The sequence below is a fragment of the Amblyraja radiata genome, chromosome 14 (genome assembly GCF_010909765.2).
Source record: "Amblyraja radiata isolate CabotCenter1 chromosome 14, sAmbRad1.1.pri, whole genome shotgun sequence".
Taxonomy (NCBI): domain Eukaryota; kingdom Metazoa; phylum Chordata; class Chondrichthyes; order Rajiformes; family Rajidae; genus Amblyraja; species Amblyraja radiata.
Window position 1 is genome coordinate 41,342,790 of NC_045969.1, and position 72,089 is coordinate 41,414,878.

General features: G+C 43.2%; 1 long non-coding RNA gene across 1 annotated transcript in view; it reads right to left on the reverse strand.

The window, feature by feature from the left end:
* The window catches only part of LOC116980918, a 9,661-nt gene extending 8,118 nt beyond the window's left edge, over positions 1–1,543 (reverse strand). The window contains exon 1 of the long non-coding RNA XR_004414101.1: positions 1,398–1,543. This is a non-coding gene — a long non-coding RNA (uncharacterized LOC116980918). The remainder of the gene's footprint in view (positions 1–1,397) is intronic.
* Between the last annotated feature and the right edge of the window lie 70,546 nt (positions 1,544–72,089).

The following is a 72,089-nucleotide window of genomic DNA, read 5'->3' on the forward strand; positions in this document are numbered from 1 at the left end:
GGGCTTGTACTTGCTCGAGTTTAGTAGGTTGATGGGGGACCTCATTGAAACTTACAGAATAATGAAACGCGTAGATGGAGTGAATGTGGAAAGTATCTTTCCATTGGTGGGAGAGTCTAGGACCAGAGGTCATAGTCTCAGAATTAAAGGGCGCTCTTTTAGAAAGGAGGTGAGGAGGAACTTCTTTGGTCAGAGGGTAGTTAATCTGTGGAACTCATTGCCACAGAGTGCTGTGGAGGCCAAGTCAGTGGATATTTTTAAGGCAGAGATAGAGTGTTTAGGGTTATGGGGGAAAGGCAGGAAAATGGGACTAAGAGGCATAGATTAGCTATGATTGAATGGCGGAGTGGAACTTTTGAACTATATAATTGGTCAGCCATTTTGCATCCTTTCACCTGCCAACCTTCTCGAAGCTTGGAAAACAGTTGAAAATCAGATTCTTGTTAAAAGGAAAGGACAAACTATCCATAAAAGTACAATATACCTCCAATCCTGCCTCTGTTAAGTCTTGAAAAGGGTGTGATCGAAGGGCATAGGTTTTCTGCATTAGATTTCCGAACTTTATTTGATCTTTCATTTTCAGCATTTCATTTATGCATTTGTCTAATTAATTCCTGGTATTATTGCAATGAATTGTTGCTACACTATAAATTGCTCTGAAATCCTTTCATTAAAGCAAAATATTGAATGGCTAACAATATTCCAATTATGACCTAGGTAATATCGTGCAGAAATTCAACACTTTTGCTCCTGTACCTTCCCGACATAGGTTATGCCTTCAGTGCAAAATGTGTGCAATAATTACCTTAATGAGCTGGAAATGATTTTTGTTCAAATCCTTTTTAAGTTTTGATTATGCTTATAACTTACAAATGATGTGCATTTGATGTTCATTTATCTAACGGATGTATCTAAGAATTCATTAAATATAGCCATTGAAAATTCTGGAAATAAAAGTACAGATTTTTCAATTAGCATTAGTTTAACAGGAGCAATAAACATTTTGGATTACTGCTGGGTTTGAAATAATGGATGGCTTTAATATAATCGTATATATAATTATGAGAGGCATTGATGGGTTATACACTCAGAACCGTTTTCCCAGGGTGGAAATGTCGAAAAAATAGAGAATAGGTTTAATGGAGATGTATGGGGTACGATTTTCACACAGAAAGTGGTGGGGGCCTGGAGCACATTGCCAGCAGTGGTGGTGGAGGTAGATATGATAGCGGCGTTTAAGATGCGTTTAGATAGACACATGGAAGTGTAGGGAATAGAGGGGATATGGCTCATGTACAGGCTGATATGATCAGTTTAACTTGACGTCACACTCAGTGTATACAAGGGCCCGTTCCTGTGCTTTACTGTTCTATGTTCTACGTTGCTATATTACTTACCAAAGTGAAAGGCTTGGTAGAATGGATTTGGAGAGGATATTTCCACTAGTGGGAGAGTCTAGGACCAGAGGTCATAGCCTCAGAATTAAAGAATGTTCCTTTAGGAAGGAGATGAGGGGGAATTTCTTTAGTCAGAGAGTGGTGAATCGGTGAAATTCGTTGCCACAGAAGGCTGTGGAGGCCAAGTCAATGGATATTTTTAGGACAGACTCTTGATTGGTGTCAGGGGTTGTGGGGAGATGGCAGGAGAATGGGGTTAGGAGGGAGAGATAGATCAACCATGATTGAATGGCGGAGTAGACTTGATGGGCCGAATGGCCTAATTCTGCTCCTATCACTTATGACATGATCTTATGTTCTATGATTGGCAAAGTCAAGTTAGAATGTCTTGCTTATTTGCTGGGGAGGATACTAACAAGGATACTCAATTTGATTATTTACAGATATCTGGGTGAGAATCTGTGCAAAATAATGATTTAAAGCATCAGATATAATTTGAGCAGGGGAACACACATGCGGCTGACAATGTTTGTGCTCAAATAGAGACTGGCTCAACCTTGAAGTGTACGGAAAATTAAGGGTGAAGGACTTGCATATGCTGCTCTTATTATGGAAAAGGAAGACTAAATGATAGTTGCTTGGGTCTCTTCCCTTCCCAGTGTCTGTGTCTATCTGCCCATCACCGCATAGTTTGGGAACAGCTCCATCCAAGACTACAAGAAATTGCAGAGAAATATGAACGCAGCCCAGACCATCACACAAACCACCATCCCTTCCATTGTCTCCATTTACACCTCATGCTGCCTCGGCAAGGCTACCAGCAGAATCAATGAAGTCACACCCGGGCCCCTCCCCACACTTCCCTCTCCGATGAGGCAAGTGGTGTAGAAGTGTGGAAACACACACCTCCAGATTCAGTGACGGTTTCTTCCCAGCTGTTATCAGGCAACTGAACCATCCTACCAACAACTAGAGAGCAGTCCTGAGCTACTATCTACCTCATTGGAGACCCTCAGACTATCTATCTTTCATCGTACCATTCTGGACTTGAACTAAACATTATTCACATTTATCCCTTTATCATTTATCTGTACACTGGATTGGCTTAATTGTAATCATGTGTTGAATTTCTGCTCACTGGTTAGCACGCAACAAAAGCTTTTCACTGTACCTTGGTACACGTGATAATACAGTAAACCAAACTAAACTAAACTAAACAACAGAGGACAACAGAGGAGGAGGACTGAACTTTGGTGCCTTCCCTCACAGTGGGAAACTTTGATACCGTTGTGTGGGGATGTTTATGTTAAAGACTAGCGTGTTCTGTGTTCTTTATTTTATTCGTATGGCTGTATGGTGATCACAAATTTCACTGTACCAATTGGTGCATGTGATAAATAAATGTCTCTTGTCTCTTGTCTAGTCTCTTGTCTAGTCTCTTGTAAATAAATCTAAATTAATCTCACCTGGTTCTACCTATCACTTATCAACCTCTATGCCACTCCTCCGTTAACTCACTTGTATTAGCTCTTCCCTCTACCTTCTCAGTCCTGATCTCAAGCTGGAACATTGACCATCCCTTGCCTTCATAGACGCTGCCTGACCCGTTAAGATCCTCCAGCAGTTTGCTTATTTCTTCAGATTCCTGCATTTGCTGTCTTTTGATCCTCTTGCTTAGATCAATATTTTGATGCAGAGGAGGTTTGCATGATCTTTAAAGATATCCTGCCTGCAGTTTCATTTCAATCATAGGAATCTTTCCAGAAAACTTTAGTGTCACTTTGGGACGATGACGTAATATCAGATTTATGGCTAGAATTTATGCTGAATAGATAATGATGTTACCGGCAAAGGGTTGTCATTAATTAAATAGCTTTTGATCACGGCATTAGTGAAGTTCTCTATGGTTCTGTAGGGACCATTGATGTCTATTACCTACATCAATAGTTGAATGAGGCCATTACTAGAACCAGTCATACATTTAAAAATAACATTAAAAAGTTCCCAAATGTTAGAAATTTAAACTATATTGCCTGCAGGCTATGTTTAAACTTTGAAGGAAACCATATTCCCACAATATGGAAAAGTAAAAGCTAACTTGTTGGTTTTGAGATATATGTGAATGGTGTTCTTTAAGACTTCCAGAGCAGGAGATGGATCAGAAAAATTAAACTTTAGAATTTAGAGATACAGCGCGGAAACAGGCCCTTAGGCCCACCGACCATCGATCACCACGCACACTGGCACTATCCTACACACACTAGGGACAATTGACATTTTTTTTAACTGAAGCCAATTAACCTACAAACCTGTAAGTCTTTGGAGTGTGGGAGGAAACCGGAGCACCCGGAGAAAACCCACGCGGTCACAGGGTGAACGTGCAAACTCCATACAGACAGCACCCATAGTTAGGATCGAACCTGGGTCTCTGGCACTGTAAGGCAGCAACTCTACTGCTGTGCCACTGTGCCACCCATAAAAAACCCATAATGGCACAGACTGTGTCATAAACCCATAACAGGAGTAAATATATATATTTCTGCCTGCACATATAAATATAATATCACATTAAAAATGCTCCACATAAACTGCATCAAGCTTCATTACACTTGCAGATGGGATAAAATTTCCAGATTGTGACTCTATTTCCAGTGCAGATACTCTGGATTATTTTGGGATGGATGGGAGGTAATAATAGTCAAAATACTCACATATACAGTGGCTTGCAAAAGTATTCATACCCCTTGAACTTTTCCACATTTTGTCACGTTAAAACCACAAACGTAAATGTATTTTATTGGGATTTTATATGATAGACCAACACAAAGTGGCGCATAATTGTTAAGTGGAAGGAAAATGATACATGGTTTTCAAATTTTTTTACAAATAAAAAACTGAAAAGTGTGGCGTGCAAAAATATTCAGTCCCCCTGAGTCAATACTTTGTAGAACCACCTTTCGCTGCAATTACAGCTGCAAGTCTTTTGGGGTATGTCTCTACCAGCTTTGCACATCTAGAGACTGAAAGTTTTGCCCATTCTTCTTTGCAAAATAGCTCAAGCTCAGTCAGATTGGATGGAGAGCGTCTGTGAACAGCAATTTTACTTCGGAGTCACGTGAGTGACTACGTGAAGAACCCCGCCAGGACGCATGCGTGCCATATCGCTTTCACGCTTGCGAAACGACAGGCGGGGTGGAGCGTTCCCCCACAGCGGTAAGTTTGAAACCGCGACCTGCAGGTAAGTGACTTACTCTGTGGTAGTTTTTTGTCCCCGCGCTGTTTTACACAGAGGGGGGAAGCTGGACAAAATAGTGTCCACAAGTGCTGCGAGTGAAGCTGGCTGGGGAGGACCGCGAAGTTGCGGGAGCCAGCAGCAGTTGAAGGCACAAGCCCCGTAAGTGGGATCAGCTGTGCCGACTTTTGGTCCCGCGCCGGCCAGAACACCACGGCCGGGCGGGAGACCATTCAGAATGGGGCCGTCGACTTTGACAAGTCGAAACGGCAGGAGGCGGGGTGGAACGACATTCCCCCGTAGCGACAGTTTAAACCTGGACCTGCAGGTAAGTGAAACTGCGGTCTTTATTCTTCCCATACTGTTTCACAGGTGGGGAAACATGGAGAGCTGTGCAAACAATTGCAGGCGGCACAGGAATCACCCGCAAGGGAACAGCTGTGCCCGACATCGCTCCCGCACCGGCCAGATTAAACACCATGGCTGGGCGGGAGACTATACAGAATGGAGCCGTTGGCTTTGACAAGTCAAAACGGCAGGAGGAGGGGTGGAAGGACGTTCCTCCATAACGGCAAGTTTTAAGCCTGGACCTGCAGGTAAGTGATACTGCGGTCTTTATTGTTCCTATACTGTTCTACAGGTGGGGAAACATGCACAAGGCAAAGAAGTCGACCAGAGCTGCTACAAAGCTGGCGGGGGAAGACCGCGGAGTTGCGGACGCCAGCAGCGGCCGGCGGTACAGGAATCACCCGTAAGGGAACAGCTGTGCCCGACTTTGCCCCCGCACCGGCCAGATTAAACACTGCGTCTGGGCGGGAAGGCAAGAAGAAAACCAAAAGAGTCGTTGACTGATGAGTCCGACTTTGAGCAGCCGCGAGCGGCCAGCGACTGTGAGCGCTGGAGCCGGTTGGAGCGGCTTATGGAGCAGAGCTCTAACATGACAGACTCCGGGAGATGGAGTCTAGTCACCGTGGGGATATAAAAAACACCCACAGCAGCACCTTACGTAGGGCTGCACAATGCATCTCCCTCGTCAGAGGGGAGTACTGGGGGGTCAATTCTGGGCTGACCCTGAAGAGGGGTTTTGACAAACAAAACTACAAGTGTGCAGGGGGTGCAGGAAGGCAAAATCTACTGGTCATGGTGTCCAAATACATACAGCCAGACCACGATGGACACCACTGCAAAAATACTTGGGACCAGGAAACTGCGTATCCCTGAATGTTCCAGTCGTGGAAATAGCATCTGGAAACATGTCAGAGCAGGACTTAGGAAAGCCCTGGGGCTCATAAAGGCGACAACATTAAGGATCTCCTACAGCCAAAGACAGCACCCTTATGCACCCACCAGCAGAACAAGAGAAACTGGTGAAAGCTCAAAGGCCGGGCATACAGGACAGCGGTCTTTTAGACCATAGCCCAGACCGGCCTTCCTGGAAGATGCGCAAACCCCCAACCCAAAAACAAACCCAGACACCGGCGCCTCAAACCTCCACGAAGACTACACAGAAGAAGCAAACTTCCACTGGTAACAATAGAGGTAGGTGGGTCTGGTCCGTTACGAATTATAGGAAGAGTGGATAATACACATATTGGTGGGAGATTACACTCTTTTGGATTCATGGTGTATATCAACTACAGACACTTATATCCTAAGCAGTATCCAGGGATATACCATTGAATTGTGCAAAAGGGGTAATGGGTAAACCCAACACGATTGGCTGGAATTTGTGTCTTATATCTTTACCAAAAACAAAATAGATGGTGACAGTCGCATCATCATCGAATTGACCAAATTGAATACATTGTACTATATATTCAGTACAAAATGGGAACTGGTAACTGCTAAAGAGCTGATTTCCAAAGGCTACTCCATGGCTAGCATCGACCTAAAAGATGCTTACTATTCAGTGCCTACACGGACTGATCACAAACGTTATTTTAAAAATTCAACTGGATGGGGCAGCTCTGGCAGTATAGAGCTCTACCAAATACATAATCATATGATCATACTAATTGTGGGCATAACTTTGGAGTTGGCCAAACTAGCTGTAACAGCCACCATACAATTGGGTGAAAACTGGGGTTATCATCCATCCGGTTAAATCTAAACTAACGCCTACCAACATAATGGATTATTTGGGGTTCACTATTGACAGCTCATATGTTGGTGACTTTACCAAAGGACAAGGCTACAGTCTTAACTGAGGCCTGCAACAACCCCACTGACATCAGTGAACCGTCTATCAGATTGGTAGCAAGGGTAATTGGCATATAGTGTCTGCCTTTCCAGCCACACAATTTGGACCTTTGTATTACCAAAAATCTACAAAGGGCAAAAATACAACCACTCAAAGTTAATACTGGTCATTTCGACAGACCAATAAGCCACCAATCAAAGCTTATGGAATTAAATGGTGGAGGGATAACATTCGGCATTGTTCCAACCCTATCGTTATCAGCAAACCCTTAGTGGTGCTACAATCTGATGCCAGTGCGCTTGGTTGGGATACTACCAATTCCATCTCCATCTGTGGAGGTAGATGAAAGGCACAGGAGGCATCATTATCACAGACACTGGGCATAAACTACCTGGATATGTGGGGTGCGTTCTATGGCCTAAAGTCATACTGCTCTGGGATAAATCACCAGCATGTTAGACTACAGAGTGACAATCTGACTAATACAATTTGGTAATGGTGTATCCAGAGAAATATTTGAATATCAGCTACTTACCTACCAGGTAACCCAAAATTCAGTGACAGACATCAGGTCACGCAAATTCAATAAAATAAGACTTAATCACCAGTTACCAAACTGTGTTTCTTGGGAACCAGACCCTGGGACAGCAGGGACAGATGCTTTTCACTGCATTGAGGGGGCAATTGTTTATCTATGCATTCCCTCCTTTTCTGCATCATCAGTCGGGTATTACGAAAAATACAACAAGACTCGGCGTCTGTTAATTGGTAGTGCCGATTGGCCTACTTAAACATGGTTCCCTGTGATACTCGACATGGGTTTTAACCATGTATCACCATCCTGAAACAACCAGATCATTGGTTCATCCCGTAACAGGGGAACCCATCCATGTCAAATACAACAAACCTATCAATTTGTAGAGTCTAAAGAAACCTCTACTGCAACTGGGATTGGCGGACCGAACATTGAACATTATCTCAGCGGGCCACAGACAGTCCACCAAAAAACTATATCTGGTATACATCAGGAAATGGGAGATATATTGTCACAGAACCTACAGTTCGATGAACATACGTCTGTTCTGGTATTCCTGGCAGGCCTCCATTATGATGAGGGGCTCAGTTACAGTGCCATTAACTGCGCCAGAAGTGCCCTTTCAACATATCTATAGCGAGGATCTGAGCGTCATTCTGTTGGGACTCACCCCTGGTAACCAAACTTATGAGGGGAATTTTTAATATCAATCCCCCAAGAACCAGGTACTCTCTAAAAAGGGATATGAGTATTGCCCTAACGTTGCTAAGGAATTGGTCTCCAGCAACAGCTCTGTCCCTGCAAAGACTGACGCACAAAACAGTCATGCTGATGGCTTTGGTCACGGCACTAAGGGTACAGTCGTACATAAGTTAAGGCTGGACCATATGACTTCTTCAACAGGAATATAACGTTTCATATTACGAATTAGTAAAACAGAACAGACCGGGATCATCAGGCCTCAAAATAGAATTTAGGGATTACCCTACAGATATCGTCTCTGTATAATAAGACAATTATTGTTATATATGGAGAACACCAAAAACATCTGAGGCTATGAGATGGCACTACTAATCAGCCACAAACAACCCACAAAAAAGTGTCGGTTCAAACTATTTCCAGATGGCTGAAACAGGTTTTAACAACAGCTGGGGTGGATACTAACATATTCAAATCTTATTCCACCAGGGCTGCAGCTACACTGGCAGCTATGGAGTTGGATGTACCAATGAACCAAATCCTCGAGACAGCAGGATGGATAAGGGGAAAATGTTCCAACTATTCTACCACAAACCAGTAGTTAAACTGGAACTTTGCAGAGTCAATTTTAAGTTCTGTAATATAATTTCACCCCATAAATAGGGGCTATAATTTGTTGTTAACAATTTATCATGGATTTCAATGTTGGATTCATGTCTAAACATGTTAACACAATTCCTCCCACAGTCAATTAAGGCAGATGTGATGCATGGACTCGTTTCCATGGCATGAAATCACAGAGCTTTGAAATCTTCACGTAGTCACTCACATGACTCCGAAGTAAAATAGTAAGATCAAACGAGAACTTACCAGTTCGAAGTTTGATCGTTATTTAATGAGGAATACGTTGAGGGAATACGTGCCCTCCGCTCCCACCCTTGATCATATACTCAACTGGTATTTTCTTCTCTAATCTTACTATGTTCAGTCATTACAGTTATCTGTGATTTCACACTGCTGCTTTGAAGAATGACACGCATGTGTCCTGGCGGGGTTCTTCACGTATTCCCTCAACGTACTCCTCATAAAATAACGATCAAACTTCGAACTGGTAAGTTCTCGTTTAATCTTACTATTTTCAAGTCTTGCCAGAGATTCTCAATTGGATTTAGGTCTGGACTTTGACTGGGCCATTCTAACACATGAATATGCTTTGATCTAAACCATTCCATTGTAGCTCTGGCTGTATGTTTAGGGTCGTTGTCCTGCTGGAAGGTGAACCTCCGCCCCAGTCTCAAGTCTTTTGCAGACTCTAACAGGTTTTCTTCCAAGATTGCCCTGTATTTGGCTCCATCCATCTTCCCATCAACTCTGACCAGCTTCCCTGTCCCTGCTGAAGAAAAGCATCCCCACAGCATGATGCTGCCACCACCATGTTTCACAGTGGGGATGGTGTGTTCAGGGTGATGTGCAGTGTTAGTTTTCCGCCACACATAGCGTTTTGCATTTAGGCCAAAAACTTCAATTTTGGTCTCATCTGACCAGAGCACCTTCCTCCACATGTTTGCTGTGTCCCCCACATGGCTTGTGGCAAACTGCAAACGGGACTTCTTATGGATTTTCTTCAACAATGGCTTTCTTCTTGCCACTCTTCCATAAAGGCCTGATTTGTGGAGTGCACGACTAATAGTTGTCCTGTGGACAGATTCTCCCACCTAAGCTGTGGATCTCTGCAGCTCTTCCAGAGTTACCATGGGCCTCTTGGCTGCTTCTCTGATCAATGCTCTCCTTGCCCGGCCTGTCAGTTTAGGTGGACGGCCATGTCTTGGTAGGTTTGCAGTTGTGCCATACTCTTTCCATTTTCGAATGATGGATTGAACAGTGCTCCATGAGATGTTCAAAGCTTGGGATATTTTTTTATAATCTAACCCTGCTTTAAACTTCTCCACAACGTTATTCCTGACCTGTCTGGTGTGTTCCTTGGGCTTCATGATGCTGTTTGTTCACTAATGTTCTCTAACAAACCTCTGAGGCCTTCACAGAACAGCTGTATTTATACTGAGATTAGATTACACACAAGTGGACTCTATTTACTAATTAGGTGACTTCTGAAGGCAATTGGTTGCACTGGATTTTATTTAGGGGTATCAGAGTAAAGGGGGCTGAATACTTTTGCACGCCACACTTTTCAGTTTTTTATTTGTAAAAAAATTTGAAAACCATGTATCATTTTCATTCCACTTCAAAATTATGCGCCACTTTGTGTTGGTCTATCACATAAAATCCCAATAAAATACATTTACGTTTGTGGTTGTAACGTGGCAAAATGTGGAAAAATTCAAGGGGTATGAATACTTTTGCAAGCCACTGTACTTTTCAGATGGAGTTCAGGAGTATGTATCCTCCTTCTTTAAATGAGTGATATTGAGAAATTTGCCCACCTGACTAATGAATCTACAAACAGTGATAGTGACTCAGTGATTATTTGATAAGTTAACGCCTTCTCATTTGTGGGAATGAGTAATGGCAGCTTTGGACTGGAAAGCGACTCTATTTCATTCCTACTCCAGTGGAGAAGTTGTATCAGAGCAATAGTGTGAGGTGCTTGTACCACTGATTCACTAATTTTGTTTTTAATTTTAGTTTTAGAGATACAGCGCGGAAACTGGTCCTTCCAGGAGCAATTTTTTTTAGCAGAGGCCAATTGATCTAGAAACCTGCACGACTTTGGAATGTGGAAGGAAGTTTGGAGCACCCGGAGAAAACCCACGTGGTCACAAGGAGAATATGTATACTCCGTACAGACAGCACCCATAGTCATGATCGAAGCCGGGTCTCTGGTGCTGGAAGGTAGCAACTCTACCGCTGCGCCACTGTACCTAATATAAATGAAGGATGCTTATTCTGGAGTCAAGATAATTTGCAGGATGGAGATTAATGCAGATGGCATTCAATGATAATACAGTTTGGATATAGGTGTGACAGTTGTGATTACTACAAGTGTAAGCACAGTCAATGTAGCAATTACATTCAAAACTTGATAAGTAGAAGATTATAGACATTGCTAAAATGAGGGCAATGCCAAATGGAACTTGTCATAATTGAACTGCCTATTGAGCTATGAGACATGTTCAGATATTAAGAACAAGCAGCATAATTTTTGTAAACTGTGAATAACTAACTTTGCCAATCAGTTATTTTAATCTTGAAAGTTGAATGTCTTGAAGTTCTTTGTTAAATTAAAGGTAGATATAACAATCCATGTAATTCTGAATGATATTTTCCTCTGTTAAAATGGACATGTTTATCTTAGTATCGTATCTTAGTCAAGTTATTGTTTTCATGGTGATTTGGAAATCCTTCACAGCACAAAAATATTTAGCAGCATGTTTATTGGTTATTGAGTCAATAGAGATTAATTTTATTCAATCTTTGCTATTCAAAGTTAGGCAAAGAGCTACATGAGTTTTTATAACTGATATGGGTTATTCAGGATAAAAATGAAAGGCTTGACATAAAGCAGTGAATCTGTTCATTATTTTTAAAGAGAGATACGGTCATAGTGCACCCAAACCTATGTGTAACATAGGTCAACTTTTGCTCATGAGTTCACTTGGCATATTTCTTTCTTGACTCTGTACAAGCTGGAAAGGGTGCAGAGAAGATTTACGAGGATGTTGCCAGGACTCGAGGGACTGTGAAACATAGAAAATAGGCACAGTAGTAGGCCATTCGGCCCTGCGAGCCAGCACCGCCATTCAATATGATCACGTACCCCGCCCCCGTACCCCAAGAATTTTAAATAAAATAACCCTTTCTGCTGATATATAAGAAAACAATCAAATAACTAAATAAATAAATAGATGGACAAATAAATAGATAAATGAATAAATAGATGAATAAATGAATAAATATATATTTTTCAAAAATCTCAAGGGATGATCAGCCATGATCACATTGAATGGCAGGTGCTGGCCTGAAGGGCCGAATGGCCTAGTCCTGCACCTATTGTCTATTGTCTACCTTGAATAGGCTCTCCTCTCTCCGATAAGACTTCGGCAACACCCTCTCTCACTGCTGCCCTTCTCTGAGAGAGAAAAATAAAAATAATATATTTTGTGTCCATCTGGACATGAGATCATTTGGAAAGGGAAATTAGAAATTAATCACACAGCCAGCCGTGACGATGTGGATTGGACTGGGTTACTGCAGCGGTTTCCAATGGGTGGATATTGGTCCAGGGAGATCTTTAGTTTAGTTTAGTTTAGAGATACAGAGCGGAAACAGTCCTCTCTGCCCACCGATCCCGCGCCGACCAGCGATCACCCCGACTGTACACTAGTACTATACCCATACCTACACATTAGGTGCAATTTACAATTTTACCAAAGCCAATTAACCTACAAACCTGCACGCCTTTGGAGTGTGGGAGGAAACCGGAGTTCTCTGGATGCTTTCAAGAGAGAGCTAGATAGGGCTCTTAAAAATAGCGGGGTCAGGGGATATGGGGAGAAGGCAGGAACGGGGTACGGATTGTGGATGATCAGCCATGATCACATTGAATGGCGGTGCTGGCACGAAGGGCCGAATGGCTTGCTCCTGCACCTATTGTCTATTGTCTATTGTTATAGGGAGAGGTTGAGCAGGCTAGGATACTATTCCTTGGATTGCAGGATGATGAGGGGGTGATCTTATAGAGGTGTACAAAATCATGAGAGGAATAGATTGGGTAAACGCGCAGAGTCTCTTTCCCAGAGTAGGTGAATCAAGAACTAGAGGACATAGGTTTAAGGTGAGGGGGGAAAGATTTAATAGGAACCTGAGGGGAAACAAAGGGTGGTGGATGTGTGGAATGAGCAGCCAGATGAGGTAGTTGAGGAGGAATGTTTAAGAAACAATTAGACAGATGCATGGATTGGACAGGTTTAGAGGGATATGGACCAAATGCAGGCAGGAGGGACTAGTGTAGATGGGACATGTTGGTTGGTGTGGGCAAGTTGTGTCGAAGGGCCTGTTTCCAAACTATGATTTTATGACCCTCTCTATGAATCTAGAGGTTAGAATTTACCAGTCATTAATTGTCCTCTAAAATTCTTCCAAGTGATCATTATTAAAGTTGTTAACAGAAAAAGTTTGCAATGAACGTAGAGTAACTAGGTTTAAAGGGAGGTAAATGGGTGATCCTCTCTCTACCTTGTGCCTTAAGATAGGTCAGATGCAGGTCACTGCATTGCAGTCAGGAGACAGAAACCTAATTGATCTTGGCCTCCTTTTTGTGGGGATTCTAACCAATTTGCATCTTCTTCATTTAAAAATAAAGCGCCGGAGGAACTCAATGGATCAGGCAGCACCTGTCGAGAGAATGGACATTTTGGGTCAGGACCCTTCTTGTAGTCTGAAGAATGGAAACCCTTGCCAATTAATCTATAAAGCTGTACGGAGTGTGGGAGGAAACCAAAGATCTTGGAGAAAATGCACGCGGTCACGGGGATAACGTACAAACTCCGTACAGAAAGCGCTCGTAGTCAGGATCGAACCTGTGTCTCTGTCGTTGTAAGCGCTGTAAGGCAGCAACTCTACTGCTGTGCCACCGTGCTGCCCAGATCTTTTTGTTTCCTTCCTTTAAGTATGACCTTCAGTCTATTTCCGGAATTCATTTCATTGTATCTTTTCAAACGCTGAGCGGCAGCATTTCCTTTGCAGGGGGATGTTTTCTAGCTGCCTTATCAGGAGAAGTGAAGCAGAAACTGTTCTATTCTCTGCTGAGAAAATTGCCTGACACTGCCAAGAAAATGATAGGTACTTCATAACTCATCAAATCTGAATTAACATTTATTCACCAGTTTATATAATTTCAATCAAGGACTACTTATATCAATACCATGATGTATTTAATTTGGGGGGGGGGGGTGGCACAGAGGTGGAGCTGCTGCCTCACAGTGCCAGAGACCTGGTCTTGGTGCTGTTAGTTTGGCGCTGTTTGTGTGGAGTTTGCACAATCTCCCTGTGTGAGTTTCCTTTGGGTGCTCCAGTTTCCTCCCACGTCATAGAGTCATAGAGTCGTAGATTAATACAGTGTGGAATACAGTTCGGCCCAACTTGCCCACACCGGCCAACAATGTCCCATAACCCTTCAAACCTGTCCTATCCATGTACCTGTCCAACTGTTTCTTAAACGATGTTTCTTAAACAAAGGTTTGTAGGTTACTTGGCTTCTGTAAAATTGCATCTCGTGTGTAAGGAATGGATGAGAAAATAGAATAACATAGAACTAGTGTAGAAGGGTCGGCATCAACTCAGTGGGCTGAAGGGCCTGTTTCGTTACTGTACCTCTAAACTAAATTGGTCCTATGATGTGTAGGATAGAACTGCAGATGCTGGTTTAAATCGATCACAAAATGCTGGAGTAACTCAACTGGACAGACCATAATGGTCAAGTGATGAACGCTTCAAGGTTGGAGTTATAACCTGATCAACCTTAATAATTGAATGCAGTTAATAAATTCCTTGTTATTTACTTTTTTGATCACCATTTCACACTAGTGATGTGTTATTTTAATGATATTGATCATTATTTTTTTGATTATTATCAAAATTATGATTATTATTTTAATGATCATGATATTCCTACAAGCTCAGGGCAATGTACAGAGACTGATTTACCAACAAACCCTAACATTTTTGGGATGTGGAAGGAAACAGGAGAACCCAGAGGAAACCCATGTGATCACAGGGAGAACGTGCAAACTCCACACAGACAGCACCCGACGTCAGAATCGAGCCCGGGTCTCTGCTGTTGTGAGGCAGCAGCTCTACCAGCTGGGCTACTGGACAGCCCTTTTGCTGAAACAGTATACTCCCTTATTTGATGAAGTGTGAATATCTGGGTACTTATTGAGCTCTATGGATACAAACTCACTGATGCCCCAAGATTTTCTCGTGGGAGATTTGTTTTCAAAGTACATGAGAACATCATCTACTATCTTCCCCTCTTCTGAACAAGGACCCAAACATGAATGGTACTCCAACATGACAAATGAGCTAAAAGTAAATCAGCAAAGGATTGCTAGATCCTGTTTATTTTTAATTGGAAAGTAATGACATTTTGTCCTGGTAAATAAGGCTAAATTGTTAGAATAATGATGTGGCAGATTTCTACTGAAATGTGTTTATTGATTGATTGGTTGAGGCAATGTATTCCAGTCAAACCATGCCATTAGGTTGTATGGTAGTTATGGGGTCCGTAATGCTGATGTCAATTCAAGTATATGAACTGGAATGTGGCTTTGGTAATCAGTCTGAGATTTCAAGGTAACGACTATTTTATATTGTTCAAAAAGGAACTGCAGATGCTGGAATATCGAAGGTACACAAAATTGCTGGGGAAACTCAGCGGGTGCAGCAGCATCTATGGAGCGAAGGAAATAGGCGACGTTTCGGGCCGAAACCCTTCTTCAGACTATTTTATATTAACAGGAATGAAGAATTCCCAGTGAGAAATCACAAGCACTTTGGTATTGGTTTAGTACTGTTATGTGTACTGAGATACAGTGAACATCTTTATGTCTTATCCAATTAAATCATATGATATATGCATCTAATCAAGCCATACTTGGGGACAATAGGTGTTACAGCAAGAAAAATACTGGAGTGTGGGATATCATGGTACAGTTTTACATAATGTTACAGAAAAAGTGCAAATTAAAAGACGTGCAATTGCCACAATGAGGTAGGTTGGAAGATTGGGACTACACCCTACTTTATGGGAGGACTGCTCAGTAATCTGATAACAGCAGGAAAGAACCTGCTCCTTAAACTGGTGTTATGTGTTTTCAAGCTTTTGTATCTTCTGCCTGACAGGAGAGGAGAGAAGAGGGAATGACTGGGGTGAATATGGTCCTTGATTATGTTGGCCGGTTTCCCGAGGCAGTGTGAAGTATAGATGGACTCGACGGCCATTATTTTAACAGAAAGCACTTAATGGCTGATTATTATTTTGTGTCAAATGTCATGAATCCATACTGAAAAGAATACAGTATTCCACTGAGGCATGGCTGGATTAAAACAACCTGTAAAAATAATAGTCAAAATATCACAGAAATAAAACTCGAGAAACTCAATGAGAGAACCAGTACTTCAACAGATGTTGGTTAAAATTAAGTCAGTGGTTTTAAATTATGCTTGATATAAAATATTCACAAATGTCAAAGACACATACTTTGCAAAGGTGTTGAGCAGTGACTACTGATTTTTGATTAGCCTTTCGGTCCACCAAGTCCATGCCGACCATCGATCACCTGTTCACACTAGTTTCATGTTATCCCACTTTTGCATCTACTCCCTACATACAGGGCAATTTACAGAGGCCAATTAACCTACCAATCCGCACATCTTTGGGAGGAAACCGGAGCACCAGGCGAAAACCCACACGGTCACAGGGAAAACGTGCAAACTCCACACTGACAGCACCCAGTGTCCGGATCAAACCCAGTTCTCTGAAACTATAAGACCACAGCACCACCAGCTATGCCAAATATTGAGAATTGTAGGCATCTGAGAGGTTATGGAGTGGAAAATAAAATTAAAGGAACATCAAGTTTGAGGATATAAGTGGAAACAGGCAATCAACACAACCATGGATAGAGTTATAGGAATATATTGACCAGTATCGATGGCAGCAAAGGAAGTGAATAAGAAGCTGGAAATACTCAAGGTCAGGCAATAATGTAGCGAGAATAATAATACTGTAGATCTTGTCAGCAAGCTTAATGAGAAATCTGAAAGGGAGAAAGGAAAATCTTGCATTAAGGAGAGCAGAATTTCAATGTGGGATATTAAACACCGAAACAAAAGCCACACATAGTAGACTGCTGGCACTCTGAACTAAACACATCATTGGAAATTGGGGAAACAAGGAACTGCAGGTGCTGATTTATGAAAACAACGTTTTTGTGGAGTAACTCAACGGGTTAGGCAAACCCTCTGGAGGGTATACCACAATCAGGCTGGAGAGGTTTCCAACCCAAAACATCCCCCATCCATGTTCTCCAGAGATGCTGCCTGACCCACTGAGTTCCTCCAGCACTTTGTGTACCTATTGTCTATTGAAATAATAGGTCAGTTAATGGGCCTGAAAATGAATTCCAATTTACGGTTCTGATTCCTTAGTATGTTTGGACTGTCTCAACCATCTGTTGCAGTGGAATACTTTGAAGCTATTAATGGATTCCTGAATGTAAATATAGGCAATAACTGTGCATGTTTAAATAGTGTGTGCCTACCACGCTGTTCTTCAGAAAATAACTTGTTTTTGATCCACTAAGTAGTCAATTTTCCTGCAATTAAGGGTTTGTTATTCTGTTCTGTTCTTACCAGTTGTGTTGGGAGATGTTAAAATGAGCACATGTTAATGCTCAGAATAAAGCTACTGTAAATACAATGAGTTGATCCATAAATTATATCATGTTGAGTTGCAAACAGTTCATCAAAGGAGAATGGAGAAGTCTATTCATCTCATTAGCCGTAGTAGAGTATGTTGGTGACCAGAGGCTGCAATTACCATGTCATTATTAGAATGAAGCATGACAGTATTTTATTGTCATCAGGTATTTATTTAAACACATTAATTACATAGCAAAGCAATCTCAAATCATTTGTCACACACTAATTTCTGGAAAGCTGTCCAGCAGTGATTAATACCAGTGCACGAAGCACTATGTAGAAACTGGAGGTACTTTTCTTTCTTTTCAACAGCTACACAATGAATGTAAGCCTGAACCTGCTATGATTGGGTGTAAATAGGTGGTCCCTGAAAATGCTTGTGGGCATTGAGGTGCCTGATTTAACGCATGCCTGATGGTAAGAGGATACAAAAGATATATGCTGTCTGCTTTTCATAATGATTTCATTACGATGCAGTGGCACAGTGGTAGAGATCCGGATCAATCCTGACCTCGGGTGCTGTCTGAACGGAGTTTGTAAGTTCTCCCTGTGACCGCATGGGTTTACCCCGGGTGCTCCGCATTCCTCCCACACTCCAAAGGTGTACAGGTGTGTAGCTTAATTTGATTTGGTAAAAATTGTCCCTGGTGTGTAGGATAGTGCGGGGATTGCTGGTCGGCGGGGACTCAGTGGGACGAAGGGCCTGTTTCCATGCTGTATCTCTAAACTAAACTAAACTATGCACTCAGGGTTAACCACGCTGCTGTTTGATGAATTTCCTCAGCAGAGGTGCAATTAAGGTTGATAAACCTCTTAAAGGTGAGGTGAAATGTATCGAAGCAGGCGCTGGATCTTCTACATCTGAAGCTGATCTGGCGAATTCTCAGGAAGGATGCAACAAGATTTTTCTGATGCTCTAACATTGGCCTTGTTGCTGGACATAGAGGGGAAAGGAGATGTCTCTACGTGGAGGCAGTGGTTGTTCAAACGCTAATTGAGAAGGCAGTGTAAGGAAATAGTTGTGGGGTATTGGGATGAAGTGCTTCAAGAAGTTGGGTGGCCTGGTGGCGCAGAAGTTGAGTTGCTGCCTTACAGCGCCAGAAACCCGGGTTTGATTCTGACTACGGTTGTTGCCTGTACAGAGTTCAAGTTCAAGTTCATATTTATTGTCACGCCCACCAATTAAGGTACAGTGATATATGTTACCATGCAGCCAAACAATTAAAAGAACACAATACACAATAGAACTTAACATAACCATCCATCACAGTGATCACTGTGATGGAAGGCAATAAGTTTGTATGTTCTCCCTGTTACCACATGGACTTTCTCTGGATGTTGCGGTTTCGTCCCACACTCCAAAGGCGTACCAGTTTGTAGGTTAATTGGCTGCAGTAAAAATTGTAAATTGTCCCTAGAGTGTGGGATAGTGTTGGTGTATGGGAATCGCTGGTCGGCACGCACTCGGTGGGCCGTAGGGCCTGTTTCTGCATTGTAACTCTAAATTAAACTAAAACTAAGTTCATTTATCTCAATTGTGATCAAGGTCATTGAGTGAAAGTTCTAATACCACATCCATGCAGATGCACCATGTCTCTCAGACACTGGTTAATACACTCCCATCATCCATCCACATGTTGTGAGGGCAAGTACAGGAAAAGCAAGTTATCGATAATTGCCCTGTGAAGTATAATGGAGGACACACCATTAGGGGAATAGATGACATTTTGGAAATGGGAATAGAAGACATCTTGGAAGCACTGGTAGAAAGTGTTGCCATTTAAGCAGGTAAGGTAGAGCAGAGGAAAGTAAAAAAGGGGGGAAAGGTTTCTGAGAGAGTCCAAATGAATTTGAGGGCAGGGTCCTTACAGAATGGAGTCCTTATAGAGGTGAGTGAAGGCGTAGTCAAGATAACTGTAGGCGGTTGCAATAGATATGGGCTGCTTATGTTTCCTCTGAGGGAGATAGAGAAGATAAGACGGGGAATGGAGCTCAGTGAAAGCAAGTCATGGGCATGTCAAAGTGAGGGAAACAAAAGAGATGAAACTTCCATGTTCTGCAGGAAAGCAGAAACCACTGCCAACATTATTATCAATGTACTGGAGACAGTGGTAGGACTGGGGCGTGGAGTAGTTTCACAAAAGGACAGGCATAGCCTAGGCTCATGTGTGTTTTTACTTCTACACCCGTGATTTGAAGGAAGTGTGTGAAGTTAAATGATAGAATTTGAGCACATTCTTCCCAGCATGGAGTTGATGGGCTGCTCATTGCAGGCATGGTTTAGTTTAGTTTATTATTGTCACCTGTACTGAGGTACATTGAAACGCGTTTGTTTACATGCTATTCAGTCAGAGAAAAGAATATACATGAAAATACCTTCTCTCACTATAACGAGCGGCACGGTGGCGCAGCAGTAGGGCTGCTGCCTTACAGCATCAGAGACCTAGGTTTGATCCTGACTACAGGAGCTGCCTGAACAGAGTTTATGCATTCTCCCCGTGACCGTGTGGGTTTTTTCCGGGTGCTCCGGCTTCCTGCCACATTCCACAGAAGTACAGGTTTGTAGGTTATTTGGCTTCATAAAAATTGTAAATTGTCCCTCGTGTGTAGGATAGTGCTAGTGTATGGGGATCGCTGGTCGGGGCGGACTCAGTGGGTCGAAGGGCTTGTTTCCACATTGTATCTCCAAATCTAAAAATTCTAAAACAATCCATCCAGAGTGCACAGATAAAGGATGCAGAGTAGAAAAGTCAGTGCAAGGTATAACATTGAAGTCCGATACGGTTTGATTACTCCCATTGATGGGGCAGGAGGTGGAGAGGTTTCTTAAGAATCCTCTTACGGGTGCCACAGTGGCGCAGTGGTAAACCTGCTGCCTTACAGCGCCAGAGTCAAGGGTTCAATACTGACGACGTTTTCTGCCTGTGCAAAGTTCGCACATTCTCCTTGTGACCGCGTGGGGTTTCTCCAGGTGCTTGAGTTTCCTCCTACATTCCAAAGACGTTCAGGTCTGTAGGTTATAGACAATAGACAATAGGTGCAGGAGGAGGCCATTTGGCCCTTGAGCCAGCACCGCCATTCAATGTGTTCATGGCTGATCATCCCCAATCAGTACCCCATTCCTGCCTTCTCCCCATATCCTCTGACTCCGCTATTTTTAAGAGCCCTATCTAGCTCTCTCTTGAAAGCATCCAGAGAACCTGCCTCCACCGCCCTCTGAGGCAGAGAACTCCATAGACTCACCACTCTCTGTGAGAAAAAGTGTTTCCTCGTCTCCATTCTAAATGGCTTACTCCTTATTCTTAAACTGTGTGGCCCCTGGTTCTGGACCTCCTTAACATCGGGAACATGTTTCCTGCCTCTAGCGTGTGCAAACCCTTAACAATCATATGTTTCAATGAGATGCCCTCTCATCCTTCTAAACTCCATAGTGTACAGGCCCAGTTGCTCCATTCTCTCAGCATATGACAGTCCTGCCATCCCGGGAATTAACCTTGTAAACCTAAGCTGCACTTCCTCAATAGCAAGTATGTCCTTCCTCAAATTAGGGGACCAAAACTGCACACAATACTCCAGGTTACTAGGCTTCTGTAAATTGCCCCTAGTCTGTCGGATAGAACTAGTGTACGGGGATCGCTGGTGGACCGAAAGGGCCTGCTGCCTCGCTGTATCTCCAAACTAGAAAGACTATTGATGTTTCACGTACATGGATGCACATTGTAATGGATGGATGATTTGACCAAGCATATTTTCCACTACGCTGGACCTTGGCATTTCTCTACTTTGCACGCTTCCTGCAGTGTAAAACCTGGATTCAATTTGATGAATAGTGCAAATGGCAGCACAACAGTGCCATTGTAATCTGCAATTGAAATTCAGCTTGAATTGGCACCCGCTGCATTCAAAAGCACAGCGTAGGTACTGCCTATCTTTAAGGCAGAAAATAGAAAATTCTTTACAATTTTTGTGAACCTATTGTTTCGTTCATCGCCGAGTACCCTTAGATCAATATTTAATTTATCTTACAGCTCCAAAACCCAAGCAAATCAAATGAGGAAAATTTTGATTTAACAATTGGTGAAAGGATGTGGAATTTCAAATCCATCAATCTTCCAATCATCTTCAGACAGAATCGTGTCGGTCCGCTCAGTCTGCCCAGCTGCTGTTTGGCTTTAGACCAAACCATTCAATTTGTGAATCTCAGAGCCCAGTAACGGCATTTTTTTTTGTGTTCAACACTAAGTCAGCAATTTCATTCAATGTTTCTAGGTCGCTTGGCAGTTGATAGATTCTAGGCCTCGGAGGCTGCAGTTAATGGCTTGCACTGGTACTTGAAGGCGGTGAGGCAAAGTGGGTAGACGCCAACTACAGGCACTTTCGCAGGCTTGTTGGCATGAAATCACGGTGCAGCGGTAGAATTGCTGCCTTATAGCAAAATGCAGCACCGGAGACCCGGGTTCGATCCTGATTACGGGTGCTGTCTGCCTAACGTTCTCCCCGTGACCTGCGTGGGTTTTCTCCAAGATCTTCAGTTTCCTCCCACATTCCAAAGACGTGCAGGTTTGCAGGGTAATTGGCTTGATTAATAGGCTTGATAAATGTAAAAAAGAATTGTCCAGTATAAAATTGTCCAACTTCCAGTATAGTCCCTGGTGGACCCTTCGGAAAGGTACAAGGCACCCACAAGGTACACGGTGCATCAACCTGTGAATGCTGTGCTGACAAGCTTTGCTACCTGGGGAGTTTTCCTTTTACAGAAACAATGTTTTGTTGTTAAAATTAAAAGGGCAACATTTTAGTTTAGTTTAGATATACAGCTTGGAAACACTGACCACCAAGTGTGACACGGTGGCACAGCAGAATGGATGCTGCCTTACAGCGCTTGCAGCGCCAGAGACCCGGGTTTGATCCTGGCTACAGGTGCTTGTCTGAAGGGAGTTGGTACGTTCTCACCATGACCTGCGTGAGTTTTCTCCGAAATCTTCGGTTTCCCCCCACACTCTAAAGTCGTGTATAGGTTACCGTATTTCCCGGCAATGAAGACGCTATTTTTGACCCTAAAATAAGGCCCGAAAATTTATCTACGTCTTGGAGGCTGAAGGTTAGATTGTTAGCCAAGAAAGATAGACTTGGCTATCCCTCAGTACAGCAGCTGTGGGGGGTAAGGGTTTCTTCCACAGCGTGCCGGGAGTCTGGCCCGGGTCGGCACGGCTGGGCCGCCAGGGGTAAAGTTGTGGCAAGGGCAGGAGCGTTGAGAAGGAGGGGGTCAGGGATCATGCCAGCAACTCACTCAGTAGCTCGGGTGGCTGCAAGCGGCCGCCGGGACCGGACAGCGGAACTGCAGCTAGACCCGGGGCAGGTGACCTGGGAACTGCAGCTAGACCCGGGGCTTGCAGGCAACCTGGGCACTACAGCCAGCACCGGGGCAGGAGACTTGTGCGCTACAGCCTGTCCCGCGGCTCGCAGGCGACCTGGGAACTGCAGCTAATCCAGGGGACGCGAGGGATCTGAGAACTGCAGCCAGTCCCGGGGCATGCAGGCGATCTGGAAACTGCAGAAAACTAATTGAAAAACATGTGAAAACAATGTATTATTACTAATTTATGTATTATTAGTATGTATTATTATTAATTACTAATTTAGTTAGTATGTAGTATTACCTCCATTTATTAACTATGGCGATGTAGTATTACCTCCATTTATTAACTATGGCGATAGATGTGTCTTGTCATCAGCTCACCAGCATGGGTCCTGGCCCCTATGCAAAAAGGTTGCTGACCCCTGGACTAAACCAAACCCTTGTTCCTGTCCCGCCAGCCTTTTTTTCAAAATGTAGCAACTCAAAATGGGGGTGTGTCTTCGACGCAGGTGTGTCTTCATTGCCGGGAAATACGGTAATTGGCTTGGCACAATTTTTATTTAAATTTTCCCTAGTGTAGGATAGAGTTATTGTGCGGGGATCACTGGTCGGTGCAGACTCAGTGGGCCGAAGGGTCTGTTTCCACACTGTATCTCCAAGCTAAACTAAACAATCATCCTATACACAAGGGATAATTTTACAATTTTACCAAGATAATTTTTTCTACAAACCTTACATCTTTGGAGTGTGCGAGTAAACCAGAGAAAACCCACATAGGTCACAGGGAGAACTTACAAACTCCATGCAGACAACACCCATAGTCAGTATTGAACCCGGGTCTCTGGCGCTGTGGGGCAGCAACTCTACCACTGCGCCACCATGCATCTTACATTATCTCCCGCCCTTAACAATATTGCATGCAGAGTTATACAAGTTTCTAATGACTTCTTGAAAGTTTATTTTCTCAGCAGTTATATTATTTATGGTGCGTGCATTACAAAATTGGGCCAGCACTTCAAAAAACGTCTCATCTACTTTTAAGTTTCAATATTCTGTTTGGTTGATATTTAAGTGATAATGTTATGTATTTAGAATATAGACCAGTACAACACGGGAACAGGGCCTTCAGCCTGCAATGTTTGTACCGATCATGATGCCAAGTTCCACGCTGTATCACTAAAGTAAAGTTTAAGTTTAAGTTTAAAATTACAGATACCATTTCAGGTCAAAGACCTGTTAATAGGGCTTATCTTCATATTAGATTATTTAAGGGCCTGTCCCACTGTACGGGCTAATTCAAGAGTTCTCCCGAGTTTCCCCTGATTCGAACTCGGAGAATTACGGTAATGTCTGCTCGTAGGTACTCGGGGCTCTCGTGGACATTTTTCAACATGTTGAAAAATCTTCACGAGTCTTCACGAGCTTACCGTGTTTCCCGAGTTCCTGCCGTTAGCGTTACGAGTCGCTGAGAGACGTCCCGAGCTCCGACGTACCCGCTATGTACATTCTACATGCTTACCACAAGTTTGATTTTTTTTTTAAGCTCGGGAGAGCTCTTATGTGAACTCGTACAGTGGGACATGCCATTAAGGGTGTTGTTGCTAGACTATTATTCAGTGTTTTCTATGATGTCACAGACAGAACACCAGGAAGTGCTTTGTGCTTCAGTCTCTAACCATTCAGGCAAATAGGTTTATGTTCATAAGTTCTAGGAGCAGAATTAGGATTCAAGTCTGCTCTGCCATTCAATCATCACTGGTCTATCTTTCCCTCACAACCCCATTCTCCTGCCTTCTAGCCATAACCGCTGACACCTATACTAATCAAGAATCTCTGCCTTAAAAATATCCATTGACTTTGCCTCCACAGCCTTCTGTGGAAATCAAATTCACAGATTCACCATCCTCTGTCTAAAGAAATTCCTCCTCATCTCCTTTCTAAAGGTACATCCTTTTATTCTGAGGCTATGGCCTCTGGTCCTAGACTCTCCCACTAGTGGAAACATCCTCTGCACATCCACTCTATTCCAGCCTTTCACTATTCTGTACGTTTCAATGAGGTCCCCCCCTCATTCTTCTAAACTGCAGTGAGCACAGGCTCAGTGCCTTCAATCACTTATCATATGTTAACCAAATAATTCCTGGGATCATTCTCGTAAACCTCCTCTGGACCCTCTCTTAACGCCAGCACATTCTTCCTCAGATACGGGGCCCAAAACTGTTCACAATGTTGAATAAACACTAATGCTGGGTAGCCTTGGCACAGTTCAGCTGGGGCGGTGTCAGGAAATGCTGATCAGGTTTGCTAATTGTTATTTGCAGGTCAACATACAACAATGAAGAGCAACGAGGAAAAAAAATGCATATTGGATATAACAATAATGGAAAGCACCAGAGAATAAACCCAACTCGAGTTAATGTGTCATGACAGGACTTTTGACTTGGCAAAACCCTGAGATTCTAAAAAGGAAGTTGTAAAGGCTATTTTAATTAGAACAGAATATGGTACGACAGGCTGATTAATTATTTGCAGGAATGTGTAAAGTGTCAAAAGCGTATGCACTTCAATTTACGCATATAAGTGGTTAGTTTAACACATTCGGTACTAAAGACCTACTTTGGAATTGTTTCCACTTTATTCATTCTGCATTCATGAAAGACACCAGATTTATTTTTGCCTGTAGCACAGAATCTCCAGGGACAAACCACTGTCAAAACAACATTAAGCATAATGAAGGAATGAAAAGATCAGGTTTATTGCACATAACGAATAACATTTGTTAAAAATAAAGCAAGTCAATCATAATTGGATACAAGGAACCGCAGATGCTGGTTTACAAAAACTGACATAAAGTGCTGGAGTAAAGGACCTGTCCTACTTGGGCGTCGTTTGTGCGTCACGCAGGTGAAGCGCGAAGATTTTGTGAATCCCAAAATCCCGGGGCATCGCGCGCAACCACGCATTACTGTCAACACCACCATGTCTCACAACGCGTTATGTGCGTGTCATGCCGCGCGCTTGACACATAAATGATGTTGTGTCATGCGTCGTGACGCGTAAATGATGTTGCGTAACTGACGCGCAAGTGGGACAGGCCCTTAACTCAGCAGGTCAGGCAGCATCCCTGGAGAACATGGATCGGTGCCGTTTTGGGTCGAGATCCTTCTGCAGACTGATAGTAGTAGGGGGAAGAAAGCTGGAAGAAAGGTGGGGGTGGGACGAGGCCGGATAAGTGATAGGTGGATACAGATGAGGGGGGTTTTGATAGGCAGAACTCACCCTGCTGAATTACTCCAACACTTTATGTCTTTTTTTTAAACAAGCATCTGCAGTTCCTTGTGTCTATTTGAGGGCATAATTCGGGTTAACGACCATTCCATACTGTATTCAGACTTCATGATTATTACATGCTAATTTGTTTTACTGTGTATTTAGAAGACATCGCTCAAGAAAGTTTCTAAAAATGTATCCTGCATCTGTAAACTGGGGGCGGCTTGAATGTAATCATGTATAGTCTTTTTGCTGATTGGATACCATGTTTTTCACTGTACTTAATTGTGGTGCAAACTTTCACTGTGACAATAATAAACTAAACTAAACTAAACTTAAGGATGGTACACAAAATTGCTGGGGAAACTCAGCGGGTGCAGCAGCATCTATGGAGCGAAGGAAATAGGCGACGTTTCGGGCCGAAACCCTTCTTCAGACTGATGGGGGGTGGGGGGGGGGAAAGAAAGAAGGAAAAGGGGAGGAGGAGGAGGAGCCCGAGGGCGGGCGGATGGGAGGGTGGGAGGAGACAGCTAGAGGGTTAAGGAAGGGGAGGAGACAGCAAGGGCTAGCCAAATTGGGAGAATTCAATGTTAATGCCATAAGGACGCAAGGTCCCCAGACGGAATATGAGGTGCTGTTCCTCCAATTTCCGCTGTTGCTCACTCTGGCAATGGAGGAGACCCAGGACAGAGAGGTCGGATTGGGAATGGGAGGGGAAGTTGAAGTGCTGAGCCACCAGGAGGTCAGGTAGGTTATTGCGGACTGAGCGGAGGTGTTCGGCGAAACGATCGCCCAACCTACGCTTGGTCTCACCGATGTAAATCAGCTGACATCTAGAGCAGCGGATGCAGTAGATGAGGTTGGAGGAGATACAGGTGAACCTTTGTCGCACCTGGAACGACTGCTTAAGGATCTCAGATCAGGTGAGCAGGGCATGTCAGAAGAATGTCTGATGAGGGAATACCAAAGTGGTCGCTTCATGGGGAGTTGACTAAGGACAAACGATCATGTGGTGAACCGAAAAAGAGAGTAAAAGACTCCCTTAGAAAAGCCTGTTGGAAGGATGTCATTATGCTGGAAAGAACGCAGAGAAGATTTACAAGGACATTGCTTGGACTATAGGGAGAGGTTGAACAGGCCTGACCCTTATTGCTTGCTGCACAGGAGGCGGAATTATGATATTGTAGAGGTACTCCATAAACAAATCATGAGGGGGATAGATAGGATGAATGCAGAGAGTCTTTTTACCTAAGATAGGGCAATCAAGAAGCAGAGGACATAGCTTTGAGTGAGAGGGGCAAGATTTATAAGGAACCTGTGGGGCAACTTTTTCACTCAGAGGGTGGTGGGTATATGGAATGAGCTGCCAGAGGAGGTAGTTGAGGCAGATACTATAACAACTTTTAAGAGAAACACTTGGACATGTGCATGGATTGGAGAGGTTTAGAGGGATATGGGCCAAACGTGGGCAACAGCGACAATCTTAGATGGGGCATCTTAGTTGGCATTGACAAATTGGGCCAAAGGGCCTGTTTCTGTGCTGTTTGGTTTCGATGACTCCGTAACTCCATCCCTTAAGAAGAACAATATTGACATGGAGCGGCGGCCCAGAGTGGAGACTGCGGGACCCGGAGCCGGGGCGGCTGCCCGGAGCTGATGCTGTGGCGGGCCGTCTCGGAGCGGAGACAGCGTTCCGGCTTTCGGCGGCGGCGACATCACCACGGAGGTCCGCTGGACTGGAGGGCGGCATCTCCGGCCTGGATCGATCGCCTCAGCGCAGGGGGAAAACAAGGAGGGAAGAGACGGAGACTAAGACTTTGCCTCCATCACAGTGAGGATGTGCTTGGTGAACTCACTGTGGTGGATGTTTAATTTGTGTTTATTGTATGTTTTGTTTTTATTGGTTCTGTGTATGACTGCAGGCAACATAATTTCGTTCAGACCGAAAGGTCTGAATGACATATAAGGAATCTAATCTAATCTAATCTAATGCATCATTGGGAACAATAAGCATTGGATTAACCAAAGGTCAGGAGGAAAAGACAGGAAAATGAATGGGGATGAGAGGGAAAAATAGATCAGCCAAGATATAATAGCAGAGCAGAATCGATGGGCTGAAGGGCCTAATGCTGCTCCTATGTCTTATGATCTTATGATCGATCCTTTTTGGTGTACCTGCATAAAACATGATGCTCACTCATATGAGGAAGCTTGAATGGAAGAAGCAAATAGGATACGAGGATCTCGAAAATCCCTACATCTCTGACACCTGTGCGCAAGTTACTTTTATGCCAGCCGCCTCCATCTTACTGTGAAAACTAGATGTCAGGGTCTTACTGGAGAGTGTGTGAAGAACAACAACATTCTGGTGCAACTTCCAATTCCAGATGAGTGGCGGTACAACATATTTAAAAATTAACTGATGCAATCTTGGGTAATGCAAGAAATGCTATCAGTGCTCATCGTTTTGATTATATTTTATGTAGTAAAGGAGTGAAGTGTTCTTTCTAACTCAAGTTGATAGATTGGCCCCTGGTACCGGATTCCTTCCAAGTTCATTTGTTTTATTTAAACAAATCTCTTTGACTTTGGCTGGTGGATTACCCAACTGAATTTACAGTACTTGCTATTCAATTTCATATTTTGATTGCTCATTGAATGTGCTTTGTCTTTGGTTTATCAGCTCACCAAGGACAAAACTCTATCATCCCGATATTTCAGACACAAATCCACTTATTTCACTCGAAAGGCAGACAGATGCTGGTTTATACAATACAATACAATACAATACATTTATTTGTCATTTGGACCCCGTTGAGGTCCAAACAAAATGCCGTTTCTGCAGCAATACATACAAAACAAAAAAGACCCAAGACCCAACACAATTTACACAAACATCCTTCACAGCGCATCTTCTCCTCGCTGTGAAGGAAGGCAAAAAAAAACATATCTCTCCCCTGCACTCCCCTCTCCCCCCCATGTCAGAGTCAAAGACAGAGTCAAAGCCCCCGGCGGGCGATGTTAAATGTCCCGCAGCCATTAAAGCCACGCCGGGTGATGCAAGGCCACGGTCTTGGTGTTGGAGCCCCGGCGGGCGCTCACAAAGTCCCGCGGCCATTCCAAGCCGCGCGGGGCGGTGATGTAGGCCCCGCTCCAGGTAATCTTCAACCCCGCAACTCCGGCGGGAGAAGTCGCCGTTGCGGAAGCCCCGAAAAGCGGTCTCCCACCAGGACCCGCGGGCTCCCGGTATTACTGTCCACAGACCTGCGGTAGGAGCTTCTGAATCTCTGGGTGTCGGGTCACAGCAGCGCTGCACCACAGCTCCACCCGCTCCGGACTCGGCCAGCTCCGTGATGGTGAGTAGATCCGCAGCTCCGCGACTGGAGCCCCAGGTCATTCCTGTTGGAGGCCGCTCCACGTTGCAGCCCCAACGACAACGGAGACCCAACAAAGAAAAGGTCGGGACTCCCGTGCAGGGGAAAGACCTTAAAGTTCCCCCCCCCCACCCCCACACACATACCCCGACAAAAAAAACAAACAATAAAAACTACATAGAAACAAGACAGAAAACAATAAAAAGACAGACGGACTGCAGAGGCCGCTGCTGACAAGAGTCGCGCCGCCCACTGCAGATGCTGGTTTATAATCAAGGTAGACACAAAATGCTGGAGTAACCCAGTGGGTCAAGCATTGTCTCTGGAGAACAGGAATAGGTGATGTTTTGAGTCGAGATCTTTCTTCAGACTCCAAGAAGGGTTCCGATCTAAAACTTAACATTCCTTTTCCCACAGACCTGCAGTTACTCCAGCATTTTGTGTCTATCTTCAGTAGAAACCAGCATCCGCAGTTCCTTCCTACACATTTCCTAAGTTCTATGAGTGGATATTCTTTAGATATACAGTGTGATAACAGGCCCTTCGACTAACCGAGTCCAGTCTGACCAAACATCACCCATTCACACTAGTTCTATCCTACATACTAGGGTACAGTACTACATACTAATTTAATAGAACCAATTCACCTGCAGACCCGCACATCTGTGGAGTGTGGGAGGAAACCGGAGCACCGTGAGAAAACAGGGAGAATGTACAAACTCCATGCAGACAGCACCTGTCATCAGGATCGTACCTGGGTCTCTGGCAATGTGAGGTAGCAACTCTACTGCTGCGCCACAGTGCTGCCCCAAATTTGGGTCTAAAATCTAGGGATTGATATCTCTTGCCTGCGTTGGACATCGTGGGTGGTCATTATTGCCTGTGCAATGTTTGCCTACATTCATGCTATGTTTCTGGAGTAAAGAAAATCTCAGCATCCAAATAATCAATAGCAATCACTTTAGCAAACAAAACTACTAAGGCTTCTGTGGAAAGAGAAAATGTTTTGGACCCTGAAGATCTTCAATTGAAAATAGACACAAAAATGCTGGAGTAACGCAGCAGGTCGGACAGCATCGCTGGAGAAAAGGGATAGATGAATCTGGTCGAGATCCATGTTGACTGTTGTTCTTTTTCCACAGGTGCTACCTGACCTATTGAGTGTTTCCAGCATTTTCCATATTTATTTCAGACTAGACTGAGTGGGACCAGTTGGGTCCCTGTCACACGGGAGGCCTGGTCCCCCAACGCTACCCGTTCCCCCCAACACAATATTCCACCACTCACCCATAGCTCCCAACTGCGCAGACGCAGCTCAATTCCCCTCATCCCCAGCACTCTCTGCCCCTCCACTTTACCCTCCTTCTTTCCCCTCTCCTCCTCCCCTCCCCAAATCCCTCCCTCTCCTTTCCCCTACCCTCAGTCACTCCATCCCTCCCTCCCTCCATAACTCTTCTCCCCTACCTACCCCCTCCTATCCCTCACCCCGCCTATCCCCCCCACTATCCTTCCTCACCACCCCCACTGCTCTCCTCTCCCTCCCTCTATTTCCCCCTGCCTCCCCTCCTCTCCCTCTATCCCCGCTCTTCCCCCACTCTCCTTCCTCACCTCCTCCCTTTTCTTTCCCCTCTCCTCCTCCCCTCCCCCAATCACTCCCTCACCTCTCCTATCTCCTACCCTCAGTCACTGCCTCTCTCCCTCCATAACTCCTCTCCCCTCCCTACTCTCTTTCTATCCCTCTATCCCTCCTCCTCCCCTACTCTCCCTCCTCACCTCCCCCACTTTCGACTCCCTCTCCCCCCCTGCTCTCCTTCAATCCCCGCAGTTTCCCTCCTCACCTCCCCCACTTTCCCCCCTCTCCCCACTACCCCCTCCCCTCCCTCAATTCCACCACCTCACCTCCCCAGGATCTCGAGGTTGCCTTGACTGAAGATTCAATCAGTGTGGCGATGGTGCAGGAAGGGGCGTTGCCATCCCGGCCGTGACTGACAGGAGAGGAGACCAATCTGCACATGCACGGTTTTAAAGATTTTAAAATAAGTTTTAAAATATACCACCAAGTGCAACAAAGCCTGTTGCACTTGCAGCACAGGAGAGAATGAGGAAAAACAATTTCACACAGAGAGTTGTGAGTGTGTGGAATTCTCTGCCTCAGAGAGAGGTAGAGGCTGGTTCTCTGGATGCTTTCAAGAGAGAGTTAGATAGAGCTCTTAGGGATAGCGTAGTTAAGGGATATGGGAAGGGGGTACTGATTGCAGATGATCAGCCATGATCATATTGAATGGCGGTGCTGGCTCGAAGGGCTGAATGGCCTACTCCTGCACCTATTGTCTATTGTCTAATAAGTGAGTTTGGTATTCCGAAACACGCAAGGAATCATGGGATTTGTCAAAGGTCACTCGCTATACATAAAAAACGAACGAAGCGCTGGCTGCATAAACTGTATGTAAATTCTTATCTTTATTCATGATTTATGTGTAAAAGTATATTTATTCTGATGAACGGGGGTGTCAGGTAGCAGGAGAGCGGGTGTAACAGTGAGAGAGAGGGAACAGTCCAGCACAGGAACATACCCTTCAGCACACAATGTCCACGCAGAACATGATGTCATGTTAAACTAATCACCTGTCTGCATGTGATCCACATCCTTCATTCCCTGCAATATTCTTGTGCCTATCTAAAAGCCTCTTAAAAGTCACTGTAGCATTGTCTCCACGACACCAGTAGCAGAGTGTTCTAGGCACCCACCACTCTCTGTGTAAAAAAACTTGCCCTGTACATCTTCTTTAAAATTGGTCCCTCTCGCTTAAACTTCCGTCCTCTGATCTTTGACGTTCCACCAGGAGAAAGGTTCTGACTCTCTATCCTATCTATGCTGCTCTGAACTTCATATACTTCTATCAGGTCTCCCCTCAGCCTCCATTACTCGAGAGAAAACAATCCAAGTTTATCCAACCTCTATAATCCTGGCAGCAGCCTAGTAAATCTCTTCTGCACCCTCTCCAAAGTCTCTATATCCTTCCTATAACCGGGGCAGCCAGAACTGCATGCGAACCACCAAAAGTGGCCCAAACAAAGTCCTATAAAGTTGCATGATGATTCCTGACAGATGAAAACGCAGAGAGAAATTAACTTCGACTTCTTCAAAAGTGTCCAAAATTCCACAGACTGTGTAGGCATTGGAGCAGGTCTTAAGGGAGGCAGGTAATTGAAGATTTAAAAAAAAACTTGCAAATGCTGGAAATCTGAAACACCAACAGGAAATGCTGAAAACACTTTCCAGTCTTTCCAGTCAAAGAAAAGTCTATCCATGATTACAATCAAGCCGTCCACTGTGCCCAGATAACGGATAAAGGGTACAACATTTGATACAAGATGGTCTGCTAAAATCCGATTAAAGATAGCCCAAAGAATAAAGGTCTTCTTCTTCTTTTCGTGTCCATCTTGTTACAAATGTTGACCTCACTGTCATCGTCCGTCCTGAAAAGGACGCAAGCTTCCGGCGACAATCAGCGGAAGCCATCACGTTGCAATAGATGATGGTGGTGGCAGAATTAGCTCAGGATACTTCCAGTTTCCAGCCCCACGACATGGACGCTTCTGCTATAGTGCCGGAATGGAGGTTAGGACTGTACTCTAGCTTTTGAGAGGACAGTTCAGTTGTCTGATAGGCATTTGGATATACAGTGAATGGATGGGTATGAATCATATGTAGGCAGATGTAATTAGTTTATCTTGTCATTATGTTTAAGAAAGAACTGCAGATGCTGGAAAAATCGAAGGTAGACAAAAATGCTGGAGAAACTCAGTGGGTGAGGCAGCATCTATGGAGCAAAGGAATAGGTGATGTTTTGAGTCGAGACCCTTCTTCAGACTGATGCAGAGGTGGGGGAGGGTGGGAAGAAGAAAGGAATAGGCGGAGACGTGGGCTGTGGGAGAGCTGGGAAGGGGAGGGGAAGGAGGGAGAAAGCAAGGGCTACCTGAAATTGGAGAAGTCAATGTTCATACCGCTGGGGTGTAAAAAGAACACAATAGAATTTAACATAAACATCCACCAGAGTGGAATCAGCATTCTTCACTGTGATGGAAGGCAATAAAGTTCAGTCATCTTCCTCCTTTGTTCGCCCGTGGTCAGGGCCTTGAACCCTCCACAGTCGCCGCTACAGATGTTCAGGCCCTCTCGTCGAGATGATCGAAACTCCGACGTCGGGACGAATCGGAACACACTGATGTTACCGAATCGGCCGCTTCTTACTGGAGAAGAGGGAGTGGCTGGTGTGTGACTCATCCCTGATTATGCTGGTGGCAGTGTGAGTCAATGGAAGGGAGGTTGGTTTGTGTGATGGTCTGGGGACAATTCACTGCAGAATATAACTTGCGGTTGCAATGTTCACGTGGTTACTCCAGTGAAACCTCTGGTCTCTGTTGGTTGCTGAGCTGCTCCACGCTGATCTTCTCTTCACGACTCTCTATTGCTGCAGATGGCTACCGCGGGGCATATGTGACGCGAGTGTTATTTGCCAATTGCCAACATAAGCCAGAATATTTTCAGTAGTTTTGCTGCATCTGAGCGTTGCAAGTGAGACCGAACACTCTGTAACCATTACCAGCCATCCCTATTTCCCGCCTTGTGATGGAAGAGGCTTCAGTGAGGAAGCAGCAGAGGAAGATTGAGATAAGGACATTGCCCCGAGGAATTCCTGCAGTGGTGTCCTGGGGCTGAGGTGATTAGATTTCCATTAATCAGGAATGCCACAACCATTTGCTGAATTGCAGAACAGTGCTGACACCTGATTCCCCCACTCAGGACCCTCCAAGGGCCCTGGGGGCAGAATGCTATTCTTACCATTCCTGGTATTTTTACACATTACATAATAACCAATAACCGAGCTGACAAACATTTGTGGAATTCGGTGAGTCAATGAACTCCAATCCAAGGTACACAAAAATGCTGGAGAAACTCAGCGGGTGCAGCAGCATCTATGGAGCGAAGGAAATAGGCGACGTTTCGGGCCGAAACCCTTCTTCGGACTGAGTCGGATCAGTCCGAAGAAGGGTTTCGGCCCGAAATGTCGCCTATTTCCTTCGCTCCATAGATGCTGCTGCACCCGCTGAGTTTCTCCAGCATTTTTGTGTACCTTCGATCTTCCAGCATCTGCAGTTCCTTCTTGAAAACCAAGCTTCTTTTAGTTTAGTTTAGAGTTGGAGTGTGCTTTAGAAAGGACGTGAGGAGAAATATCTTTAGCCAGAGGGTGGTGAATCATTGGAATTCACTTCCACAGATGGCGCTGGAGGCCAAGTCATTGGGTATTTTTAAAACGGAGATTGGCGGATTGTTGATTGGTAAGGGAAGAAAGTAGGAGAATGGGGTTGAGAAGGAATGATAGATCAGTGATGATTCAATGGTGGAGTAGACCCGATGGGCCGGATGTCCAAATTCTGCTATGACTTATGAACTCATGAGCGTGGCAACCAAGCCCACCAAGTCTGTGTTGACCAACGATCACCCATACACTTGTTCTATGTTATTCCAGTTTCACATCCTACACACTTAGGGTAATGTACAGAAACCAATTAACCTACAAACCTGCACGCCTTTGGAATGTGGGAGGCAACCGGAGCACCCGGTGAAAACCAACGCGGTCACAGGGGAATGTACAAACTCCATACAGACAGCACCCGTAGTCAGGTTCGAACTTGGATCTCTGCCGCTGTAAGGCAGCAACTCCACCGCTGTGCCGCTCTTCCTTTGGAAGAAGACCTAGAATCAAAAAAGGAGTGGAAATTTGAATCAACACTAATCGAAATTCATTTTTTTTTAAATGCCATAATTGTGTTTATAGGCATTCTTTAAGTGCAAAACTTTTGCTGGGTAAAATGAAATCCCGAGTGGTTAGAGTCGATTTCAACTGCTTGCATTTGTTCAACGAAGAAGCCTCTGCTACAGCCAAATGTTATCAGCTGCTGACTACATTATAAAACATCAACAGCTGCAGTCAGATGATAGGCCTGACTGCCTTGCAAAATGCTCCTCAAGCAACCTCGTGGCTCAGTTTATCGTAGCAGCATATTAACCGAACACATGGGACAACTTAATAAGTTTAATGTTTTTATGGGTTCCAGTGGATCCAATTTATTTCCCCACAGAGTACTGAAACCATCTCGAAAGAAAGCATACATTTATGGCTGATGACGAATACAGGTTTTTCTTCAATAATTCAGTGTCCACTTAATCAGTAAATTAAGATTCCAGCACAACACCCCAGGCACTAAATAAATCCAAACTGTCGGTTTTTATGCAACTGGCCTTATAACTATGAGTATGATTTTTTTTATTTATGCAGTCAGCTAAGTGTAAGTTTGAATGCAGCCTTTTACATTCTGTGGATTAAGATCTAATTGTGTGGCGATTTGGAAATGAGTTACCTCCCAGCGTTAAAAACATTCAGTTTCAAGAGTAACTGGTGCAAACTAAGTAGTGAAATAGTAAATCAATTATTAATTGACAGTGGCACCAGAGACTTATTTTTACATGACTACAGAACTTTGCTCAAATCAACCAGAAATGTTTCTTTTGAGTACCGAAGTATTTCAAGAGTTTGGGTTAACGTTTTGGGCATGAAAAAATATTTAGTAAACGCTGTAGCAGATGGAGACATTTATAGGTGAACTTTGAGCTTACATTTAAATAAAAGTTGAACAATCATTTTCCCTCTGCAGCTTTTTCTTTTCCTATTTCTTATTCTGGTGCAAATAACTTTACTTTAGTTTAACTTTAGACTTTAACTTCAGAGATACAGCATGGAAACAGGTCTTTCAGCGCATTGATTCTGCCTTGACCAGCAATCACCCCCCCCCCCCCCCCCCCCCTACACTAGCACTATGCTACACACTAGGAACAATTTACAATTTTACCGAAGCCAATTAACCTACAAACCTGCACATCTTTGGAGTACACACACAAAAAGCTGGAATAACTCAAACAGGCAGACAGCATCTCTGGAGGACTTGGATAGGCAATATTTTCTGGTTGGTACCCTTGTTCAGACATTTCCCAAGAAACATCCCTACCCGAAACATCACCTATCCACGTCCTCCAGAGACACTACCTGACTCACTGAGTGATTCCAGCTTTTTGTGTGTGTATTTTTTGTAAACCAACATCCTGAGTTCCTTGAGTCTTTCATTAGCAAATGGCAGCACGGTGCAGCACAAACCATGTCCCATTTGCACTCGTCCCACCTCCCTGCATTTGGCCGATGTCCCTCCAAACCTGTCCTATCCATGTACCTGTCTGAATGTCTCTTAAATGTTGCGATAGTACCTGCCTCAACTACCTTCTCCAGCAGCTTGATCTATACACCCACCACTGTTTGTGTGAAAAAGATACCCCTCAAGTTCCTATTAAATGTTCCCCCTTCACCTTAAACCTATGTCCTCAGGTTTTCGATTCCCCTACTCTGAGGCTCTGTGCCCAATCTATTCCTCTCATGATTTTGTACACCTCTATAAGATCACCCCTATTCTCCTGCGCTCCAAGGAATAGAGTCCTAGCCTGCTCAACCTCTCCCTTGAGTCCTGGCAACATCCTTATACATCTTCTCTGCTCCCTTTCCAGCTTGGCAATATCTTTCCTATAACATGGTGTCCAAAACTGAACACACCTGTTCCAACAGTGGTCTCAACAACGTCTTGAACAACTGCAACATGACCTCCCAACCTCTATACTGCTCTCTGGGGAGAAAGACCTATGATAGATGCCGTTGAGACTGCGCCGCAGACAACTAATGGCTAATTACTGGCTAAGCCTTAAGGGTCATGGTGAGAACCACCCAACAAAACAGGTAGTACAGGAGTGCTGGGAGAGAGGGGTGGCTCAGTCTGGAAGCTTCGGCTGGGTTGGAGGAGGTGTGGCAAGGGACATGGAAGTAGAGGACAAAGAGTTCTGCCCTGCAGTATTGTGGCCATCTGTCCCAATATGGTTACTAAACATCCCAAAAGTTGATCTGGAGATATGGGAGGCAAAAAGGAGGGGAAAAAATTCGGACCTAAAAACAGAATACCATAACCATATATATAATAGATACAGGGAACACCTCTTAATTTTCACAGATGGATCAAAGGACCCAGTAGCTGAAACAACAGGGGCAGCTGTGGTAGTGCAAGGGATGAATGTTGAGATTTGCAAAAGAACAAATAACAATTTGGCAGTATATACAGTGGAATTGTACGCTATTTTGATGGCAGTTCGGTGGATAGAACAGGTGCAACCATGCAAAGTATTAATATGTAGCGACTCATTGTCTGCAATCCAGAGTATTGGGTCTGGTGCATCCCATAGGCGGCCTGACCTAGTGTATGAAATTCTACTACTATTAAGCCAAGTAACAAGGAAGGGCAGTGACGTGACTTTGTTGTGGGTCCCAGCACACATTGGTGTGCTAGGAAATGAAAAAGTGGATAAATTAGCAAAAGAAGCCGTTAAAAAAGAGAACATAGAGGTAAACTTACAATTATCCAAATCTGAAGGATTACACATTGTGTGGAAGAAAATAAATCAGGAATGGCAACAATACTGGGAACAGGAGACAAAGGGGAGACACCTCTATTCGCTACAAAACAGAGTGGGCATTACAGCAAGAAGAGGGGGGAACAGGAAGTATTAGCAAGATTGAGGATAGGACACACTCACCTGAACAGCACATTAAAAATGTTGGGAAAACACCCTACTGGGCTGTGTGAGGAATGCCATCAGCCGGAAACAGTTCAGCATGCCCTAGTTGCATGTAGAATATATGAAAGAAAGAAGAGTTTTGATCAGTGAAATGAAGAAAATTGGAATGACAGATATATCAGAAAAGAACATTCTAGAGTATGGAGGGGAAGGAAAAGGAGTAAAGGTGTTGTTTAATTTCTTGAGGGCCTCTGGCCTTATAAAAAGGATATAATGTAAAGACATGAGGACTGTGGAGTGAAGCCAGAAGGTGGCAGCAATGCAACATTGTGGATGCCGGCTGCCGTAAAACTCCAAAGAAGAAGAAGAAGAAGAAGAAGAAGAAGACCTATGATACACAGATGTATGGAGGGATGCAGGATGTGCAAATTGAATGGGACTTAAATGTTTCTTTGTAACTTGGTGTGAAGGTCAGTTGCAGTCAAATGAAGTGGCACATGGTGCAATATTTGCCATGTGCCCACTAGGCACAAAGATGTAATCTATTCGGGGAACAGAGACTGGAAGGCCTTTTAACTAGCCTTTATGATATTCCTCCCAGACCTGAACTGCAAATCATGCCACAGGTGGGGGAAGGTGGAGAGCTGATAGCAGGGTTAAACAGGGCAACAGCTTAATTTAATTGATTGGAATCGAGACAACTGAACAACAATTAAGTAAATTGCAAAATAGTTTTAGGAAATTGAACATCGGCCCAACTATCAGCTCCTAAACCATTCCTAGCCATGAACTTTCCAAATTACTTTAAAATGTTGGCATAGTTACTGCCTCAACCGCCTTCTCCGGCTGCTAAGTCCCTATATCCACGATCCTCTGTGTGAAAAAGTTGCCCTTCAAGTTCCTATTAAACCTTTCTCCTCTCACCTTAAACCTATGACCTCTGGTTCTTGATTCCCTAATCTGAGGAGAAGACTGAGCATCTACACTATCCATTCCCCTCATAATTTTATACACCTCTATAAGCAAGAGTGGAACTCGCTATCAAAACATGGAGGGGACAGGGGACACAATTTTTTGGCGGCCACGCGCGCATGCGCACACTCACACACACACGCGCGCGCGAGGCTTCGGAGGCTCAATCGAGGGCCAAATGCAGCTCAACTCTGCCTGTCTCACTGGGTTAACTACAGCCCTGTCTGAACTGATGGGACATCGGCGCTGCTTCTCCACGCTGGCCATATTTCCCGCAAGCCCAGGCAGGTTAACCTAGTGGGACAGGCAGAGTTGAGCTGGGTTTAGTGCTGTTTCACTGCGCTGGCTGTGGGCCTGGGGGTACAGCTCCCGTCTGACTGCCGACCTCTCTGGCCATCCGTGGGGGGGGGGGGGGGCACTTGGGTGGGGACGGGACAGCGCCGGAGACCCGGCCGGGATCGATCCTTCCTGCGGATGAGGCGCAGGTCTGTACCACGTCTCCCTCCTCCAATCATCGCACCCTCGATCATCAGTCCCACCCCCACTGCCTCGCGGAAAGCGGAGATATTAAAATTGGGAACACAAAAACTTGGGGGGGAATGTCCCCCACCTCTCAAAACATGGGGGGGACGTGTCCCCTCTGGCCCCCCCGGGTTTTCCGCCCCTGTCTATAAGACCATCTCTCATCCTCCTGTGCTCCCTGGAATAGTCCTAGCTTGCCCAAACACCCCCTAGAGCTCAGGCCCTCAAGTCCTGGCAACATTCTTGTAAATCTTCTCTTCACTCTTTGCAGCTCAACAACTTCTTTCCTGTAGTAAATTACAAGATAGATTCAGGAAATTGAACTTCTGCCCAACGATCAAAAATGCAGCATTGCAGCCTTCTGCAAAGTTATTAACATGCCAAATATATATTCTGTTATTCTCGGTACATCATCTGCAGATTTAAAACCCCTTCAAGGCATTATTGCACAATTAATCTTACAAGCAAAACAAGGTCATCTCAGTGGCGGTGTAAGCAGCGGGAGAATACATCTTTTCTTGCCCAATGAAATCACTTTTGACTTTAGGGATACAACTTGGAAACAGGCCCTTTAGTCCACAGAGTCTGTGTCACCCAGCGATCACCCCACACACTGGAGACAATATGCAGAAGCCAATTAACCTACAAACCTATACGTCTTTGGAATGTGGGAGGAAACTGGAGCACCTGGAGAAAATCCACGCGGTCACAGGGAGAACGTGCAATCTCTGTACAGACAGCACCCGTAGTCATATTTGAACCCAGGTGCCTGGTGCTGTAAGGCAGCAACTCTACCACTGTACCACTGTACCACTGTGCCACCTGTTTTATATTTTAGCATTGATATTTGGTAATGACACTGATTTTGGTGCAATATATCTGTGTTTTGTGATGGAGGTGAAAGTTGCTAAAGGGATGTATTGATGTTAAAGGTGGAGAAGTTTGGGACAAAGATTAATACCCACCTTACCATCTCCTCCAAGGTTCTTGGCTTTTCAACTGAATAAATCCTGGTTGAAGATAGGTCTTTGCAGCTCTATTTTTGGTAGGTACATAGAACAAATGTCTGTGTCGAACATGATGCCAAATATCCTCCGCCTGCACAGGATCCATATCTCCCAACTCTGCATATCCATGTGGCTCTCCGAAAGCATCTTAAATGGTACTAAATATCTGCCTCCACCATCACTCCTGGCAGCGACTTACCCCCATCCTTCATGTGAAAAAACTTGCCCTGCACATCTTCTTCAAATTTTGTTCTTCTCATCTTAAAGGTATGCCATTTAATCTTTGACATTTACACATTGGGAAAATACTGTCCACTCAACCTATGCCTTTCATAATTTTATAAACTTCTCTCAGGTCCCCTCTCAATGTCTGATGCTCCAAAGAAACCGATCCCACTTTGTCCAGTTGTTTCAAGTAGTCTGTTTCTCCGATCGCTACTTACTAAAGAGGTAACAGTTTCTGAAGCTGCAGTTGCTGCCTTCGTCTGATTGCTGCCGTGGTTGAGCCAGAGATCTTGTTTCTTCCTGGATTCGCACTCAGCCAGAGGCTTCCTGATTCGGGCCGACGTCATTGAGCCAGACCATCTCCCCAATTGACCCTGCTGAATCCCACTTATTTCCCTGCTCATCTACCCACTCAAACTCTTCTGATTCCTTCTCATAGTCATACCACGTGGAAACATGGCCCTTTGGCCCATGCCGACCAAGATGCCCGATCTACACTGGTCCCATCTGCCTGTGTTTGCCGTTTAGCACAAATCTCTATAAATCTTTCCTTTCCATGTACCTGTTATAGTAACTGCCTCAACTACCTCCTCCGGCATTAAGTCCATATATATCCCCCATCCTCTGTGTGAAAAAGTTACCGTTCAATTTCCTATTAAATCTTTGTCCTCTCACCTTAAACCTATGATCTCTGGTTCTTGATTCCCCCAAACTGAGAAAAATACTCTGAACATCTACCCTGTCCATTCTCCTCATGATTTTATACACCTCTCTAAGATCATCTCTCATCCTCCTGCGCTCCTCGGAATAAAGTCCCAACCTGCCCGAACTCCCCCTATAGCTCAGGCCCTCAAGTCCTGGCAACATCCTTGCAAATCTTCTCCTCACGCTTTGCAGTTCAACAACATCTTTCCTGTAGCAGGGTGACCAAAACTGAACGCTATGTTCCAAATGCGGCCTTGCCAATGTCTTGTGCAACTGCAACATTCCCCTCAGCAATCCTTTCCAAATTCCCTCCCTCTCCACTCTTCCCAAACGACATTAGGTGAAACATTTCTCATCTCGGAAGGTAAACAGCTGCCGAGGTAATGGTCACATTAAGAGCAGACACTATTCCATAATCCCCTGAGTGAATACACTTAATCATCCTATCCAATTTTATTTCTATTTAAATGGACATAAGTTTAGGTAAATATTTTTTAATGACATGATATCCTCTCGCAGATTTTCCTGTATTTGCTGCATCTGGTGAAACAACAAAGCAGCCCAATATCAAAGCTAAGATGGGTTTCAAGTGGTCAGTCATTCGGTGGATCAGAGCCAAAATGTGATTTTTTTTTGTCTGCCCATCCGCTCCCTTTGGAAAGGTGCCATAATGAGATACATGTCAAGGTCCTTCAGAGGCTAATTGCTTTTGTTTAGAGAAATTTAATCTCCTGTTTAAAGCCAGCATAAAAGTAATCCTCTTTCTTGCCGTGGAAATCAGAAGCAAGAAGCAGGAAACAAATGATTTTATTTTTACATTTAATTGATTGGATATGACATTTGCCAGAAGGCTTTAAGCAGCATGATGTAATCCTTTCACCACCCTACCCCCCCCTCCCCATCTAAACTCTTTACTCTTCAAGTCCTTTAGTGAACAACAGTCTTTAAGACTTTAGAGGTGCAGTGTGGAAACAGGCCCTTCGGCCCATCAAGTCCATGCCGACCACTAATCACCCTGTACACTAGCTCTATCCTGCACACTAGGGGCAATTTACAACTTATGGATGCCCATTAACCTACAAACCTGTATGTCTTTGGAGTGTGGGAGGAAACCAGAGCACCTGGAAAAATCCACATGGTCACGGGAAGGACGTGCAAACACCGTACAGGCAGCACCTGTAATCAGGATTGAACCCGGTTCCCTAGCACTGTAAGGCAGCAACCTTATCGCTGTGCCACCTTCTGCAGACTTCAGAGTAATTCAGACTAATTCTCATCATCACTTGATCAGAGCAACTCTTCCTAGCTCACTGCAGTTATCCAGGGGACCTTTGCTTGCTTCCATTGGGACAATGAGAGAGCATGATAACATATTTGCTTTTATACCGAGCATCTTGTTATCTTATTAATGTCATGATCACATATCGTTTGCAAAGTTTTGGAAGATCAATCATGCATTAACGGACAAAACCTAATGGAGTGCATCATGGCGTAGCACTGTTGGAAACATGTATTCTTTCTCTAATAACAAATAATATTGGTTTGGTGAGGAGAAATTGTAGACCAATCACTCAATCCCTTGCTCATTCCATTCTTTTCTAGTTACATGGGTGCATAATTGGCAGTGAAATATTGAGCGCATGTACACATTAAGGTCAAATTCCCTTGGTCTTCAAAATTATTGTAGGTTTTGCCCATTTTTGTTACCAGCTCCAGAAGAATGGAGTCTTATGTGACATTTTGTATGGTGCAACCATCGTGGGAAGTCATTTTGCAGTGGGGCTTCAGCAGTGCTGTGCTGTGGAAATCTTCCTGTTTCTGCTGGAGGATGGTTTCTGCAGGACTGAGACTAAAGAATTAAGCAAGTGCATGTGTGTTGCTCTTTCCAAGCCCAGACTGATCCGACTGACCTTCAGTGTTCGGCCGGACTTGCCCAAGCCGATCGGGATCACCTCCCGGGTCCCTCCTAGACCGGATCTACTGACCTGGCCACTGCCAGTCCACACAGCTTCCTTGCCCACTCCAAGACAGCATCTACCTCCGCCACCATCCAAGACAGCATCTACCTCCGTTGTCCATTTTGCACTCCGGCCATTACCGTTGCCTCTGCCGATCCTCGCCTCTTCCCTTGCCACCAGCACTCACCTGGATTCCAGGCCCAGTTCCAAAGCCCGGGGCTCCCTCACTGCCGGCTGCAACACCACGTAGTCTGACTCTTTCTGGGTCCTACTGCTCCCCCCCCACCCCCCACCCAACAGGGAACCTCAGTAATGGGACCATTGGGTCCTGCTGCCCAGCCCCCTCTTCAAGCCACACTACTCCTAACCATCAACCTTACACTACCCCTTGGTACAACCCTCCCCTCTCAGCCCTCCTCATCTCCCCATAGTACTTCCCCCGAGCTTCACTCTCCACCTCTGCCTCCCTCTGACCCAAGCCTTCACACCTGTCATGTTTTCACCATCCTCCCTGAACTCCCTCTTTCTCATACCGAACCGTCTGTCCTCGACAGAGGACTTACCTTTGTACTCCTCCGCTCACACCTGAATGAGTTCCGGCCCGACATGGTGTAGAGCTAAAGGAAAATTCAGTCCGAAGAAGGGTCTCAACCAGAAATGTCACCTATCCATGTTCTCCAGAGATGCTGCCTGAACCGTTGAGTTACTCCAGCACTTTGTCTCCTTTTCAAGCCATGGCTTTTGCCACTTCATTTTTCTATTCAATAGTTGTGGAACAAACTCAATGGCCTGATTCTGCTCCTCTGTCTTATGATCTTATAATGTACTCTCTGTAGACTGGTGAACATTTTCTTCCAAAGGGCTTAGTCTAGGTATTAGATGTGCTGTTTATATCCGCAGATTATATAAATGCTTGCTGAAGGTGGCCAGCAAATATGCCTTTTATCCCTTTGCAGCCAATTTGCACAAGCTGCAAGTGTTCTGGGAATAGTTGACTATTGAATAGTGAAAGGGGAACAGAATATAAAGCACGATAAAACGACCTGAAGCTTCAATGGTGTCTGACTCGAATCATTCTTGTACAAAGTGGCTGTAAACAGCACTGATACATTATTGTTCTTGCTGCTGAAGTAAGCCTGACACACGTATGGAGACTGGGGAATGTGGACATGCAGGATGAACTTGAAGACTTTTAGCTTCACAGAGTAGAAATAAAGCATCCGATTTCAAGAGAGGATGAATTTGATGGAGCTGGTACATTTGTTGCATCTATGGACATGGTTCATTTGGCTTTGTGGCATTTTAGATAGATAATGTTATGTCTGCGAATACAATGGCTGGGAAGACCATAAGTCCATCATGGGCCTGTCCCATGATGCGAGTTTACCCAAGAGCTCTCCCGAATTTAAAAAAAAATCTAACTTGTGGTACTTCATCATGAGTATTTTTTTACTCTTGGAAATTTTTCACACTGTTGAAAAAACTTCACGAGTTTCACGAGTACCTGCCGTTAGCGTTACGAGCCATTACGAGATGCCCACGAGCTCCGACGTACCCGCTACGTACATTCTACGTACTTACCACGAGTTTGAATTTTTTTTGAACTCGGGAGAGCTCTTGGGTAAACTCGCATCGTGGGACAGGCCCTTTAGTCATCGGAGCAGAATTAGGCCATTTAGCCCATCGAGTCTGCTCTGCCCTTCGATCATGGCTGATATATTTTTCCATTTCAACTCAATTCTCCTGCCTTCTCCCTATAACCAAGAACCTATCAATCTCTGCTTTAAAAAGGCCTAATTTTGGAAGGCCAAATTTGCTGCTGATACATTGTAAATTAAATTGTAATAATTGTTGATTCCAGACTTAGGCCAGTGAAAGAATGTGAGTGATTTTATTCATTAGATGTTTTCCAAGGTTATCAGTTGGTGATTGGCGAGGTGTGCCTGGTTTGAAGATTGACTATTTGGGGGAAACAAAAACGGTAAAGAAGGAAGTTTATTGCATTTTGATGTTGTAATGATTGATAGACATAAAATACTGGAGTAATTCAGCGGGACAGGCAGCATCACTGGAGAAAAGGAATGGGTGACATTTCGGGTCGAGACCCTCCTTCAGCCAAAAGGTTGTTTGTGTGCACAATATGTATATAGACTGGACTCAGAGGATAACTATCTTTTCAATTTAATTGGCATTTCAAAATTAGTAAGTAGTATGGGTTTGGCTCCAGCAGAAACCTTGGCAATCTACAGCAAAATATGTAGGAAGGAACTGCAGATGCTGGTTTACACCAAAGCTAGACACAAAATGCTGGAGTAACTCAGCAGTTCAGGCAGCATCTCTGGCAAAAAGGAATCTAAAGCAAAATATGTCAGCTGCTGGTAATCTGAAATAAAAACAAACTGCAGGAGATAATCAGCAGGTCAGGCAGCATCTACAGAGAGAGGAATAGGCATAAATGGGCAGGATTGCATTGGACCTGGCCTGGGTCTTGTGTTCCCCTCCAACCTCCCCCACCTCTGTCATGTACATACTTTGTTGCACTAAATGTTTCTGGCTGCTTGTTTCATAATGCAGGCATAGAGTCACTCCTGTGTCTCTTTGTCAGTAGAGGTGTCCATGTATGATGATGGTACCAACATCGCCAGAATTTAAACCCCACAGTGGACCTTTCCAAATTACTTTCCTATAAATGACGCTGCTGAAAGCATATTTCCACTATTTCTAAATCTCCATGGTAATCAGAGGTATGCAGAAAGAGGTGAAAAGCATTTTTTTTTTTTTTTTTAATGATATTTTTATTAGAAGTAGACATATTATAAAGTATAGTTACATATTATGGTAAAAAAAACTTTTCATATACATCAGTCATACATTATTAACATTTTCAATTGTCGATTACTTCTGCTTCTAGTGTTTTTTTTTAATATAGATAGAAAAAGAGAGAAAGAGAGAAAAAAGAGTTACAAATATCAAAAAAAACAGAAAAGGTGGAATGGATTACTTATAATACGTCATTGGAGATAGGTTCGTAGATTATAAAGTATAACATTTCATCTACTCCTGAGTTCAAGTTTCAGTTGGGTTTACGTGCTGGGCCAGTCTATCCCTTCAGGTAATTAATGAATGGAGCCCATATTTTAACAAAAAGATCTTGTTTGTCCATTAAGACAAGTTTAATTCTTTCTAGATATAGGGTCTCCGACATTTCCACAATCCACATTTTAATTGTGGGGGTTATAGGGCCTTTCCAAAATTTTAATATTAATTTTTTCCCGGTTATTATACTGTAGTCGAGGAAATTTCTTTGGCTTGTTGTGAGTGTTAAACTTTGTTCTGATATTCCAAGTATTATTAATTTTGAGTCTGGATCCAGTTTAGTATTAATAACTTCTGAAATTATTTGAAAAATATCAATCCAGAAATGCTTAATTTTTGTACAATTTGCAAACGTATGTGTTAAATTAGCCTCTAGATGTAAACATTTATCACAAATAAGAGAGATTTGTGGGAAGATTCTATTTAGTTTTATTTTGGAGTAGTGTAATCTATGTAAGACTTTAAATTGTATTAAAGCATGTCTGGCATTTAATGAGCATTGATGTATATGTTGTAAACTTTCGTCCCACATATCTTTCGTTATAGGATGACCTAATTCATTTCCCCATGTGTATCTATATGGTTCCATCGGTGGTACCTCGTTGTTTTGGAGGGTGTTATAAATATAAGCTATTAATTTTTCAGTTAGGATGCTTGTTCAAACATTCATCAAGGATTTCTGGTTCCCTAGTCCTGTAGACTTGTGTATTAGATTTAACATAATCTCTAATTTGTAGATATCTGAAGAAATTATTTGAGTGCAGTCCATGATTCTGTTGTAACTCTTGAAATGAAAGAAAAGTGCCTTTCCCATAAAGATGTCCAATCTTTTTAATTCCATAATTTTTCCATTGTGTGAAACCTTTATCCAATAAGGATGGCTTGAATAAAGGATTATTTACAATGGAAAGGCATAGTGGTATATTATTCAATTTTAAAGCTTTTTTAAAATTGTTTCCAAATTCGTATTCCACTATGTATTATGGGATTTTCCTTATAGGTTTTTTTGTGCAGTTTTGTGGGAGCAAATATAATCGGACCAATTTCAAAAGGTAAACAGTCTTCCTTTTCCATCCTTAACCAATCTGGTTGTTGATCCATTTCTTCCAGCCAGAAATTCATGTTTTTAATATGGACTGCCCAGAAATAAAACAAGAAATTTGGCAAAGCCAAACCTCCATTTATCTTTGACTTACATAAATGTTTTTTACTTATTCTATGATTCTTATAATCCCAAATAAAACTTGTAACAATGGAATCGACTTTTTTGAAAAAGGTTTTGGGATATATATCGGGATTAATTGAAATAGGTACAGTAGTTGCGGTAAGAAGATCATTTTTATAGCATTAATTCTACCAAGCATTGAAATGGGAAGTGTTTTCCAGTATTGAATATTCTTGTGTAGTTTATTCAGTAAGGGTGGAAATTTTAGTTTAAACAAAGAGGTATATGTCTTAGTTACGTAGATTCCTAAGTATTTAAGTTTATCTTTAACTATTTTAAAAGGGGATTGTTGTAATGTATGTAAATTGAGTTTTGTTATTGGCATGATTTCACATTTATTCCAATTAATTCTATATCCTGAAAACTGACCAAATTGAGTTATTAAATTTAATAGATTTGGAATACTAGTTTCTAACTTTGTAATATATATTAGTACATCATCTGCATATAAAGAAATTTTATTCCTTGTGTTTCTAGTGTTGTATCCGTATATTCCTGGATGGGTTCTAACGCTTTCTGCTAATGGTTCAATTGCAAAAACAAATAATAGTGGGGATAGTGAACATCCTTGTCTACAACCTCTAGAGAGATTAAATTTAGTTGATAACATTTGGTTTGTTAATATTTTAGCTGTTGGATTAGAGTATAACAATTTAACCCATGTACAGTACTTCTCTCCCAATTGAAATTTTTCCATCACCGAAAATAAATATGGCCATTCTACCTGGTCAAATGCTTTTTCAGCATCTAACGAAATAATTGCTAGATCTGTATTAGGAATTCTATTGTAGTATATAATATTGAATAGTCTTCTCAGATTATAAAATGAGTAACGTTTTGGAATAAAACCTGTTTGGTCGGGGTGTATTAATTTGTTAATCACTAAGCTCAATCTATGAGATAGAATTTTAGTTAATATTTTCTGATCAGTATTTAAGAGAGCTATTGCTCTATATGAACCTGGGTCTTCAAGATCCTTATCCGTTTTTGGTATGAGTATGATTGTAGATTCATTTAGAGTTTCTGGGAGTTTCTGTTGAGTGTAAGCGTATTTGTACAGTGTCTGTAGGCGTGGTGAAAAAAGATCATAATTTTTTAAATAAAATTCAGAACTTAGACCATCAGGACCTGCAGCCTTTCTGTTTTTTAAAGATTTAATTGACTCTTCGATGTCTTTTATCGTAATTTCAGCACCTAGTGATTCTCTCTCTTTCTGATCTAAACCCGCAAGATTACATTTTTGTAGAAATGTTTCCATTCCTGCTGATTGTTCTGTCATTTTAGATGAGTACAGTTTTTGATAATATTGTAAAAATCTATCATTAATATCTTTAGGCAGTGTTAAAGTTTCTCCCTTGTCTGTTCTAATTTTGTAAATTGTTTTTTCCCCGTCCAGTTTACGAAGTTGACGCGCTAATAGTTTTTGTGGTTTATCACGAAATTCAAAATTTAATTGTTTTGTATGTTGATAAAGTTTTATAACTTGGTCTGAGTATATCTTGTTTAACTTATATTTCAGTACTGCAATTTTATTGTGTTTTATCATGGATGGTGCTGCTGCATTTTCTATGTCTAATTGCCTTATTTCCATTTCCAATGTCTGTTGTTTGGCCCTATTCTCTTTGTTAAGAAATGATTGAGAAGAGATTAATGCTCCTCGCACAAATGCTTTAAATGTTTCCCAAAGAAGGGGCAGAGGTTTCAGGGCTATCATTAGCCTCAAAAAACATATTAATCTGTTTTACGAGGTATTCATTACATAACTTTTCTTTTAAGATTTGGGGATTAAGTCTCCATTGTGACTGTGTCTCGGCCATTCCGTTTAGTTTAATCATAAATGTTAGTGGAGCATGGTCTGAGATTATGATATTATGATATTGCGAGTTATAGGTAAATGGGATAAGTTTAGAGTCAACTAAAAAATAGTCTATCCTTGAATAGGTTTTATGCACTGGTGAGTAAAATGAATATTCTCGACCCGATGGGTTTTCAATTCTCCAAACATCCTTAATGTTGGTAGTATTAATATATGTTTAGAAATTCACTTGATTGAGATTTTAGTTTTCTTTGAGTTGATGATCTATCCAAATAAGCATCCAATGTACAATTTAAGTCTCCACCGATTATTAAGTTTTGTTGTGTACATTCTGGGATATTGTTAAGTGTTCTCTTAAAAAACAAGGGGCTATCAAAATTTGGTCCATACACATTAAGGAGAGTCACCTTTTTTGAGTATAACCCCCCTATTATTACAATATATCTGCCTTCAATATCTTCTATCGTTGATATATGTTTAAAGGGTATACCTTTACGAATTAATATTGCAACCCCTCTAGATTTATGTGAGAATGAGGAGTGGTATGCTTTAGCAATCCATTTTGCTTTCAATCTATGTTGTGCTTCCTTTTTGAGATGTGTTTCCTGGAGAAATATTATATCTGTTTTCAATGATTTTAAATAAGCTAACACTTTGCCTCTCTTGATAGGTTCATTAATTCCCTTAACATTCCAGCTACAGAATTTAATTCCTTCACCCCCAATTTTCCTATTCACGTCTTGCATCTTGTGATTAGAGTGGTCTATGTTAGAGCAGATGGCTCAGCACACTCAACCCTACCTTATACTCGAACATCAGATAGATGAATTTTAAGTCTCGTCTGTTTTCCATCCGAACATATCTCCCTAAATAAAATATATAATTCCATTCCAGATACAAAATATAATATAATATAAGATAGAAAAGGTAAAAATAAATTGTATTAGTAACGTGTAAAGGGTTGAGAAAGAAAAAAACTACAACTACGATTAGTGCAGTTAGTGATAGCCACCCTAATGTGGCTAAGCATCTAAGGACTTCCGTAGCTTTAGGTAAAAAAAAAAATTACTAGATCCGTACTTTCATTAAAAGAAAAGTTTCAAATTCAATGAAAACAATTTATGGGGGGGGAGGGAAATAATGGTTATATTCCATTAATGATATAATTATTAGTCTCAAATTGAAATGTTAGTCTCGTATAACATAAAAATTTGTCAAAGAATAATCAAAATCAAAAATATCAGAGAGAGAACCTCTATAAATTTTTATTAATAAAATACCCGAATCACACTTTACTTATATTTCATACTTTTAGTTAATTCTTAGTTGATCCAGTTAACAATAATTAGTATTAATTAGTATTCATGATTATTAATAGTTGTTAGAAATTAGTACTAAAATGTAAGTATTATATATCAGTAGCAAGGGCGATACTCTGGGCGAATTCAAGTGCTTCTGTGTGCTTGATGAAGAAGTGTTCCTTCTTCTCGTAGGATACCCTTAATGTTGCGGGGTATAACAGTCCATATCTCAATATTTTTATATTCTTAAGTATTCTTCTTGTTTCTGAAAACAACGCTCTCTTCTTGGCGACTTCCACAGGATAACCTCTAAATATACTCATTTATTTATTTTAAATAACTAAAAAAAATTAATAACATTTTAATCATGAAAAATAATAGACTCAGTACCACATTAAACGAACATTGAAACATTAATAGAATTAGATAGAATTTATTACCACACAACCAGGGTCGGTGGAATTTGGGTTGTCAGCAGCGATACAATAATAAAGAACACACAACCACAATAAAAATGTAACACAAACATCCACCACAGCATTCATCACTGTGGTGGAAGGCACAACATTTGGCCAGTCCTCCTCCATTTCCCCCCCGAGGACAGGACCAGAGTCCAGAGTCAGTCCAGGATCGGCTCTTCCTCACCGGAGACCACGGCTTTAAGTTGTTGTAGGCTGCAGGCCGGTGGTCGAGATTTAAAGTCTCTGCCGCAGCCAGAAGCAACGTAGACTGCAGGGCCGGCGGTCGAAGCTCCCCTCCAGGGGTGATGGTAAGTTCATGCCGGACCCACGGTAGAAGTTGGCCGTGGGCCGGCAGTGATGGCTTCTTCTTCCCCTGGGTCCCCCACGAGGGATCCCGGGCTGTAGACGCCGCACCAGCTGGAACTCTGCAGACCGCGGCTTCAGGCTGCGACTTCAGGCTGCCGGCTGCGACTTCAGGCTGCCGGCTGCCCCGGGCCAGCAAAACGGAGCGCTCCCCTCCAGCGAGCCCCAGCGAGGGCTCACCCGCTCCACGCCGAGAGTCCACGCTGCGCCCGCCGCTGAAGCCCCGGGCGCGTCTCCGGGAAAGGCCGCGCCGATCCTTGATGTTAGTCCACGGGGGAGGCGACCTGGAAAAAGGCGCCTCTCCATGGAGGAGGCGACCGAAGCGGTTTCCCCCTTACCCCCCCCCACACCACTCCCCACACAAAACACACAAAGGAACATTAAGCACATACTTTAAAACATACTAAAAAATTTAAAAAAAGTTGAAAAAACTGATGCGCTGCTGACATGGCTGCTGCAGAGCAGCGCCCCCTACCGATTTTAATAACAATCAAAACAAAATCACCTCCTGCTGAGTCCCTCTTTCATTCTCGGTGACCTCCCCCCAGCCTCGCTGGGTCCCCCCTTCGCTCTCCGATGGCCCTCCTCGCTCTCCGATGGCCCTCCTCGCTCTCCGACGGCCCTCCTTGCTCTCCGACGGTCCTCCTTGCTCTCTGACGGTCCTTCTTCTTCTTAGACGGCCCTCCTCGTTCCCCAATATCCTCCCTCACTCTGAGGTCAGATACACCTCACCCCTTGCAGTTGCATTGCACTGCCTTCTTACAGAGATCTGGAATATATTAATGTGTGCACTTCAGCTAGAAACACCAGTTTGCCGTGGAGTTGCTGACTAGCTGCCTGCACAATCGGGCCCATTACTTCAGAACGATGACCTTACATCAAACCCTGATGTAGCATTTTTAATTGTTAAATGTGCTGACCTAGGCTTGGTGAGTAGATGACCAGTACTTGGTTTGCTTGGTGTTAATCTGATCGATAACCTGGAATCAAAGGGTTCAACAAACAGAGTCAAACAGTTTGAGCAAAAAATAAGTTCATTTTCATTTTAGTTAAACATAACTGTTAGCTAGTTAGCTAGTTTAGTTTATTGTCACATGTACCAAGGTACAGTGAAAAGCTTTCGTTGCGCACTAACCAGTCAGCCAAAAGACAATAAATGATTACAATCAAGCTATCCAGACTGTACATATTTTTATTTTACTCAATGTTGGAATGCTGTTATAAAAAGTACAGCCGTGGTCAAAGCTAATGCAGAAACAGATTAAAAATTGCCAGATCTTTGGACGATACAGCTTGGAGGAGTAAGTGTGAGGCAGTGACTCTCAGCGTGTGTGCTGCCATTCTGAAATCGGTTGCATTGAATTTCCACTCTGCAGCTTGGATCTGTGTTGCGAATTTGGCAGTTTGGGACCAAAAGGCAACTTCTGGCCAGGCCTTTTGTCAAAATCGATTTGTCACGCTTGGGACCAAGACGGTCGATTTTTATCCGGAGGGAGCTTTAACTCTTCTTAAGCTGTGACAATCTCTTCTTCCACCAGGTCTTCTAGTCTGATGGCTCCAATGGGCTGCTGCAAGCAAGGCTGAGCAAGGATTGTATCTCTGGTGATGGTGATTCAGTGAAGAGCTTATTTCTAGCTTTCCTAATTGTTCTCTATTGTTAATTAAATTTCTAAAATGAAACAGCATAGATTAAGGCAGAGATGGGAATTAGAATCTCTTTGTTGTGAACGTCTTAGTAGGAACTGAATCCGGTCCAGTAGCCATGTGTTCTGAACTAAGTCTGTGTTTTGGCAGCTGTTTTCGAGAGGATATTTGGAGATTGGTTTGTAATCTGAAAAAGGAGCCTTACATTTCATTTGGTAAACTATTACTGCATTTGGTGACACTGCTACTGTGGCCACCCTTCTAAAAAGATAACATTGGGTAAAGTCATGTTTTACATGGAGAAAGATGAAGTAAAATGATATCAATGTGTTTTCTATGAAGATTGGGCCATGGATAGAATATAGAATGCATCGGGATGCATCACATCTTGACTTGGGAACAGCTTCATCCAAGACTGCAAGGAAATGCAGCTAATTGTTGACTCTGCCCAGAACATCGCACAAACCATCCTCCCTTCCATTGACTCCATTTATACCTCAGGCTACTTCGGCAAGACCAGCAGCATAATCAAGGATGAGTCGTGCCCTGGCAACTCCCACTTCTTCACTCTCCCATCGGGAAAAATATACAGAAGTGTTAAAATGCACACCTCCAGATCAGGGACAGTTTCTTCCCAGCTGTTATCGGGAAACTGGACCATCCTACCACAATGAGAGAGCAGTCCAGAACTACTATCTACCTCATTGGTGACTATTTTTGATCGGACTTTACTAGCTTTATCTTGCACTAACTATTATTCCCTTATCATGTATCTGTACACTATGAATGGCTCGATTGTAATCATGAGTTATCTTTCCGCTGACTGGTTAGCAAGCAACAAAAGCTTTTCACTGTTTCTCGGTACACTTGACAATAAATTAAACTAACTAACTAACAAAAAATGTTTAGAGGGATAGAGACCAAATAGAGACAAATGGGGCGGGCTCAGGTGGGCAACTCGGTCGGCATAGGTGAGTTGGGCCGAACGGCCTACTTCCATGACTCTTGAGTGCATTTTGTGCAATCAATTATTTAAAATGATGAAGTTAATTTTAAGCAGTGAAAAATAACACACCTCACGTACATCTCAACGGTGTAAACATCATTAGGTCTTTTGCATTCATGTGTATAGATTTCCCATTATGCGTCTAGAGAGCAAATGATAAATGATTCAAAAAGTGTACTAGAAACAGGTAATAATGATCCTTAATTACACTGTGGCCGGTGTGTGGTTCGGTAGTGATAAAACAAAGCAACTTCTCGTGACATCTATTCTTAAATAGATTGAGAGTTTAAATTAATTATCAGTAGAGGCAGATTTGAATATGTGTGACACAGATCTTTATTTGTTTTCCCTTCTGAATCTTCCCAGTTTCAGTCTGCAGCCTCCATTTAGAATAGTGTTCCTGGAGGCAACACTAAATTGGCCAGAGAAATGCTATCTCTCCTTCCCTTGTTGCAAACAATTACATTAGTCGAGCACACTGTTGAGAAAGTAACGTGATCGCTAATTGTTACTGGAGATTTATCCAGTGGCAAATGGTTATTCTCTGCCCCATTGAGAGGATTAAAATAAATATTTCTCGTAATTGGTGAGCAAGCAACAACTAATTTTAATTTAAATCTAATGAAGGCAGTGAAGTGAAAGCAAGACTTTCCAAAGCAGTTTGAAAAACCATAGTGGTTTTTGTCCAGTGACATATCTGGTAAGGAGCTATAAATATACTGCTAATTATGGAGTTAGAGAGTCATAGCCGTACAGCACAGAAACAGGCCCGTTGGCCCAACTTAGCCATGCTGTCCAAAATGCTCCATTTAAATTGGGGCCTTTTGCCTACATTTGGCCCGTATTCTTCTAAAGCTTTCCTGTCTGTGTATCTGCCCTAATGTCTTTTAAGTGTTGTTATCGTATCTGCCTCAACTACCCCCTCTGGCAGCTCGTTCCATATACACACCACTTTCAGGTTCCCATCAGATTGTTATTAAATCTTGCCTCTTGTCATTTTAACTATGTTCTCTGGTTTTTGATTTCCCTATCGTGGGCAAAAGATTGGGTGCATACACCCTATTTATTCTCTTCATGATTTTATACACCTCTCTAAGATGTGGATGTGGAAAGGATGTTTCCACCTTCTTGGACCAGAGGTCATAGCCTCAGAATTAAAGGGTGCTCTTTTAGAAAGGAGGTGAGGAGGAACTTCTTTAGTCAGAGGGTAGTTAATCTATGGAACTCATTGCCATAGAGAGCCCTAGAGGTTTTTAAGGCAGAGATAGACAAATTCTCAATTAGAACGGGTGTCAAAGGTTACGGGGTGAAGGCAGGAAATGGGATTAGGAGGTAGAGAACCACTGTGATTGAATGGTGGAGCAGACTCGATGGGCAGAATGGCCTAATTCTACTATTATAACTTGTGAACTTGTGAGGATTATCCTCAGCCTCCTGTGTTCCAAGCAATAATGTTTGAACCTACTCAACATCTCACTATAGCTCACGGCCTCAAATCCTGGAAACTTCCTTGTATATCTGCTCTGAACTCTTTTCCGCTTAACGATATCCTTCCTCTAACAAGGTCACCAAAACTGAATGCAGTACTCTAAATGTGGTCTCACCAAATTCTTGTACAACAGAAACATAATGTCCCAACGACTACATTCAGTAGAGTTACTCCTTCATTTTGCATCTAGGTATCTTGGGTTTAAACCAGCATCTGCAGTTCCTTCCTGCACATACTTAATAGCCTGACTGATTAAAGCCTGATTTCCTTCTTAAGTATGTTCCTTAGTTCCCTAAACTTTTCCAGGGATGCATGTGATCCAAGCTGCCTATATCTGGCACAAGCCTCCTTTATCCTGCCTCAATTTTTCTCGTCATCCAGGGCTCCTTACTCCAAGCTGCCTTGGCCTTCACTTCAACAGGAACATGCATGCCTTCAACTCTCATCATTTATGTTTTAAAAGCATCCAATTTTCCAGCCATTCCATTGCCCACAAACATCCTACTCCAATCAAGTTCAGCAAGGTCTTGCCTAATACCATCAAAGTTGACCTTGCACCAATTCAGAACTTTAACTTGTGAGCCTGTCCTTGACATTACAACAGTCCCAGTCTTTATTGGCAAAGATAAAATCCCTCGCTATGACAATCCTCTTAGTCTTACACCAAGCTGCAATCCCTCGGTATATTTGGTGTTTGAATTCCCGTTGACTCTTTGGGAGCTTTCCGTACTCTCCCAACAAGGTGATGATCCTCATTTTATTTCACAACTCAACCTGTACAGACTTGCTGGATGAACCATTAGTAATGTCATTGCCGTGAGATCATCTTCAATCAATAAAGCTGCTGCTCCAGTTTCCTAACGTGGTCTGTAAGGAGCTGCAACTGGAAGTATCTCACACAAATGTAGTCGTCAAGGACACTGGAAGTCTCCCTGACCTCCCACATTCTACAGGAGGAGCATCCCACTGCCCTAACTACTGCATAATTGCTGCACTGGACAATGGAAGATTTACAAAATAAAAGAAAAACACAGATCGTACTTTATCCCACTGTCACCCTGGAATGCGAAGCCACTCAGCCCAATGTCTCGCCCTTACCCTCCACAAGGCTCTTCATCTCCACATGGCCGCCCTCAATGGTGTGTCATGCACTCACAGTGGATCTGTTCACAGCTGACATTTGGACTATCTGCTATTAAAATTTGCAGCAAGTCATAAACCCACCCTAAACGCAGTGTAAAAAAGTTTTCAGTGTTTTATGCCATCTTCTATGTCTCTGAAATACTGGCCAAATGACAAGGTAGGACACAAGTCAGCAGTCAATGTACCAACGAGCTGATAAAAAGAAAGAATAATCTTGCAAGCCATGATCTTTGTCCGGTAATTTGGAATGAGTTATAACTGTCGTGTATGGTAATAATGAAAAATCACAATATGCCACATTAATATTCATAACCACTTTATCTCTGCCTCAAGCCTTGACTGTAAATCTAATCTATTTATAATGCAGTGCCATTTCTATGCCGTCCGTAATAATAGAAACTCTGCTATGGTTTCAAGTTTTATTTTGCAAATTCCTGACATTCTTAAGAGCAAGAGGAAAAATCTGGAGATACAAATAGTAGAGATGGAAGCAAGAATGGATCATTTGACCCCTGGAATCTGATCTTCCTTTATTGAGATGGCGACTGACTTTTTAACGCAGGGTCTCTCTCCTTCACTCACCTGCACCCTTTGCTTCCTGCAGTATCTAAAAATATATCAATTTCTTTTTTTTAGTTTAGTTTGTTATTGTCACGTGTACCGAGGTACAGTGAAAAGCCTTTATTTGAATGCCAAAGAAAAGATCATACATGAATATAATCAAGCCATCCGCAGTGCACAGATAAAGGATAAAGCATAAAGGATAACGAGTGGAACTGGCGCAGCAGTAGAGTTGCTGCTTTACAGCGCTAGAGACACGGGTTCAACCCTGTCTACTGGCGCTGTCAGTATGGAGTTTGTACATTATTCCCGTGACCGTGTGTGTTTTCTCCGGGTGCCACAGTTTCCTCCCACAAGCAAAAGACGTACAGGTTTGTAAGTTAATTGGCTTCGGTAAGTTGTAAAATTATCCTTTGTGTGTGTGTGTAGGTTCATGTATGCGATGATCGCTGGTCAATGCAGGCTCAATGGGCTGAAGGGCCTGTTTCCACGCTGTATCGCTAAAGTCTAAAGTCTAAGGAACAACATTTAGTGCAAAGGTATAACCTTGAAGTTTGATAAAGCCTGATTAAAGATATTTCAAAGGTCTCCAATGAGGTAAATTGGAGGTCAGGACCTCTCTCAAGTTCAGTTGCCTGATGACAGCTGGGAAGAAACTGTCCCGGAATCTGGAGGAATGCGTATTCACACTTATTTACTTCTTGTCTGATGGGAGAGGGGAGAAGAGGGAGTGACAGGGGTGAGACTGGACCTTGCAACTGACCCTCCATAGGGCTCTTGGGTAGAGATCTCCAAATACATATGACTGCCTAGGTGAAGCAATGCCATCTCACCTCTGTTCTGACAAACTGTGTTCAGGCAAAGAGAATAAAAGAACAAACGTGGTTATATCAAGAACCTTCCACATGTTCTGGGCTTCACACACTGCTTTAGACACAATGGGTGGAAAGGTTTTGAAACTGGAGTTATTGTCATGTACCATTGATGAAACTGTGTTACTAAAGACACAGGGATAAATTATCCTGAAAGTAACGATTCCATGAAAAAGCCTTGGTTGTTCAGCTCTCCAATGATCTAAATCCACCATGCTTCTGCATCCACCAAGAATGCTTGCATTTGGAATCTGATATGCGATGGCACAACAGTTTGATATCATTTAACATATTGCTATCATCATCGAGGTAGTAGAGTCAACGATGGTGGGCTGCTCCTAAAGTACTCTTATTCACCTGATCACAAGAGATGCTGATCTTCTACAATATTGCTGCACAGCTTGTCGCTGAACCAAAGGCTTATGGCAAATCTCACTCAGAATCCTCAAGCACGCATCCTAAGCTGTCAAAGGCGCAGTAACGAGGGAGTGCTGTTTTGTCAGCAGTTTCGTCTTCTGGATGAAACATTTGGCTTCCTCTGACACCATCCCCCATGTCATTAAAAAAAGCACTTATAGGAGATAATTTCCCTGCATGCCTCTTAAAATGACATTGATACGGGATGTGGTGCCATAAAAAATCAGTATTCCAACTTTCTCAGTTTTCTTGGGGCATCTGGTGCTTAGCGGATATCCATGATAGACACAAAATGTTGGTATAACTCAGTGGGTCAGGCAGCTTCTATGGAGAAAAAAAAATAGGTGGCGTTTCAGGCCAAGACCCTTCTTCCCCTACCTCTCGTTTCCCTCTCCCCGACTTTCAGTCTGAAGAAGGGTCTCGACCCGAAACGTCATCTATTGCTTTACTCCAGGGATGCTGCCCGACCCGCTGAGTTACTCCAGCATTTTGATCTATCTTTGGTGTCAACCAGCATCTGCAGTTCCTTCCTACACAGCACAGCGATTAATCAAGCATGTTGAAGCAACATACTGCAGATGGTGGTTTACAAAAAATCGCACAAAGTAACTGGAGTAACTCAGATGGTCAGGCAATATCTGTGGAGGACGTGGATGGGTGACGTTACGGGTTAGAACAGTTTGAAGAAGGGTCCTGACCCAAAACAGTTACTCCAGCACTTTGTAAGTTCATTTAACCATGCATGTTGGTTGGTTCCCATGCTGAACATTTCTGGAGTGCAACACTGCTAACACTTGCACCAGCAGGACAGAAATGTTGTGCATGCATGCATTGGTCATGGATTTAGAACAGAAATTGCACCTGAAAACATATGTGACATCTAAATTTTGTGCTAGGTGTGTGAGCGCTAGTCTATTTTTTTGGCAACCTTGGAGCACACCTGTCAGAGTTGACACAAAGTGCTGGCGTAACTCAGCGGGTCAGAAAGCATCTTTGGAGAAAAAGGCTAGGTGGTGTTTTGGGTCGGGACCCTTCTTCAGACTCCTGCAAGAGTTGAGTTGGACTTCTCTTAAACCATGCCCATCCACATTGTGGCTTAAAGCACCATCTTATTATCAATTTCAACATTTTATTTTATTATGCTAACCATCAAATTGCCTGTGTGCTGGATCTGTGTCACTTCAGGCAAAGCTATAAGATATTGTAAGGACCAAGTGGTGTTTCTGCTGGTTCACTTGATTTTCATCCGAATTTGTCCTCAACCCCAAACAGCAAACAAAGGACATATTATGACAAATAGACACAAAGTGCTGGAGTAAATCAGTGGGTCAGGTCACATCTCATGAGAAAAAGGATGGATGAGGTTTCGGGTCGAGACCCTTCTTCAAACTGTCTGAAGCACTTTGTGTCTATCTTTGGTATAAGCCAGCATCTTCAGTTCCTTGTTTCCACATATTACTTTCACATTACGGGGTTAATAGGTTCTCCCTATGACCATGTAGGTTAATGGGGGTGCAATGTTTTACTTCGCTTTCACATTACTTAGTACTGCCCAAGAACTCGAGAAATCCTGGTGATAAATCAATATCTGGCGGATTTCAAGCAAAGATGGAAAAGGCCAGAAAAACTCAGCTGGTCAGACAACATTTGTGGAGAAAAACAGTCATGGTTTCAGGTCAACAACTTAACATTAGGGCTGGAAAAGTGACGAAGCAACATCATTTAGAGATAACCAAGGTAATGCTTGCAAGAGAATGCAGACCAAGGTTGTACAAGAATGTAGAAACAAGGAACTGCAGATTCTGAAGAAGCGTCCTGACTCAAAATGTCACCTATCCATACTCTCCAGAGATGCTGCCTGACCCGCTGAGTTACTCCAGCACACTGTATTGAGTCTGCCGAAGGGTCCCAACCTAAAATGTCACCTATCCATTTTCTCTGGAGATGCTGCCTGACCCGTTGAGTTACTCCAGCACTTTGTGTCCTCTTTCGTGCTAGGAATGTTACTTTTGTTGCCAGTGATTGGAGGGAGAGCAGCACAAGAACACGTTGGGAGTGCCCGATGCGGAATGTTGCAGTTTCTGGAAATCTGAAAAATCAGATATGGGGAAAAGAAAATTTAGTTCATGATCTTAAACCAGATAGCTATAGCTGCCTGGAACTTAATATCGTTTGTCAAGGATGGCTTGTTTCGATCAAGCTTGGAACACCATAGGAAGTCACAGAGTAGGAGTGGAATGGAGACATAAATGTCAGGTGAATGTAAGCTGAGACTCATCCTCGCTTTCAATTAGGTGCACTTTCAATAATGAGATCAATGGTGGGTAATTAGGGCTTGTTTGAGTATTGCACTGAGAGCTAATCAATAACACTCCTTTCTGGGATTTTCTGTTTTCCTATATTACAAAACAGATATATTGAATTTAAAATGTAATTCCAAAGTTTGTGAACTGAAAACACATTTTGGGAAATACAGGTAAAGTGGTTGGAATTGCCAATATTTTATAATGCTAAAAAGGTCCTTAATGGGAAACATAAAAGTAAATGGGTGGCACGGTGGTGCAGTGGTAAAGTCACTACCTTACAGCATCAGAAACCTGGGTTCGATCCTAACTCCAGGTGCTGTCCTAACGGGGTTAATAGGTTCTCCCCATTACCATGTAGGTTTTTCCCGGGTCCTACACTCCAAAGATGTGCAGGATTGTAGATTAATTGGCTTCTGAAAATTGTAAATTGTCCCTGGTGTGTAGGATAGTGCAAGTGTATGGGATGATCGCTGGTTGGTGCGGACTCTGTGGGCTGAAGGGCCTGTTTCCATGCTGTATCTCTAAAGCCTAATGAATTGAAGTCTAAAGTATTATTGTAGTGCTTTGCATGATCTTGGGATGTTGTGAAACATTTCACAACCAATGAAGTTGGAAATCAATTACTGCTATAAAATAGAAAAAGTGGCAGGAAATGTATGCATATTGAAAACTATTTGTGAAAGCGATCTAAATATACACTGCTCAGTAGCCCAAGGTTGTATTATTTTTGAGTTGCCTTCTTGTCATTTTGATTTAGCTTGAATGTGTTGTTTTCTATCGTTGTGTTCACCTGGTCTATATTTTCCATCGCTAATCAAAGTTGTCTTAACCCAAGACGTCACTTTAGAGATACAGCACGGAAATAAGCTCTTTGGCCCACCGAGTCTTGTGCCGGCCAGTGATCACACTGTTCACTAACACTATCTTATACAGTAAGGAAAATGTATACTTTTTTTTAACCAGAGCCAATTAACCTGCAAATCTGTACGTCTTTGGAGTGTCGTTGGAAACCGGAGCTCCCGGGGAAAACCCACCTGGTCAAAGGGAGAACGTACAAACTCTATACAGACAGCACCCGTAGTCATGATTGAACCTGGGTTTCTGGCACTGTAAGGCATGTGTCGTCATGTGCTGTCACCTATCCATGTTCTCCAGAGATGCTACCTGACCTGCCGAGTTACTTCAACAGTTTGTGCCTTCTGTTGATTTTCAAATTATTTCTTAGCATTGTTATGGTATGGAAAGAGGCCAATTCAGCACATCAAATCTATGCCACTCTAAGGTAACCTGCCAATAGTCCTAATTTGTAGGAAGGAACTACAGATGCTGGGTTAAACCGGAGATAGACACAAAACGCTGGAGTAACTCAGCACGACAGGCAGCATCTCTGGAGAGAAGGAATGAATGACGTTTCGGGTCGAGACTCTTGTTCAGACTGGTTATGGAAAGGATAAACGAGAGATATAGACGATGATGTAGAGAGATAAAGAACAACGAATGAATGATATGCAAAGAAGTAACTATGATAAAGGAAACAGGCCATTGTTAGCTGTTTGTTGGGTGAATACGTGAGGCTAGTGCGACTTGGGTTGGGGAGGGATAGAGAGAGAGGTAATGTGCTACCTGAAGTTAGACAAATCAAACATTATACCACTGGGCTGAAAGCTGCCCAAGCAAAATATGAAACGCTGTTCCTCCAATTTGCATTTAGCTTCACTCTGACAATGGAGGAGACCTAGGACGGAAAGGTCAGTATAGGTTCAGGGGGACCTTCGCTCAGCCCGCCTGAACCTACCTGATCTCCCGGTTGCTGGACACTTTAATTCTCCTTCCCATTCCCACACAGACTTTTCTGTCCTAGGTCTCCCCCATTGTCAGTGAGGCTAAATGCAAATTGGAGGAACAGCATCTCATATTTTGCCTTGGGGAGCTTACAGCCCAGTGGTATGAATATTGATTTCTCTAACTTCAGGTAGCCCCGGCAATCCCTCTCTCTCTATCCCTCCCCCACCCAAATCGCACCAGCTTCTCATTTTCTCCCAACAAACAGCTAACAATGGCCTGTCTCCTTTACATTGTTACTTTTTTACGTATCTTTCAATCATTGTTCTTTATCTCTCTGCATCACCGTCTTTATATCTCTCGTTTCCCTTATCCCTAACCAGTTTGAAGTAGTGTCTCGACCCGGAACGTCAACTTTCCACCTCTCTGGTGTGGAGGAGTGTGGAGTGGCGTGGAGGAGTGTGGAGTGGCGTGGAGGAGTGTGGAGTGGCGTGGAGGAGTGTGGAGTGGCGTGGAGGAGTGTGGAGTGGTGTGGAGGAGTGTGGAGTGGCGTGGAGGAGTGTGGATTTTGTCCTGCACTAAATCTTCGTGCGCCACCGGCCTGTCGCGTAACTGATGGCCAAAGTGGGACAGGCCCAAGACTGACTAAGTTTCAAATCAGATACCCACCAAGTTGATATTCCCAATATATAGCTTTTAAGTGAGTTCAGAAAATGCAAATGAAATGTTCACTACACATAGTTGCACCACTGTGTGAAATTGGGTATTAAATGGGGAGTTGGGTATCGTTGAGCTGCCCCCCTTCTGAATTCTGGTTGTGGTTCTAATGCTGCTACGGGAAAATGGACACCTCATAAATTGAACAGTAGGGCAATGTTACAACTTCACAGTGACACTGGCAGCAGTAGAGCAGTCATTTAACACCAATAACACCACCCAGCTCAGTGCTTGTAATTAAATCAGAAACACCATTGCCAAACGTATGCATTTCTTGGATACTGCTGTGATAGGGATCTACATTACAGCCCAAGTCATTTTGTTTTCATGAGGTGGTAACTAACCCTAACGATGCTTGTCATTCTCCCATGATGGTATTTGTACTGAGTGTAAAGTATCCCACGATTAAAGATTTCATTGTTTTCCCCTTGCTATATTGAAATGTTTACTGATGCCTAGAGGGATTTTGTGGCGATGAAATATATAGCAGTTTTGGTGTGCTATTGCCAAGGTTTATACGGTAATAACTCTGTTTAATGACCTGTTTCAATTTTGCAATCCTGTTTTTACATACTCAGCAGTCTTTTAAATGATAAAACCTCTCCTGATTGTCATTAGATTAGCTTCAGTTCAAAACGCATATGGATTTTAACTCATAAAATTACCAATAATTGGAATTTGAGGTGTTCCAAGCTGAATTGCTAATGTTAGGAGTTCTAAGTAAAATTTTAGCAGTAATTGAGGCTGACCATTTTCATTAGAGCGTAACATTTCTGGCTATCAATAAGCTGCCCTAAGGTATAAAGTATATTTGTCACACATTAATGGAGTTATTTGTAAGAAAAAGTAAGAGGGGGATAACGATTACTAATGTGACACCATTCTGAAACAGCAGATTAAACATCTCACAGAAATATTTTTTAACCATCTCAACTGCTTCTAAGGCAGGCCACATAAATAACCCTTTTTATGACACTCTTACGATTCGATGACACATGAAACTAGTGATCTTGAAGCTCCCATGCAATTCTCAGGCCTTTAATCTTGGGCTATATCTGAAAGGATTACATGCTGATTCTGTTCTGTATGAAATAAAATGCCTTTTATCTTACTCAGTTGTTCAGAAGGTTTTATGCAGGTGTAGCTTGCTGCTCCTTTTGCATTGACTTTAGACTTTTGAAATACAGTGCGAAAAGAGGATGTTCGGCCCACCGAGTCCGCGCCGACCAGCGATCACCCATACACCAGTTCAGTCCCACACATTAGGGACAATTTGCAGCAGCCAATTAACCTACAAACCCCCTGCACGTCTTTGGATTGTGAGAGGAAACCGGATCACCCGGAGAAAACCAAGGAGGTCACAGGGACAACGTACAAACTCTGTACAGACAGCACCCGTAGTCAGGATCAAACCCGGGTCTCTGGTGCTGTAAGGCAGCAACTCTGTCGCTGTGCCACTGTGCCGCCCATTGCAATGGACTGAAACTGAAGGTAGCAGCTCTGAAGCATGGATGATCTGGTAAATAGAATCTGAAGGATAAGGGCCACAAAGCTTCACCACACAGCACCTAAATCTGTTGCTAATTTGGAATCATTTTAATACACGCATCTTCATGCGTTAGTGTGGGTTTTGCCATCCATGACAATTGGGATAATGGCGATGTACAGTATGTGTTAATGGAGTAAATTGAGCAAATGGGCTGTGACATCAATCCTCTGGCGATGCTGAACTGATCCCAGCCCTACTGGAACTTAATGACCCAGCATATTTCAAGCGTGTCTGAGAAATCCAGGGGGAATTCAAGTCTCACTTGGTTAATTTAAGGGGTCGCTGATTATTGGAAAGTTTCTCGGTAATTGATCGGAAGAAGAAATATTGATGAAGATTTGTAGTTGTTGTAGGTACACAAAAAAGCTGGAGAAACTCAGCGGGTGCAGCAGCATCTATTGAGTGAAGGAAATAGGCAACGTTTCCGGCCGAAACCCTTCTTCAGACCATTCGTTGTATTTGTTGTGTCTGGGTAAGACTGTCCTTACAGTCACCACAAGAGGGCTCTGCCCCTATATATACATTTTCTGGGAATCAGACTGCAGCCATCTTGGCTGGAGTCACACAGCCAACTTGGCTGGAATAAAAACCCCGACTTACTGACACGGGATAACATGAGTCGGTATTGAGTTACTACCCATCAAACATTACATCTGGCGAAGAGGATGGCAGAAGGAAAGCGTCTGATGGGAGTCAATTTGTTTGATCGACTAGGTTTCAAGCTTCGGGACTCAACCGGCATGAACATCAATGTGATCAGTGACGCGGACTATGGGCATGAGTATCCTTCCCTTTTCTCTGGTTTTGGGGTAGTTAAAGGTACTGTCACGCACCTCGTGTAGACACAACAGTTCCGCCTGTTTCACGACGCCTACCTTGTCAACCGTTTTCCATTCGCTCGGAAGTTTCAACTGAACTGAAGCGACTCGTAAATGATGGTATCATTGAACGCATCAATTCATCCCCTTGGATATTGAATCTTGTCATCGCACGATGCAAGAACGGTGAAATCAGACTCTGCATCAATCTCAAATTGGTCAACAAATCCATCATTCCGGACAAATATCCTCTGCCAACAATACAAGAGCTAGCTGCATTGTTGTACGGTTCAACAGTGTTCACAAAACTGGACATGCGCCGAAGCTACCTTCAGGTATCACTAGCAGAACGCAGTCGGCAGTTGTCAGCACTTATTACACATGAAGGAGTATTTCAGAATTTCAGTATTTCAGGATGCAGTGTTAGCTCGTCTCGTGTAACACAACTTGACGCTCATCGCAGCAAAGTGCACATTTGCAGCATCTGAGATCGATTTTCTCGGGTACAGAGTGACAGCGACTGGAGTTCAACGCGCTCCCCACCCCAACTAACGCGAAAGAGTTAGCTTCATTTCTGGGCACCACCAACTTCTGCCACAGTATGCGCAGATCGCAGAACCGCTACAGAAGCTGCTATGGAAAGACACACAGTGGGAATGGACAAGTGAGCAGGACATCACGTTCAACATGCTGAAAGACAAAATAGCATCTCTGCCTGTTCTCGCGCACTTTGACCCAAGTGCTGAAATGTACGTCACAACAGACGCGTCCAGTATCGCAATCGGAGCAGTGTTGGCGCAGTGCATCGATGGAAGTGAACGGCCGATCGCATTCGCGTCTCGTCCCTTGACTGCAACCGAACGCAAGTACTCCACCGGGGAACTCGACGCATTAGCGTGCATCTACGCGTGTGAACACTGGCACATATACCTATACGGGAGCCCATTCACTCTCCGTACGGATCACCAAGCGCTAACTACGTTACTGGACACGTCAGGCTCAGGACATCGTCCACTCCGGATCTACAAGTGGTCCAAATGCCTTCATCAGTACAACTTCGCGGTCGAATACCTCGCAGGTTCACGCAATCGCATCGCAGACATGCTCAGTTGCATTCCATTGGTGGCACACGCGCCAGCGACGCTTCAAGCAACATTGATGACTACGTTCTCGTGGTGATTTCGCACTCTACGGCGAATCTAGTAACGTGGGAACAGCTGAAAGCAGAGTCGACAGCTGATGGCTCACTGCAAACCGTCTGCCAGTATCTCAAGGTAGACTGGCCCAAGAAAATGAACCAGACACTTTCCCTTTCTCGATATCCAGTCAAGGCAGTGATCGTGGTTAGCATACAGCAGAGCAGCCAAATCCCCTTTGACGCTCTCAGCGACAGAAGAGGAGACCTCAGTATCTGCAAGATTTGCATCTGACTAACATCGCGGCGTCCTGGGATCCCTTTGACGTCGGAGTTCCATCATCCCGGCGAGAGGGCCTGAACATCAGCGGCGACAGCGGGGGGCTCGGGAGGCCCCGACCACGGGTGAACAATAGAGGAGGATGACTGAACTTTGGTGCCTTCCCTCACAGTGGGAAACTTTGATGTTTATGTTAAAGACTATCGTGTTCTGTGTTCGCTTTTTATTCGTATAGCTGTATGGTGACCACAATTTTCACTGTACCAATTGGTGCATGTGGCAATAAATGTCTCTTGAATCTGAATCACTTGATTTTCAGCTGTGAAGCCGTAAACCGTTATATTCACTGAGCAGTTATTTTTTGGACTTCCGTTTATTAATAGAGGACATGAAATTTGAAAGGACGTTGGACTGATTTTCCCTCTGATTTTGAACTTTCATGTCAGATGAAGGGAGGTAACTTGGAGGAAAGGGATATCGTCCCCAAACCTGGCACTGGAAGGGAACACTGTATAAGGGGAGGCAAGACATTCTCCTGGATGTTTTGGGATGAGCTGTCAGTGTCCTGAAATTCCTGCGCAGTACTTTGGCGAGGATACATCTAAAATGTATACTTTCAGTCCATGGACATAAGGAACTGCTAATGCTGGTTTACATGAAAAGACACAACGTGCTGGAATAATTCAGCATGTCAGGCAGCATCTCTGGAGAACATGGCTTGGTAATGTTTCTGGTCAGGACTCTTCTTTAGACTCTTTTACAGTTTATAGTTTAAATCTATAAACCCAGTCTATAGGCTGTAAGCTATAGTTTTGTCTCCTTTAGTCTTATTTTTTTAAGAAAAGCTATACTTACCATGGAAAGAGCTGAGAAAAGATTCACTCGACCAGATTGTAAATGGGTATTACATGAGGTTGAACATACACTGTGGAAATGAGGTGATCTTGTTAAAACATCTCAGATGCTGAGGACACTCGGTGGAGTAGATGCTGAGGATATTTCCTCTGGATGGGGAATATAGAAATGGAGGCAAGTTTCAAAATAGAGGGTTAGTCATTTAAGATGGTTTATGAATCTTGCTGACTCAGAGCTGTGGAATCTATTCAAGGCTCAGAGAGGCAGCCATTCAGACTTTAGCTGAATCAAGGATTACGGAGGTCATGCAGTAAACTGGAATGAGTCCTGGTTCGGATCAATCTTCATATTATTGACTAGTGAAGTAGGGGGTTGCTGTCTCAAAATGGCAGCCAGCATCATTAAGGACCCACATCACCCTGGCCACACTCTCATTTCACTCCTGCCATCAGGAAGATGGTTGAGGACTCTGAAAACTGTAGTCATGTTCAGGAACAGGTTTTTCCCAACAACAATCAAACTATTGAACACTATATACTCCAACTAAACTCCGAGCTACCTTCATTGCGCTTGGACTTTGGGCTTTGTTTTGTTTTTGCACTACATTGTTTTTGTAATTTATTGAACCTTGTTTATTATGGTATCTATGAGTACTGTGCTAACATACATGTTGTGCTGCTGCACGTAAAAATGTCTTTGTTCAATAAAACACTCTTGACTCTTGACTGAGGGTGAATGGGATTCAACAACTCTTGCTCCGTATGTTATGTTGCCTGGAAATCTCTGGAAACATCTTGCAGTGTCCAGGCTTTCATAAGTTAACAAGTCATAGGAACAGAAGTAGGCCACTCAGCCTATCGTGTCTACTCTGCCATTCAATCATGGCTGATCTATCTTTCTCTCTCAAACCCATTCTCCTGCCTTCTCCCCATAACCATCTCCGCCTTAAAAATACCCAGTGGTCTACACAACCATCAGTGGCAATGAATTCCACAGATTCACCACCCTCTGACGAGAGAAATTCCTCCTCATCTTTCTAAATGCACATTCTTTTATTCTGAGGCTGTGCCCTCTGGTTCTATACTCTCCCTCTAGTGGAAACATCCTGTCCACTCCCCCTATATCCAGGCCTTTCACTATTCGGCAAGTTTCAATGTGGCTCCACCCTCATTCTTTCTTTTTCCAATTTTTGTAAATTTAATCTAGTGTTGCTTAAATAGTATTTAGTTAATTATCTTCATTCGGGATTGTGGCATTCCTTTTTATTGTCACCCCTTTTATGGTCACCCCGTTAGGTGGGCTAGCCATACTCACACCAATGCAGAGCACTGATAGAGGCAAGCGTATCATTAGATTGAGACTCCTAGGCTTAAATGGCGTTCAATGTGTATATGTCTCATTCACACTCTGATTAAAGTTTTAGTTTTAAGCAAAGGGGATGACATGTTGCCGCACTCAGAGTGCATCAATTGAAATTTAATTGTGGCTCCCTGACATGTCAACACCGTTCTGATCAGTGACTTTGACGAGGTTGAATGTATGTTAACTGATGAATAAACTAGTAGATAGACACAAAAAGCGGGAGTAACTCAGCAGAACAGGCAGCATCTGTGGAGAAAAGGAACAGGTGACTTTTTGGGTCGAGACCCTTCTTCGGACTGAGAGTCAGGGGAGAGGGAAACGAGAGATATAGCAGGTACAAAGAACAAACGAATGGAAAATATGCAAAAAGCAACAATGTTCAAGGAAACGTGGAGCCTACATTGGTCCATTGTTGGCTGTGGGGAAGGTGATAACAGACGATACAAACAGGACGATTATCTGTAATCAGTAGTGACTGGGTGATCATAAATAAGACCATGTGATGTTAATATTGGCTAAATTAAAGACACCATAAAATGGAGGATCCCTGCACTTGTCAGAATTGCTTAACCCTTGTCAGCTGAACTCTACAGGCTCTGATTGGCACCAGCCAATCAGACTGATATGCAGGATGGTAAGGGGTCCAGGTGTTCTCCATGTTTCTCTTAAATTGATAACATGTATAGCGGTTTTGCAAATTAACCTTAAATGCATAATTTCTATTGGGTCGCTGCAAAAGCAATGTAAATAGTATAAATAATGTTGCAAGACGTTCATCCTGTTAATTGATGATTGGTCAAACTGTTGAGCCTTGGAGAAATTGTTTGATTCCCAGGGCACATGTTTCAATGTTTGTTCTTGTTAGCTTCCTTCGAGAGCTTTCTTTTTTAAACAATGTATGAGCTGTTGTATTATTGGGTTAGGGAAATGTCTGTTATGTATGGGGTTAATCGATATCTGTAATTGGGTTATTAAGAGACCACCCCCATGTGGTTCGGCCCCTCGAGGTCCTGGGACATATAAAAGTCCGCTACCAAGAGGTCCAGGGTCGATCTTCTGGGAGAGCGCTTGGGACTGCGTGAACTTCTGGAGTGTATGTCTGAGCGAGGCCTAGAGGACTTGAACAGGCAGATATGAGGATCGAACCCACGGTGGGATAGGTACAGTAGTTGAACTGTAATGCACTTGTGTTAAAATACAATTTAGTTGTTCCAAGTGCTTGATTCAGTTTTTACTGAAACTAGACTGGGGGGAAGATTAGAAATTAGAAATTTACAGTGATAGCTGAATTAGGCCATTCGGCCCATCAAGTCTATTCTGCCATTCAATCAGGCTGATCTATCTCTCCCTTCTAACCCCATTCTCCTGCCTTCTCCCCATAACCTCTGACACCTGCACTAATCAAGAATCTATCCATCTCTGCCTTAAATCTATCCACTGGTGGCCTCCACAACCTTCTGTGGCAAATAATTCCACAGATTCATCACCCTCTGACTAAAGAAATGTAGGTTAATTGGCTTCTTTAAATTGACCCTAGCATGTAGGATAGAACTAGTATACAGGTGATCGTTGGTCGGTGCGGATTAGATGGGTCGAAGGGCCTGTTTCCATACTGTATCTCTAAATGAAACTAAACTAAACTAAACTTGTAACTTTTGTTTTGAACGACTCGGGCAATTTATGCAAAGTCAGGTACGTAATGAAGATTTCTTGTGAGGAAGATGAAACCGCCAGGAGCAGAGCCAGCAGCACCTGTCAGTGTAGTTGACAGGGCTAAAAACAACCAGAGACTTGACTTCATGAAATGAGTGAAAGGTACCCTGCCGCAGCAGTCATTACATGGGTGGCACCTTCAAACCTAATGACTCCATGGGACGACATTTTCGAAACTCAATTGCATTTTTGGAAATATTTCCTAATTATCTAGAAATAAAATAAGCCAGAATGTAGTCAGTTTAACAAAGTTTCTTAGAACAAAACATCATAGAACAGAGCAAGATAGACCGCTCCTGCTAACTCCAATGGGCTGACCTGTTGTACGCAACAGAGCGGAACGTCGGCCATTTCAGTAAACCCGACCCGACTTCGGTTATCCATCTCGCAGTGTAATCAGCATTGCGGGGGAACAGTTTGTGTGTTGATATTGGGTTAGATTCATATTTCATAATTCTGTAAATTCATAATTCTGTTAATTTTTGTTAATGATTAATATGTTAATAAATTATAATTATGTTAATTTTCTTTTAAAATGTTTAATTTTTTTCTTTTTAAATGGCTCATGTGCTGTGTTTGAGTAGATTTTTGTATTCAACTTGCACTCT